Raw genomic sequence first — 64123 nt, forward strand, 5'->3', positions numbered from 1 at the left:
CAAAATACAGGTAGGCCCCAGTTAACAAGCCAAGTATAGGTGGTGCCCCAGTATAGGTAGCTAGATATAGGTGGTTCCAGCCCCAGTATAGGTGGTGCCCCAGTATAGGTAGCCAGGTATAGGTGGTGCCCCAGTATAGGTAGCCAGGTATAGGTGGTTGCAGCCCCAGTATAGGTAGCTAGGTATAGGTGGTTGCAGCCCCAGTATAGGTAGCCAGATATAGGTGGTGCCTCAGTATATAAAGTCCGCTTATAGAAAGGCTGTTGTAGCGGGCTCACTCATCTGCTCCCCACGTTCAAGCGCTGATGTCACTCTTCTCTCATTGCTGGAACGCAGTGTGCTGGTTAGCGAGCCACAGCCCCGCAGCCAGCACATGCGGCCCTTCCATCACTTTTGGGGGGGCCCAGGGCCCCTAGAAACCCTGGACCCCTCACTGCAGTGTCAGTTGCCCCCCCCCCTCCCCCCGATGGCTGCCCTGGCGAGCCTATAGGCGCCTGATGATGGAAAGGCAGCGTATTCCCCTTTCCGAGCGCCTCCCTCCATTCTTCCCTATGCAGAGTCCTGATGAGAATGTACACTCCCTGCTCTCTGCATTCCACTGACCAGACTTCAGTCAGGGGCACCTCTAGCTACTTAATACTGAGGGAACTTTTGGCTACCTAATACTAAGGGGCACCTGTAGCTACCTATGATGGGCAAGGGAAGTAAGGGAGAAGTGACAGCTGAGACAGCCAACATACAGTACTTGCGGGGCAGTTCGGTGGGGGTTTATAGATTCATGGAGGACGAAGCGCCTATAGACTCCTGTGAGGTAAATCCAGGCCTGATTATTAGGCAGTCTTCTGGACATGCACAACCTCATTAACCATGGCACATGCGCAGTCGAGTGACATTTACATAATTGAATGCATCTTCCGCAGCACTGTACAAAGTATCTTGTCTTGTCTCTTACCTGTCCCTCAGAGAGGCTCACAATCTAATTCCTGCCATAGTCATGTATCATGTATGTATGCCTAGGGCCAATTCAAGGGAAGCCAATTAACTTATCTGTATGTTTTGGGGATGTGGGAGGAAACCAGAGTACCCTGAGGAAACCCACACAGACACAGGGAGAACATCCATGCGGATAGTGCCCTGGCTGGGATTCCAACTGGGCACCCAGCGCTGCAAAGTGAGAGCACTAACCTCTATGCCACCGTGCTGCCCACATCTAGCGAATATTGCGGCCCAATCGACCATCTGATTCGATAATGTCAGATGAAAATCGGTGCTGCAACAAGCATTTTTGGGCCAAAATCAGTCAAATGTATCAATCGAGCAAGCTGGAAAATCTCGGTCCAACGTGGTCATTCAGGTGCACAGTGGTATTAGACTGACAAATGCGGCAATGGACTCCTGGCCACTGTCCCCCCAAATGTGAATGAGACACCCCTTCCCCCCCCCCATCCCAATACATTGTTAATCTCACCTGACCAGCTGCAGCGCCTCCTGGTCTTGTCTGCTGTCTTCCCTGAGCGCCCCCGCAGGCAAGACGTGGCATGTGTGGGACGTCACACACTCTTGCGACAAGAGTGTGTGACGTCACACACATGCCACGTGGTATATGCACCTCCAAGTAGTTGTGTTCAGCATCCAAGTGGCATTCAGAGGAGATGTTCTTGTACTGCACATGCGCAGGACATTCCTAGCGACAGGAGCGCAATCAAGGACATGTGCGGCCAGGGTCGCTCAGACAGAGTGGCCATCAACTCGCCCCAGACCAGAGGACTTACCAGGACAAATTGCGGAGAATGCAGGAGGTGGAGGAGGACAGTGAGGGAGCAGGCGGGTCAGGAGCCCGTCGCTAGCCGCATTCTATTCAGCGACAATCAATGCAGAATAGCGGCAGTACTGTCACTGGACTGCTGGCACTTGTCCTGCCAGGTCCAGTGCTTAGACATCTTCCTCTGTGTGTACTCTTTTCTTCCTGTCATGTGACAAGCCAAAGTTCAAACCCTAGAGGGCCTACATACTTGAACAAGCATGCAGATTCTGACTGAAGTCTGACTAGTATAGCTGCATGCTTGTTTCAGGTGTGATTCAGATACAACTGCAGCCAAAGAAATCAGCACAACAGCCAGGCAACTGGTATTGATCAAAAGGATATAAATATGGCAGCCTCCATAAGTCTCTCTCTTCAGGTTCTATTTAAGGGTTGCAAGGGGAGGACCTCCTCCTATTGTTTTATTTTGGTGTAATTTACCATATGAACATGTACCAATTTTAGCGATATCTCAATCCGCACATTAACCATGTATGTATTTGTACTTGTATTACTGGACGCCATGACTGTACTGTGTCTTGAACTTCTCATGTATATACAGTATGTTCCCCAGTATTTGTTTTGTACTATATACAGAGCTACGGAATATGTTGGCACTATATAAATAAATAATGATAATAAAAGCTGTACACACCAGAATTATACCACAGTGGTGCCAGTTTATGGCTGTTTATATACAACAGTAATTGTTGATGAACACTATGGGCTGGTTCACAAAGCCACGCTAATGCATAGCACGACCGTACTATACATTTAGCACACAATGTGACGCGTGCGAAGGCTTGCGCACGTAAAGAGTTACGTGTGCACGCTAATGAAGGTTGTCGCGCGGTAATGCGCGCACTTTGTAGCATCAGTGCACAAACGTAAATCTTTACGCACGCAAACCTTCGCGCGCATCACATTGAGTGCTAAATGCATAGCATGGTTGTGCTAAGCAATAGCACGGCTTTGTGAATCAAGCCCTATGTAATGAAGGAAAACACTATGCATGGAACTTCTTTATTTTCAAGGATTTTTATTGAAACGGATTAAATACAGACATTACGTTACACACATTGCTGAAATGTATTGTTTAGTGCAAATAAATTGTAGCACTGTCCAATGTGACCTTTAAATTATCATATATAGGGATATGCAGAAAAATTAAAATAAAGATGGTCCTCTTCAAATCCTGAGTTATTTCCAAGGAAGTCTAGTTTATTACACTAATATACAATGGAGCCACCTTCTTGCATTCTTCTCTTTTCTGGCCACTAGAGGGAGACAGAGACCTCAATTAGTTTACACTTTATAATCCCTCACAAGCCATCGGACTGTATATCATCATTAGAGATGTCGGCGAACGGTTCCCGAACTGTTCGCAGGCGAACCCCTCACCCTGTGCTACATCCGGGTCGCTATGACGCTAGTAGTACGGCTGCACTGGGCCGGCAGTGCACATCCTTGATCGCGCGCCTGTTGCCGGGCACTCTGCCACTCTGTGCATGTGCGTGATGTCATGAGCGATGTAACGCTCATGCGCAGAGAGTGCCCAGCAACAGCCGCGCGATCAAAGACGCGCACCGCCGGCCCAGCGCAGCCGTCATAGCGACCCGGAAGTAGTATCGGCCCATAGAGATTCGCTGCCGAAAGGTTCGCCAACATCTCTAATCATCATCACATACTGTACTGTATAGTATAAATGATTTAAAGGGAATCTGAAGTGAAAATAAACTTATGAGATAATGCATTGTATGTGTAGTACAGCTCAGAAATAGAGCATCAGTAGCAAACAAGTCATAGGGCTGGTGCACACCGGAGCCGTTCTGGAGCGTTTTTTTAAACCGCTTGCAGAGGGGGAAACCACTTGGCCAATGAAAGTAAATGGGCTGGTGCACACCAGAGCGGGTCGTTTTTCCCTTAAATGCAAATTCGGGGGCTGCAGCATTTTTTAAGATTTGAGGCGTTTCTGCCTGAATGTTAAAATATAGGAAAGTGGAAAACCGCTTTGAAAAACGCTAGATCAGAGCGGTTTTCCAGGCTTTTTTGTTACAGAAGCCGTTCAGTTGCAGCTTTACTGTAACAAAATATGAAATCTGCTATACAAAAAAAAAGCTCCAAAAACGCTACGCATGTTTAGAATACCTCTCTAAACATGCCTAGAATCGCTCTGAAATCTGCTTCAAAAACCTCTAACATTTTGCAGATCTGCTAGCGGTTTTTGGTGTGCACTGGGCCTCATATTGTTTCAAGTATGGGAAGAGTTAAGGCACTTTAGTTGTTATCTATGCAAAAGAGCTTCTCTGAGGTCTCCGACTCAACTTGGGTTGGAGACAGTCCTATTTGCTGAAGCATTTATACATCAAAGAAACAGTGAGAGACAGCTTCAGATAAGGTTTTACTGCAGGGGAGTTTAAAGGGTCATTAGCTGTGCTCTGTTTCATAGTTTAAAATACAGAGTGTGGTTTGTAATTGCAAATATGAGAGAATGATGCAATGTTATAACAACAACAAAAAAAAGCTATATAAGGGAAAATAATAATTTGAGAGACTCTTTTCTTTGCCATTAATGTTATATTAATTATCTGTACTACACATACAATTAATTATATTATAAGTTTTTTTTTTTTTACTTCAGTGTCACTTAAAAGTGAACCCGATGTGAGAATGATATGGAGGCTGCCATATTTATTCACTTTTAAACAATGCCAGTTGCCTGGCAGCCCTGCTGATCTATTTTGCTGCATTAGTGTCTGAATAACACCAGAAACAAGCATGCAGCTAATCTTGTCAGATCTGACAATAATATCAGAAACACCCGATCTGTTGCATACTTGTTCAGAGTCTATGGCTAAAAGTATTAGGATCAGCAGGACAACTAGGCAACTGGTATTGCATAAAACACCACAACTGGTATTGCACATGCACAACAATGCTCCACCTATAATTTCGTTCACAGCTCGCATGGGCGATACGGTATAATGGCGGGCGGCATAGTAAAGCACTGTGTGCGCAGTAACAGTGAAAGTGAAGCATACTTTTCATTGAATTGTATGCTTCACTGTACATAATGGAACGTGCAGGTAACGTGCCGCTGGATCTAACGCACATTGCATTCCGGCTGTCACAGGGAACGCAACTGATCACTGTGAACGGGGCCAAAGGCGGGATTCACAGTGGTGCGTTGCATAACGAGTGTAAACTGCAATGGAGACTGGACATAGACATTAAAAGTCTGCATGCAGTGAGTTAGGATAACGCAGCGAGTTAGGATAACGCAGTCTGTTACAACTTAGCACTGTGAACAGGCCCACAGAGTTGTATAGACAGTGAGTTGACTTGCAGAATTGTTCTGCAATGCAACCAGAGGTGGGTCAAGGTCCTCCAGCACCCAAGGCTGAGACACCAAAGTGCCCCCCTCTCCATCTCTTCCACCCCAGCTGTCACACACTGGTTGCTATTAGACCCCAGGGCCCCCAACCCCTTAATCTCTAGTTATCTGGCTTGTAGTCACTGCCATGTATCCCCTTCTCTTATTTTTCTCTTCTTCAAACACAATAGGGGAATGATAGCTGAGTGAGTTGTGCGCCCCCTCCTACACTGCGCCCTGAGGCTGGAGCCTCTCTCTCGTCTCTGCCTCGGCATGGCCCTGAATGCAACTGATGCACTGTGAACTAGTAGAGTGGCCAGATTTTTGTGGGTCCAACCTGGGACAGGGAGAGGGGGTGCAGGGAGGGGGGGGGGCGGCGCGTGCGAAAAGTGGGGAGGACTGAGAACGCACAGCGATGAAGACCGGGGGAAATGGGCATGGCCATGACATTGTAGGGGCGGAGCTAACGTAATGATGTAACAGTGAGGCATAAGAAAGCAGTGTTTACGCCATGATGTGGACAAACAAGACTTTGCATCATGGGTGTGCAGAAACTGTGTGATGCTAATAGTATACCGTAACCACAAAGCAGCAAACATAGCCATCTATGACCATTACATAATAAATGCAGTAACAGTTACCCCGGACACCAGAAAATAAACGCAATGGGCAACATGTCAACACAAAATAAACGCAATGCGGGCAACATGTCAGTATAAAATATATGCAATGCGGGCAACATGTCAGTACAAAATAAACGTAATGCGGGAAAACATGTCAGTACAAAACGCAATGCGGGCAAACATTTCCCCAGAAAATTAACGCAATGCGGGCAAACATTTCACCTGAAAAGAAAAGCAATGCGGGCAAACATTTCCCCAGAAAAGAAACGCAATGCGGGCAAACATTTCACCAGAAAAAAAACGTAATGGGAGCAAATTTCACCTGGAAAAGAAAGCATTTACTCACCTGGCAGAAGTCTCCGGCCTCTGGCGCGCTGCTCCCGGGACCACCTTCCAAACAAATAGTCTCCAGTACAGGGCTTCAGCAGCCATCTTGCCGTAGCCCTGCGCGCCTGCCGGTGTCGGAACAGACACCGGAAGAAGGAGGCTGGAGCGGGGCTGCGGGCAATGAACTGGCACGGCGTCTATAGACGCCGCTGCCAGTTCATGAAGATAGAGTGACCAGAGTCCCAAGGCCGGGACGTCCCGCTGCTGAAAGCGAGACGTTTCCCGGGACCTCATGCTGCCTGGGACAGCGGACCCCGAATCCGGGACGCGTCCCGGGCAATCCGGGACGTCTGGTCACTCTAGAACTAGCCTTTCTTCTACTGCAGGCATTAGGCCTGAATTTCTATGCCAAAGTAATGCTAATTGCAATCCCTGGGCAGGACCGGTGCGTCCATAGGGTCAAACTGGGCAATTTCCCAGGGCCCCAAGATCCATAGGGGCCCTCCAAATCAGGCACTGTAGAAGTTACAATTTTCACAGTATAAAACTGTAAGGGGCCCCACATCAGGGGCATAACTAGGAATTCTGATGGACCCCCCCCCAGGGCCCGCTCTGGGCTGTTTTGGGGGGGGCTGGAGGGGTCGCAGCGTGAGGAGAGAGCTTGGCCACACATCGCTCTCCCCTCTGCGCTCCCCTCCAGCATCAATTAGCGTCTGTGCAGACAGCTGGCTGCGGTAAATACACAAACCTTTCTTGCGTTTCAGCGCGGATGTTTCTCTCTGGCGTCTGACGCTACTTCCTGTATACAGGTATGAACCATAGACTTTCATTGGCTTAGCGTTACCTTGTGGCAAACGGTAACTCAACACGCTAGTATGAAAGGGGCCTGAGGTTACAAAGGCGATCGGCAACAACCTGCAGTGTTGCTACCATGATGTTGGGAGAACTGCAGACTGTAAAAGCAGGTGTGTGCATCTCCTTTACGACTGACTCCCCCAGGACCGTGTAATGCCAATTGGCATCAAGTCCTGGGGCGTGTTTTGCTGGAGATTGCGCTGATTGGCGCATCACCACTTGAATGATGGAGATCGCCGCTAGGAGACAGTTGTCTAAAAAGAGAGAGAAATAAAATGTATTTAAAAAAAAAAAAGCCTCCATCAGCGATCAGAGCCCACCAACAGGAAGCTCTGTTGGTGGGCAGAAAAGGGGGGGGGGGGAGAGGGACTGCACGTATGTGTTGCTCTGCAGCAAGCCATTAAAGCTGCAGAGCCCTAATTTGAAATAAAATAGCCTGGTACCTAAGGGGGGGGGGGGGGGGGGGGGGGGGGGAAGAGAGGTAAAGCCTGTGGTCCGTGAATTAGAGATGAAGCACCCTCATGTATTTTACCATATATATCAGTGGGAGCATTACCCTGCTCTGTTCATTCTGCACTGTTCAGCCTGCTTCTTATCAGACCTGATAAAATCCCAGACTGAGCATTCATTCTGGCTTTGCTCAGGAATCATAGCTGAGTCTGTCTTCTCTGATGTCTTTTCAAGCCCAAGCCTGCCCCCTTCTGGTTCTGCTACAATGACTCAGCTATAATGATTCCTGAGCAAAGCCAGACTGAATGCTCAGTCTGGATTTTATCAGGGCTGATAAGAAGCAGACTGAGCAGTGAAGGATGAAACAGAGAGAGCAGGGTAGGTGTTTTCTCTAATGTTCCCACTGATATATATGATAAAATACATGAGGGTGCTTCGTCTCTGGTTCACTTTAAGAGGTTAAAAGATTATTGGATGGTGCAAGTGATTTTTGTCTTTATTTTTTTTACATGTTAAAGGACCACGACAGCAAAAAAGTAAGCAGTTAAAATCTGACAGAACTAATGCCAGCTGTCACAAACAGGACAGGACTGGACACCTTTTTTGTGTAAACCAAACCTTAAAATTTAACAGATGTGACATGTTTTGAACTGGTCCATATCCTTATGGGGGATTCACAGGATTTTCTTTGTTTCCAAAAGCACTTCCTGAACTGCCAAAATAGTGTACAGGCAAGTAGGGAGGCTGGCTGGTATCTTACCATTTTGGCAGTAGAATTTTTTAAAAACAAACCAGCACCAAAATAAGAACTTAAAGGACTGTTGTAGTGAGAGGTATGTGGAGGCTGCCATATTTATTTCCTTTTAAAGCAGGAGGATTAGCCATACTATGCCAGGGAAAAAAAAACACACATATATAAGTAGATAAATACTTGATCTACCTACATAACACATGTATTGTACTGTCCACGTTTTGATTTCAGGGAATTTTATATAGTAAATGAAGAGAATTCTGTTTCAGGTGGGAACCATGTCTTTTGCCCACAGTTTGAGGCTAAATCCTGATATAATTTCTTCAATTAACTTTTTTTCTTTTCTCCTCCAATTGCTGAGTCACCTCAGTCTTGCTTGTAAACAACTGAGCAGAGGATCATTTTTCAGCTTGGCAGCTCCACACTGCAGTCTGCTCAGCCAGTCAGTGAGAAGCAGGAAGGTGGGAGGGTCATTGGCAATGGCACAGAAAAGAGTCTTGGGGACTGAAAAAATATAATAACAGCAAAGAGATTCCTGATCCTGAATAGATTGTAGAGCTTTTACTTGCAGGGAGAGATTTCTGGCAACATTTTCAACACATTGCAGTGTTTAAATAGAATTTGGTTTTGTGGCTGACAATCCCGCTTTAAGCATTATCAGTTGCCTAGCTATCCTGTTGATCGTCTGCCTCTAATATATTTAGCCACAGACCCTGAACAAGCATGCAGCAGATCAGGTGACATTATTGTCAGATCTGACAAGATTAGCTGCATGCTTGTTTCTGGTGTTATTCAGACACTGCTGCAGCCAAATAGATCAGCAGGGCTGCCAGGCAACTGGTATGGTTTTTAAAAGGAAAGAAAAACAGCCGCCCCCACATACCTCTCGCTACAGTTGTCCTTTGAACTACGCACAAATATGGTGCCTCTAAATTGGAAGTGCCTGGATGGTTCTGGAAATGAATAACAGGGAGCAGTAGTTGTTACCTGTAATGAATAGCTGGGTTTTGTGCTGCAGGAAAACAGGTTGCCCATCGCTGACCAGTCCTGAGACATCACTGACCAAGAAGGACAGAGGAGTGTATAGATGTGAATTGATTCGGAGGCCTTGCGGGTAGAAGACTGCTCTGTCTTCATAGGGTACTGAAAGAGAAAACAGGTGCACATGAGAATGACCCACAGACCACAATCCAGAGGATGCCAAATGACTGTATGTGACCAAGACTGCAAGCCACAAGAGGCACAGTAGATTGTAAGCTCCTGTCACCATGCCATTCCCTGCACCCTTTCTAGTGCTAACATAACAGTATTTGGTTTTGTGTGGCCTCCTAGGTAGGCATGTGATAGAATAGTGTTGTCAGGAGGCAAGGGCGTGAATACATTTGTAGCATACAGGGCCGCTTCTAACTCCATTGGGGCCCCCGGGCAAAAGTAACTTGGGGGCCCCTTTGACACCCTGAACGATTCCACCACTTGCGCTGGCATAGGTAGCCTCCTCCCAGTATAGATAGCCAGATGTGTCTCCCAGGATTAGATAGACCCCAAGGATTGTTTAGCCCCCTAGTAAATATAGCCAGATGTGCCCCCAAGGATTATGTTGCCCCGCCCCAGTATATAGAGTCAGATGTGCCCCCATGCATTAGGTAGCCTCCCCACAATAAAGATAGCCAGGTGTGCCCCCCAGGATTAGGTAGCCTCCACCCCCTTCTCAAGTATAAACCTACAGCTGTACCCCACAGTATTGGGTAGTCTACCCCTAGTATAGATAGCCAGATGCAGTGGCGTAGCTTAGGAGCTAGGGGCGCCAGTGCGAGTTATACATGGGCTTCCCCCAGCACTTTATACATAACAATTGATACGGAGCATCAAAACCTGCCAAGGACAACACAGTGTCAGAGGTGCAAGAAGGGCATGGGGAGCAGCTTGTAAATGATTATCATTCAATGCATCTATAGAAGTGATTATTACAAGCACAGGACCAATAGAGAGCTAATACTGCAGTTGAGAGAGGGCCTTACGGGGCCCCTCTGGCCCAAGGGCCCCGATGTGGTGGCTATCTCTGCAACCCCTATTGCTACACCACTGGCCAGATGCCCCCGTTTTAGGTGGCCTCCCCCTTACCCCGCCATATGCAGAGTGAAGCGAGTGGAAGCACGATATTGCAACTCAACTTTCAGCGTTGCCGAGAACTTCTCCAAGTCTTCTCCCCATCACTGAATTCCAGGGAAAGATCAGCTAGAGCGTCAGGACTGTCCGGTAATTGAAATCTACGCCCTAGTAGGAATAAGCAGCCACAAACAGGGCATAGATTTCAATTACCGTGGCCTGGCAGCAGTTAATGATGCAGGTGCAGGGCGCTTGAAGGTGAGGTAGGGCTTCACGGCGCGCCACATAGCGCCTGAGTTCAGCGTGGCTATAGCAGCAATGTACACCCCATGTACAGGTAATCAGGGGCCAGGGATCTGGAGATTTCCAGACCCAAAATTACCTCTCCCGCTGAGTTGCTATGACTGGGGTGGGGGGGGGGGGGGGAATAGTAATTAGTGCCGCCCAGAATTTGTGCGGCAGCAGGGTGAGCTATCATTTGTGTCACCCTGCGCCAAAATGATGGGAGGCGATAGCGACTTTACACACTTGAGGGGACTCTGTAGGGTGTGTTAGGGTGTGTCTTGTTTCACCCGCTGCTTCCTGTGAAACTGAGGTACCCAATACTTCTTATCTCTATAAAGACTACGATTGAAAACAGGGTAACGAAGGGTATGCAGTTTAAAATAGATAGACTGATTGCTAAAATGGTTGTATTTACATAACCTTAATAAATTTGTCTTATTAAATGCAATAAATATTTCCTACATGTACATTTATCCAACTCTATGATTTGTTACCCTGCATGGGTATTAAATTGTAAACAGTGGCTGGATAGCAATATCAAAACAGGCGCCACACACACTATACTCTCCTGTGAGCCATCTAATATACTGGATCCAAGCATAGGATATTTTCCTAAACGTTCAGGATAGTGTGCAGTTTTAAGCATTGGCGGACCACTACAGCTACAATAATATGCTATCACTCCTCCACCAGTGTGTGATATCCTTACTCATTCTCCAGTGCTGTGTTGAGCTTTCTTCCATTGGATATACTTTAGAGCCCCAGCTGGTAGGTCCCAATAGTCTCCACTCACCCTCGTCTGCTGTTCCTCCTTGTGGCTCTGCTGGGATTGTCAGATAGCGGCCGCCTCCAGGTAGTGGTGAGGCACTTCAGGTGACGTTCCCACACAGTTCCAACCTCCCAGATTGCAGCATTCCTGGTACGTAAAGTGCAGAGCACCTATGCCAGTACTCTGGGAAGTCGTAAAACTTTCTAAACACCAGGAACGCAGCACAGTTGGAACTGGGAGCTGATGTCACCAAAAGTGCCTTGTCACTACCCAGAAGCAGCTGCAAGGAGGACCAGCGGACGAGGGTGAGCGAAGAACATTGGGAGCTACTGGCTGGAGCTCCGAAGTATATACTGCAGAAGAAAGCCCATCTCAATGCACCACTGGAGGATGAGTAAGGATATCTTTATTACAATAGATTGATCCAATACAGACACTGCATCATGATCCAAAACATTAAAAGAGCAACCCATAGGAGAGACCCCTATACAAACAGTGAAGTGGCCCATAGAATAGCAAAGTGTACAGTTAATGAATAAATGTACGATACTCAGAGAGAAGTCAGGGGGCACAAGCAGCGGCAATATGTCAGGGGAGACAGAGGACCCCCTCAAACGGATTCCACTAGTTCCTCGGATGTTACCCCGCTTTGTCAAGGAGAGGGGCGGCCGGGTGTCCCTCCTGTACACTTCAGGACTGTGGAGTCGGAGCAGTTTTGGGTACCTGGAGTCAGAGTCGGTGGTTTAAATACTGGGGAGTCGGATGATTTTTGTACTGACTCCACACCACAGCCCTGGTACACTTTGCTATTCTATGGGCCGCTTCATTGTTTATATAGGCATCTCTCCTACCATGTATAGACATGTATGTGATTTTGCACCAAGCACTTGCAATTTATCATTAGGTTGTATATTCAAATTTTATATTTGATTTTTTTTTTTAACCATTAAGAGTATTTCTTTTGTGATGTGGAATGTTGCTGCTGCATATAAATCACTATCCCTGTGCATCCTGCACTACTGAACCAGAGTTCAAAACCACCTGTGTGATCTGATATACTGATCCCACTGGGTAGAAGTGACGAGAATATATTATAGTGGCACAGCATGGAGATTTTATGGGATGCTCTTTTAATGCGGTTTTAATGTTTGGATTATGATGCAGTGTCTATATTGGATCTATCTATAGTGATAGTAAAGATTGTTATGTACTTCTTTAAAGTGAACCTCCAGACTAAAAATCTACTCAGCAGCACTGAAAAGGCCTGGTGTTTCTTTAATAGTTGCACAGCATCAGAACTTTGTTTTTCTTATCCAAAACTCATTTTTAGCTGCACAGAAGAAAACTGCCCGGGCTTTTTTCCCCTGATGCTGTGCAAAGCATGATGGGATTTTTGATATTGTTCTTATTCTGCTGTTTTGGTGCAATTTTTTTGTCTTTTTTTGTTTTGAATTTGACATTTGAAGCCTAGCGTGTGCAGCTGGGAGGGATAATCAGGACACAGGACAGTTGGAACTGTGTCTCCTGCTCCCTGTCACCTACTTTCAACCAAAAAGATGGCTGCCCCATGAACAAGATGGTTGCCCCCATGAAATCACAAACATTTGCCTGTTCTTTTGAAACCGGGTGGGTAAGAGATTATATTACATATCTATTTTAATATAGCTAATGTAACTTAATGATGGTATGTTTGTGTAGGCCGAAGTTCCCCTTTAAATATACATCTTGAGTGGTGATGCCTTTTTAACCAGTTCGGGATTGTAGGAATACACACCCCCTTCCTACCCCCCCCCCCCCCCCCAGTGACCAGGTTTTGCTGACTAACAGTCGACCACCGCTGGGAGACTGATGACGGAGCTCTGTTCTGTCATTCAAGCGGAGATGCGTGCGCATCGGCACATGTGATCTCCTTCAAAACCCCGCCCCAGGACTTGATGCCAATTGGCATTAGGCGGTCCTGGGGCTGCCACCACATTCACGCCAATTGGTGTGAGGCGGTCGTTAAAAGGTTTCTTTTCTCCTAAAAAAATAGAATGTATTTTTATATACAGACTATGTTATACTCTGTTTACAACATTGTACTATATAATATGCAAATGCAAATTCCTTCAGTGCGCAATGTTTTCTCTTTTGAAAATTCAAATTAAAAAAATTATGAAAAAAAGAAGTGCTAGAAGCAGTGAGGAGAATTCACACAGAAATTCTGATGCCCACCCCCTAACATATCATGTATGGTGTAATATGTGTAACTGACAGCTGTGCTTTGGTTTTAGTCAGAGACTGGGAAGGTTTGCAGACCAGTTGGGGGGGAGGGGGGGGGGGGGGGGGAATGAAGTCTTTTCCTTCATGTCTTTTTCTTACTTTCCTCAGAAGTGAGGAGGTTTCTCTATTTGCAGCGCGGAGTCCCGGCATCAGGAACCTCTCAGAGACTCGTCTCTCTGTATCCACAGACTGCACAACGGAGAATGAGGTCATCATGCAAGATTATCCCACAGGGATCTCTACTACCACTAATATTCCACCCGACTCTCCCAGTCCCTCTAACCCCAGGGGGCCTCATGCGGGAAACAATCAGAAGAAGGGATTTTACTATGCTCAGTGTGGGAAATGGTTCAAAACAAACTCATACTTTATCATTTATGGTAGAACTCACACTGGTGAGAAGCCATATTCCTGTACTGAGTGTGGGAAATGTTTCCTACAGAAATCACAGCTTGTTGAACATGAGAGAACTCACACTGGTGAGAAGCCATTTTCCTGTGTCGAGTGTGGGAAATGTCTTGGACGGAAGTCAGACATTGTCAACCATCAAAGAACTCACACTGGCGACAGTGGCGAGAAGCCGTATTCATGTACTGAGTGTGGGAAATCTTTTGCACAGATATCACAGCTTGCTGCACATGAGAGCTCACACTGGTGAGAAGCTGTTTCCCTGTCCTGAGTGTGGGAAACCTTTTGCTCAAAAATATCAGCTTCTTGCACATGTAAGAATACACAGCGGTGAGAAGCCATATTTTTGTACTGAGTGTGGAAAAAGGTTTATGCATAGAGATCACTTTATTCTGCACAAGAGACAGCATGCAGGTGAAATGCCATATTCATGTTCCGAGTGTGAGAAATACTTCTTACACAAATCACAGCTTTACGATCACCAACGAACCCACACAGGTGAGAAGCCGTTTCCATGTTCTGAGTGTGGGAAATGTTTTAGAAGTAAATCAAACCGTACTGAACATGAAATCTCAAACTAGTGAAAAAACATTTTCTTGTTCTGAGTGTGGGAAATGTTTTGCACAGAAAGGAAACTTTTGAAGACACATGAGATATCATTCAGGGAATAAACCATATTCCTGTTCTGAGTGTGGGAGAGGTTTTGTAGATAAATCAAATCTTACTGAACATAAAAAGACCCACACTGGTGAGAAGCCATTTTCATGTTTCCAGTGTGGGAAATCATTTGGAAATAAGTCATATCTCATTGTACATGAGAGAACACACACTGGTGAGAAACCGTATGGTTGTACTGAGTGTGGGAAATGCTTTGCACAGAAATCAGATCTTGTCTTACATAAGAAAACTCACACCGGTGAGAAGCCGTATTCTTGTCCTGAGTGTGGGAAATGTTTTGTACAGAAATCACAGCTTGGTGTTCATATGAGATCTCACACCTGTAAGAGGCCATAATTCTGTACTGAGTGTGGGAAATGGTTTCTTCCCACCTATTTTCTCCATTGTACTTCCTTACAATAACATAATATTATGAACTTGGAGTCTTAGGACTTAGAAATGACTCCTCCACATAGATATTATAAGGTCTTCTGGACTCCCATAAGCTCTGACCTCAGTGAGGAGAATATCAGGTTTAGCATTTTATGTATTAAAGAAAAATAAATCATCTATTATATTGTAACAGAGCATAAAAGATAAATTCCCATATGTGACCGGCTGATGCACAATCCTGAGTCTCACTAGGAATGAGTTCTGTCCTGACAAATACTGGCCCAGTGTTAATGCAGGCTGAGGAGGCAGAGGAACCAGAGAATAGGAGGAGGAGGAGGAGAGGAGCAGGTGTTGGGAGACAAGGCCACAGTAGAGAGGAAACATGTGTGCAGTGGAGGTATGCTGCCCCTTGGAGGAATCCCCCTCAGATACCCGCTTGTGTGGTTCAGAAGTCTGTGCCGAGTTCTGCAGTAGAAGAACAGCCCCAGAGATATCTGTGCATTGGAGGTTTACATGTCACCAGCCTCCCAGTGAACTGTTAAAATAACTTCTTGAGCTATGGCTTCTAATACAGCAATGCACACATCCAGGGCAACAGTACACATCCTGATGCTGCAGCTCCAGACACCCAGACAGACCACAGCTTCTAACTCAGCAACATGTACATCCAGCACAACAACAGTACACATCCTCATGCTGCAGCTCCAGACACCCAGACAGACCACAACTTCTAATTCAGCAACATGTACATCCAGCACAACAGTGCACATCTTCATACTGCTGTTCCAGACACCCAGACAGACCACAGCTTCTAACTCAGCAACATGTACATCCAGCACAACAGTACACATCCTCATACTGCTGCTCCAGCCACCCAGACAGACCACAGCTTCTAACTCAGCAACAACAGTACACATCCTCATACTGCAGCTCCGGACACCCAGACAGACCACAGCTTCTAACTCAGCAACATGTACATCCAGCACAACAGTACACATCCTCATACTTCTGCTCCAGACACCCAGACAGACCACAGCTTCTAACTCAGCAACATGTACATCCAGCACAACAGTACACATCCTCATACTTCTGCTCCAGACACCCAGACAGACCACAGCTTCTAACTCAGCAACATGTACATCCAGCACAACAGTACACATCCTCATACTTCTGCTCCAGACACCCAGACAGACCACAGCTTCTAACTCAGCAACATGTACATCCAGCACAACAACAGTACACACCCTCATACTGCCGCTCCAGACACATACATTACACTGCAGCAGATTTACACCACTCCACACTGTTCAATAGCTGGATCTGATGAGGACTATGTTAAGAAGCTGCAGGTAAAATGTATATCTACTGGTTAAAGGCATGCCGTCCCTGCTGCAGTTATTTTGACTGCCTGTGTTGTAATAGGTTTATCACACTTCTTTACAATCAGTGAAAGAACAAGACACCGACTGACCCTGGAATATAGAAAGTAGAAAGGGTGCGGAGCGGCACACTTGTCCTAGTAGTTTTCGGGTGCTTGACCTGGGACGCTAAGCATCATCCCAAAAGACATCCAAGAAGTAGAAAGGTTGGTCAGCACACCAGCTTCTCAATAAGCAAAATTTAATGTATCATATGTCAACACTACGGTTAACAATTGTTTCGGGGCCACAGAGGGTCCCCTTCATCAGAACAGTGCAGACAAACACTGTTTGTCTGCACTGTTCTGATGAAGGGGACCCTCTGTGTCCCCGAAACAATTGTTAACCGTAGTGTTGACATATGATATATTAAATTTTGCTTATTGAGAAGCTGGTGTGCTGACCAACCTTTCTACTTCTTGACCCTGGAATATAACTTCAATTTTGATTGGCCAATGATTCGTCAGTTTTACCACCTCCATGTAGTATGATAGTAAACAGATTATGAATACTGTACTGTGAACAGATTGTGTAGGAAAACTCTCATACTAAATGGAAGGAGTAAAAATGGTCAGAAATGTGTCAAAGTTAGCTTTAGTCCTGCAGCTGAATTTATACCTTATGCAAAGTTCCTCTTCCTAATTAACCCCATGTTGCACAGTACAAACGTCTTTACAACCAAGAGGAAAAGGTCTTAGAAGCTGAAACCTGACTTAAAGGGTGGAGGGGGGTTGACCTCACCTGTTCCTGCTTCCTTTGTCACAGCTTCCGTTCAGCTGGCGATCTTCACAGCTGGCGATCTTCACTGGCGATCTTCTGAAGGCATTCAGCATTGTAGACAAAGTAACCTTTTGGACCGGTTAGTGAGCCCACACATGATACAATTTCAGTGGTATGTACAATCAATGCAATCTCGCTTAGAGAACAGCTCTGCTGCCACCACCATCCAAGAGCGTGAAAAGATGAGTTTCTGATTCTAGCTAGTCCTGTAAGAAAAAGGGTTATTTCAAACTAATTAAACTAGAAGTAAAAATTTAAGAATAAAAACAATTAAGGTAACACTGTCTCTGAAAAGGCAGGATTCTTTTCAAGATATTCAGAATAGAGGCAAGACTAAAACGATTTTAATTGTTTCTTTTAAAACAAAAAATCAGGTGTATGATTACAAAAAATTCAAAGATTATGTAACAAATGAACTGAGATTGTATAGTGAGCTAATCAGGAAATAAAGTGGAAAAACTGAGCAAAGTAAATTGCATATGGGCCTGTGTGTTTATCCTCTCCCGTGTGTGTAGTTTACAAATCTGTAGAGGAAGTCTAAACACCTTTAACAATTTGCTTTTACAGAAGCATTTCTGGTTTTCTTTCCAAAGAGACTCAAGCTTAAAGAGAACCTGTACTGAGTAAAAATATTTAAAATAAACACATGAGGTAACTTCAAATGAACATTACATAGTTTCCTTGCCATCAGTTCCTCTCAGAAGCTCACCATTTTCTTCTGACAATAATCCCTCCCAGTTTTGACAATATTTTGTCAGATCTGAAATATATCAGTTGCTGTCACTAAAATATCAGTTGCTGTCAGTTAAAGCTGAGAGGAAAACTGATGTACCAGGTAATGTCCATGTTTCCCTATGGCTCAAGTGGGCGATGTTACAGTTTAGCAGTGTGCTGACCAGGAAGCTGTTATGGGTAATGACAATTTTCAAAATGGAGGACGGAAAATTCCCTTGATCACAGTGAACAAACAGGAAGCGGGACAGGAGAAAGACACTGAGGAGTAGACTGCATGGAAGGTAAGTATGACTTGTGTATGATTATTTTGACTTTTAATTTTCAGTTCAGGTTTTCTTTAAGGGGAGCTCTAGAAAGTCTGCTCTTGCACTGACCTTGGGTGAATGGTGAGTTTTCATCATGGGGGGGGAGGGGAAACAAAGAGTTGAGGGAGAGATGGACAATTCTGAATGGATGTGATAATCAGGTAATGTGGAGACAAAGCACTGATGCCAGCAGCACTGACTGGTGGGGCTGGTAGACTGAAGGGAATAGTAAAGCTCTTGCATGTTATGCTAATTATACTGATGACATGTGGCACAATCTTTAGATGAGAAACGTGGAGGGGGGGGGGGGGGGGTGCAGGTGGTCAAGGGAGGGGCATAGGTGGCCAGGGAGGGGCTCAGGAGGGAGAGGGAAGGTTTTTTAGGGTTGTGAACTGATCAATAAGCTGCCAGTAATTAACCAGCAGTGACTCGGCTGGATTAGCTGTGTTTGAGCTCTGTGGAAATTTGCATGTTTAGTCGAATTTAAACCTCATTTCAGTTTAGGACTGCTGGAGTAGCTTCCTGTCATATTATTGTGGTCTCACGATTCCTCGGCACCTACTTCCTGTGACATACAGTAATAAACTCTTATTTTGCTGTAAATTCATCTTAAAACATCAATAAAGATCTTGTTTTATCAGAAAAAAAGGTATTTGCATATTTTGGATTGTGATTACAGCAGCATTATTATTATTTATATAGCACTTACATGTTCTGTAGCACTGTACAGAGTACATAGTCATGTCACTGACTATCCACAGAGGGGCTCACAATTTAATCCTGCCATAGTCATAGTGTAATGTCCTACCATATTATTATTATTATGTATTTATATAGCACTGACATCTGCTGCAGCACTTTACATAGCACATCGGCATGTCACTGACTGTCCTTAGAGGAGCTCACAATCTAATCCTACCGTAGTCTAATGTCCTACCATATCATTATTATGTATTTATATAGCACGGACATCTGCTGCAGCACTTTACATAGTACACAGTCATGTCACTGACTGTCCTCAGAGGAGCTAACAATCTAATCCCTATCATAGTCCAATGTCCTACCATATTATTATGTATTTATATAGCACTGACATCTTCTTCAGCATTTTATGGTGTACATAGTCATGTCACTGACTGTCCTCAGAGGAGCTCACAGTATAATCCCTATCAGTCATAGTCTAATGTCCTATCATATTATTATTATGACCAGAAGTCCAATCTGGTGTCAGCAGATGTTTGATAATATTGATCAGTCAAGCCTAGGGTGATGGCTCACCGTTCTGCCTGTAATACTTCTAGCCATAGCCCCTGAACAAGCATGCAGCAGATCAGGTGTTTGACATTACTGTCAGATCTGACGAGAAGAGCTGCATGCTTGTCTCTGGTGTTATTCAGACACTACTGCAGCCAAATAGAGCAGCAGGGCTGCCAGGTAACTGGTATATAGTTTAAAAGTAAATAAATATGGCAGGCTTTATATTCTGCTTACTTCAACTGTTCTTTAAAGAGAACCCAAGGTAGGTTTGTGACATCAATATTAGGACACAGAGGCACATTCTGCATACAATGCCCAGCCTGTGTCCTTACAGTGTGCCCCCAGGCTCCCACCATGTTCTGCTGTCCCCCATTATAAAAACCGCCAGGCTAGCAACAGGCAGATTGTCGCTAGTCTGCTGTTTACCTTCTGGCTGCCACTCACCTCTGTTCCCCCTCCTCCTGTAATACCGCAGCTCCCCGCCTGTGTCCCTTCCCTCCCCGCCTCTGTAAGCCGATTGGAGGAAGCGTACGGAGGTGTTCATTGGCGTGGACATGTGGTCTATACTGGACAGAAATACAATGGAAATATTGTGGTCTGGATAAATATGAAGAAATATTTAAGAAAGCTAAAATAATTGCTATTTGCATTACTTCTGACTATACGAAATGGAAAGACAGATGCCATTCAGCACAGACATATTTATGAGTTCCACCTCCAGTAACAGAGAACCACAACAAGTTCATAAACAAAAAAAAGAGATTTTCCAACCTCCGGATATGCTGGAATGGTCAAAGTAATACTAGGTAAACCAGCCGCGCTTCAAAACAAGCAATACAATAGTATGTTGGTTACACAGAAAGAAATACTTGCTGAAGGTAAATATTAAAAGTATTCATACAGATTTAAATACACAACAGACCTGACCGAGGGACAGCCAAAGGGCAAAGATATATGTGTCAGATAGGGGGCGCTGTGTGGTGATATTGTGCTGTAGAGTTGGAGGACAACTGCTTAGGATGTCACTGACACACACACACACACCCCTTCCCCATGGTTCACTCCTCTAGAAAGTTACAGCCACCCACAGACTTACAACGTCAGAAAAAAAAAAAGTTCTGACATACTGTATGTCACGGACGGTTGCGGGGCCGCAGGCGCGTCCTGGAACCGCCCGTGAAGAAAAAGCGATCGCACTCGATTCCCTGCATCGATTACGCTTCAAATCGATACAATCTGGGTTGAGTGTGTAGGGGCAGCTGAAGTCCTTTTCTTAGCAGAGAGAGCACCATCCTAAAGGCTGGATGGCTCTTTTGATATGCTAATGAGCCTGAGCCTAATCTGCCCTGGAGAGTCCCTGGCTTCAAGCTGTGCTGATGGCCCATCCATCAGGTATAAGGTGACAAGCACCATGGCAGAAGCAATCTAGTTGGGGGAAGCCAGACCCACTGGCTCCCTCCCAGCAGGGGAGGTGACACCTGGCTTGCTGCTGCCAACTTCAAAGAGCCTTTGCCTGGGAATGACCTGGTATAAATCCCAGGGGTTTCTCATATTCCATAAACTGCTATATGTATCATATTTTCTGTGTTGCCAGGCGGGCAGACCCTCCAAACTAACAGAGCAGGCTTGACCCTATCTGGCGCTGGTTCTGAAGAAATTTCAGACCATCCTGAGGGAAAGACTGCCAGTTAGGCAGTTCGGAAGTGCCCTGCTGATACCACAAGGGTCCCACCCCTCATGTTTGGTATCAGGCTGCTGGGTACATCGAGGCAGACCTGAAAATATTAATAAATCTGCCCTGACCTGTACGGTTCTGTGAGATAGAGCCCATATATGGTTAAGGCATGATTTCTGGCCCCCAGGACAAGGGGAGGACTCATCTCATGTTCTAAGGGGGGGTGTGGGCCCGCCCTCACTCCCTCCTACTGAATCAGGGGCATAAGAATGGCAGAGGAGCCAAACTCAGTGTCCACCACCCTGAAAACACCTTGAACTCATCAGGTGCCAGCTTGAGGATATGCTGGCATCCACCTGGTCTGAACTCTGATGGAAACCCAGAACTCTGTTTTTCCCACAAAAAGGACATCTTTCCAGGAACTAAGTATTTTTCTCCCTTCTTTTATTTTTTATACTGGCTATTACTGTCTTAATAATTGTGATTTTAATAATTGTCTGTATATATTAATTATTTATATTGCGTGAATAAACGACTTTCTCCAAGTCATTCACTGTCCGCTACCCTGCTTATCAGCACACACAGAACTGATTCCGGGTCTCTGAAGATACGCTACTGTTTGTTTGTTGTTGGCTAGACAGAATACCGTGTGTTTAACCGTTTTATTCGCAGGACTAGTCAGTCAGTTAGTGGGCTCCACGGTCCCATGGTAACCGCGGTGGTGGCAGTTTACTCTGAACCAGTGGGTGACGTTGTAATTACCCGTGTCTCACAGGCTCCCTTCTGAGTTGTCTGCGGCTAATTCTTAACGGTTCCTGCGCATTGACTGCGACCAGAGTTCGCACGATCCGTGCGCTGGCACCGTTTAGAAGGCTAAGTGCGGTCAGCCACTAGGGCTCCTGTGACACTGTAATTGAGACATAATTTTGTTGGCCAACCCCAGCTCACACCCAGATTCTAATTTATGCATAGTTGCCATATTAACCGAGCAGCATGCCTTTATTTTGGTTAAAGGGGACCTGAACTCAGAACTTCCTCTCTGCTCTAAAAGATACGCAACAGCATTATAACCTTTAAAGAAAACATGTTGCCGCTAGTCTACTTTAGGGGACCCAGCAGGAAACCTCATAGAAAAATTCTGCTAATGTGATTGGGTGGACTGCACCCTCTCGAGCTGCTAGGTTTCAGATTGGTTATAGTAAACGACGCCCACACTATTCGGCCAATCAAAAAAATGTGGGCTGCTGAGATTGGAGGACTATTCCCTATGAGGTTTCCTGCTGGGTCCCCTAAAGTAGACTAGTGCCAACATTTCTTTGTTATAGCCAATACAAATCCTGCAATATATCAGCAATATGTCTGCTTCAATGAAAGGCAGCAGGTACAAACACTGCAAATATCTGTGTTTACCAATTATCTCTCTGCCCAGGCAGAGAAGATTCCTGAGCAGACACAGCTGAGAGATCAAATTACAACTTGTGATTAATCACAGATGATGGGGGTTATTAGACAGGCTAAGCTCTCTAAATACATACAGGGCGTATTTCTATAGGTTTTCCTTCTGTCCTGTTCAAGAGTTCAGGTCCATTTTAAACCACATACACACAAAGTCTCACCCAATCACCACCTTCCTGCATTATTTCCTGGGGTGTACTCATTCTGCAGCCAATCACAACGCATCAATAGTCCTAGTTAGCATTTTGGTCTCAAAAAGTCTCTTAAGTCACTTAAGTCAAACAAGAAAAATGAGTTTTACTCACCTAGGGCTTCCAATAGCCCCCTGCAGCTGTCCGGTGCCCTCGCCGTCTCCCTCCGATCCTCCTGGCCCCGCCGGCAGCCACTTCCTGTTTCGGTGACAGGAGCTGACAGGCTAGGGACGCGAGTGATTCTTCGCGTTCCCAGACACATTAGCACCCTTTATGCTGCTATATGGTATATGATATATGCTATAGCAGCATAGATGGCGCTATTGTGTCCAGGAACACGAAGACTCACTCGCGTCCCCAGCCTGTCAGCTCCTGTCACCGAAACAGGAAGTGGCTGCCGGCGGGGCCAGGAGGATCGGAGGGAGACGGCGAGGGCACCGGACAGCTGCAGGGGGCTATTGGAAGCCCTAGGTGAGTAAAACTCTTTTTTTTTGGTTTGACTTAAGTGTCCCTTTAAGGGCAAGGCATGAGCTCCTGGGCTGTGGAAACCACCGTCCGGCTCCAACTCCAGGTACCCAAAATTGCTCTGACTCCCCAGCCCTGATCAGCTCCGCAGAGCTCATCTACTTGAAATAAGAATTTCGACAAAACGTAGCTCCCTGGGAGGGAGGTTAATTTACCACCGTAGCCACTATAGCTGATGCGCTCCACCTCGTTTTCCATCTCATTCCAATACTTCCTCCTCCAGCATTTGCAGGGGGAAGTATTGGAGTGACGTAAAGTAAGAGACCAGGGTTTAAATCCTAGGTGGAGCCAGAACCTATTCAGTAAGGAGTCATTGTGCAAAACTCCCTAATGCTCCAGGGTGGCCTACTAAGTGTGACCACAGTGGCTGCAGCTAATTTTCACACTTACGAGGGGATGCTGAGGAGTTCCTGGCTTTGCTCCCTTCCAGATAAAATAGAAACATGAGTTTGGGGACATGTGACAGCCTAACATCCTAGTATGTAACTGTGTAAATGTCAGGTGTTTGGGATTCTTGTTTTTCCATTTAGTGAGAAGCTGTGATGAGGCACAAGCAAGTTTCACACTGGTGGAGTTACAGGCAGCCATGACGTTGAGAAGTGTCCCTTCCCACAGCAGTCACAACCAGGCCAGCTTATTTCAAAACACAAACACTGGTGCACGTGGGACCCCAAAACCCACATGTGACACCAAGAGGGGGAAGCGCAGGTGAGCCCCGGTACTCCCACCACCAGTGGATTCACCCACACTGCCTCTATATGAATGCGAAACACTCGAGAAGCAAATGATCACTCCCAGCCAGCAAATGGACATTTTATATGGAAAGACAGCCTGCAGCCAGCCAATTAAGAGGGAGTGAGCATAGCTCATTTCAAGATCATTCAATGGGTAGAAATACATAGGTCCGGCACTGCATCACTGGTGTAAAAAGAGCTTTATTTCTAATGGCTCTTTCAATAGGTAAAAGTACATTTACATTCCATCAGATGTTTAGCACATACCCGTGGTGGAGGCCACACTGCCTCTGAAGACGCTGTAAAGCGAAACGGACGTTAGGCGGGCCGTTACCACCACCACCATGCCCCACAACCTCATCTGACCACCACGTGTTTGTGCTAAACATCTGATGGAATGTAAATGTACTTTTACCTATTGAAAGAGCCATTAGAAATAAAGCTCTTTTTACACCAGTGATGCAGTGCCGGACCTATGTATTTCTACCCATTGAATGATCTTGATGCTTGTTTTTCTATCTGGATCCTGAGCACGCTGTGTTGGTACGTGCGACATACCCAGGAATTGCATTATCCACTGATTCATGATATAATATTGATTGCACGCTGCCGTAGTGCCAGTCCTTGTACGCCTTTTTGCCACACATAGCTCATTTCAAGACTGGGAATTTCATCACTGATTATAAGCCCTGCAGCAGGTGCCCACCTATCTCAACTGACCTGGCAATCTGTGATGCTTACACTACTGGGGGTGTCTTGACATCCTGAAGAAAAAAAAGTCTGTGTCTCAATCGTGTCAATGAATGAAGTATAAATACTACTCACAGAAGTGGGTTGCAGAGGGGCAACTGACCACAGGAAGCAGGTGGAGACAATGAACCCGACTCCACTCGGGGTGGCCCAACCGGACCTGGATGTGGTTGGCTCTCCTTGGTAGGTGACAGGTCATCAGTATGGTAGACATGTGGTCTGTGTAGACCCTGCCAACGGGATACGTTGGGGGGTAATTGAGCACAAATTTGGGAAAAGAGGCGCCCCAGTAGGAATAAAATTGGATTAAAAAAAAAAAAATTATAAAAATGAAAAAGTGAGGTGGCTTACCTCAATGAAGAGATCTTTGTGTGAACAAAGAAATTATTAAAGTGTAACTGTCGGGCATAAAATAAAAAAAAATCAATTCTTTATTTTTATCTGGTAAACAAGTAGTAAGGATGCTAACCAGGCAATCCAAAAGTTAAAATCACTATTACTTGTCTTGTTGATAAATGATCATTCCCCAGTTTACCTGACTCTTATTTGATACACACAAGATTTGGTACACAAAAAGGAAGTTGCAGGGCATGCTGGGTTGTTCTTTCCTGCTTCTCTACTTCCCTTCAGACTTAACTAATGCAGCCTGATTGGCTGAAGCCTCTTTCCCCTCCCACACCTCTGTTCCTCTCTGATTGGCCAATATTTCTCATGCTGAGACAATGCACTTTCTATAGTGAAGGGTGGGCAAATCAGCCAGAGGAGAGCGCAAGGGAGGAAATGACATCAGGATTGGCTTCAACATAGCCAATAAAATGGGAAATGCCAAGAAGCATTTTCTCTTTTTTCAGTATAGAAAAATCACTAAAATCATAACGTGGACAGTGCAATACATAGGTTATGTAAGTAGAGCAAGTATTTATCTACTTATGTGTTTTTTCTGAGATAGTATGGCTGACAGCTCTTCTGTAAGCACAGGCAACGCGTGTCACGGGTCTAAGCCCGCTTCCTCAGGCCAATAACTGTGCTGGTTTGCAAATACTCGCACGCATAGACAGCCTCACTGCACTTTTTTCATTTTTCCAATTTTATTCCTACTGGGGCATTTTTTTCCCCAAATTTTGTAATCTGTAATCTTTGTCATCTGCGATGCTGTCCATGAGCTGATTGAGGACTGGTGAATATTTCTGTAAAAGCGATAGCTCAGATACTGGGCATCCCATGGGAGAGTGTTGTGTTTGTTATCACCACTATCCTTGACATCCACAAGCTTTCAGCAAAGTGGGTGCCAAAATGTTTGAAGATGATCAGAAGGAGGAACAACTTGAAGCATCCAAAGCAGTTCTGGCCCATTTTGAAGCTGCACGGGACTATTTGGCTAGGTTAGTGACAGAGGTGAATCCTGACTCCACACCTATGATCCTGAAACCAAGTGTAGCCCTTTAAAGCAGTAGGATCAGCCATACTATGCCAGGGGAAAAAAAACAAACACACATATGTAAGTAGATCAAGTATTCATCTACTTATAGAACACATGTATTATACTGTCCACGTTTTGATTTCAGTGAATGTTATATAGTAAATTACGAGAATTCTGTTACTGGTGGGGGCCATGTATTTTGCCCAAAGTTAAGGCTAACTTGTGATGTCATTTCTGCCCTTTACTGGTTTTCTTGTCTCCTCCAATCGCTGAGTCGCCTCAGCCTTGCTTGTAAACACAAAAGTGAGTAGGGGATTAGGTTTCAGATAAGAAGCTGGCAGGGAAATAAAGGGAAGAGGAGGAATAGATTATAGATAAAAAGAACCCCCAGCATGCAATTCTTTGGCACGACTACTAAAGGGCCAGTGTTCCTTAAGCATGTGATGACTCCAAATCATAACAGCAGAAAAAGTTTTGAATGCAGGATTAGCATATTTATCACTTAATACACTCAGACCAGTTGCTGTTGAAATTTGAATTTTATGGTGATGATACCGCTTTAAGAGAATGGAGTGTGATGAGGGAATGTATTTGACATGTGTAATATAATATTAGCATGATAGGCTAAGCCCCCCCCCCACCTTCTTCTCCAGCACAGGTAGCCGGTGGCTGTTACCCACTTACCCTCCAGTACAAGTAGCTAGACGCCCGTTACCACACTTCACCCACATGGCCCAGTTAACGGGCCTAAGATGCGACTCGAGGCCATGCCATTTACTCTCTTCACTCTAGACACTAAACATGTGTTATTTCTGTTCAAACAATACCAGTTGCCTGGCGGACCTGCTGGTCTATTTAGCTGCAGTAAAGTCTAAATCACAACAGAAACAACCATACAGCTAATCTTGTCAGATCTGACAATGTCAAAAAACACCAGATCTGCTGCAAGGCATGCATGCTCTGGGTCTATGGCTAAAAGCATTATAAGCAGAGACAGCCAGGCAACTGGTTTAGAAAAATAAATATGGCAACCATAATATACCACTTGCTTCAGGTTCCCTTTAACAAACATACCGGAGTTCACACACTTATCCAGGGGCGTTGCTAGGATCCCAAGAGATCAGGGGCACCGGCGAGGATGATAATGGGCGTGGCCATGCAGGGAGTGGGCGTGGCCGTGGGTGGGACCAAATTACATGAACTTAACAGCGGTGTAACCTAACAATAATGGGCCTGCCCACCAAAATGTTGGATGGAGCCCCCTATCCTTATCAGTATAGGTATAGAGTAAAGATGCATACACACATTCAATTTTGACTGGTCAATCACTGACCAGTTTGAACACCCCAGAAACAGACTATGAACAGAGTCGAGATCTCATAATACCTAGAAGTAGTAAAATTGGCTACTCAAAATTGTATGTGTGTACCAGGCTTTACAGCTTATACTGTACATACTGGAGGAGACATGGATGAGCACACAATACAGCTGGTTTACAATCAGTACAGGTACAGAGTAATGGCTTATACTGTACATACTGGAGGCAGCAGAGATCAGCACACACTGCCGCTAGTTTACTATCAGTACAGGCACATAGTAACAGCCTATACTGTAATGGGACATGGAGGATGGGGCTCAGGCTCAGACACACACAAGGAATAGAGGATGAAGCACGCACACACACATACATACACACATACATACATACACAATGGAGCACAGAGGCTGGGCACTGACTGACTGACAGACAGACACTATACACACACACACAGAGAACAAGCCTGGCAGAGTAAACCGTACACTACCTCCTCCCTGGTCTGGAGTCTGCCACGGCTGCATCCTGCCTGTGTCCGGAGTCCGACCTCCAGGCTGGCTGTGACAGTTCTCCCCCTCACTTGGCTCTGCAGCAAAGGCCTCTCAGTCCTGCTTGGTGGCATGCGGAGGATCAGCGAGGCTCAGCGGGCACCGGGCGGGCGATTCAAAACTGGCTCCGAGGTGTCTCCACTACTCGTGCAGGGGGCGGAGCTAATGACGTTCTCTCCAGCCCCCTGCCTATTCATTCAATCTTGCGCCCCCTGCCTGGTGCTCCTGATTGGGCAGGGGGCGGATGGACAAGGGGACCAGCAGTGCCGCTGATGATTCTGAGCGGCGAGCACTGCCCACAACATGGCGGCCGCCGTATTGTGTAAACGGCGGCTGCACAAAGCAAATACATTCGTGTCACTCCCGTTGGGCACCCCAAAGCCATATCCATGGCACGTGCCACCGATATGTGACGCGCCTGCACTTATCCAATCGCTCCAAAAGTTGAGGAAGCTCACTGGAACTCTTCACAACACATTTTTAGCCATTTTAAAAGCGGAGGCCTGGGGCCCCGACGCAGCGGAACCGCGGGTCGGGTCCTGCAAGGGGCCACCAGGCCGGAGGCCTGGGGCCCCGACGCAGCGGAACCGCGGGTCGGGTCCTGCAAGGGGCCACCAGGCCGGAGGCCTGGGGCCCCGACGCAGCGGAACCGCGGGTCGGGTCCTGCAAGGGGCCACCAGGCCGGAGGCCTGGGGCCCCGACGCAGCGGAACCGCGGGTCGGGTCCTGCAAGGGGCCACCAGGCCGGAGGCCTGGGGCCCCGACGCAGCGGAACCGCGGGTCGGGTCCTGCAAGGGGCCACCAGGCCGGAGGCCTGGGGCCCCGACGCAGCGGAACCGCGGGTCGGGTCCTGCAAGGGGCCACCAGGCCGGAGGCCTGGGGCCCCGACGCAGCGGAACCGCGGGTCGGGTCCTGCAAGGGGCCACCAGGCCGGAGGCCTGGGGCCCCGACGCAGCGGAACCGCGGGTCGGGTCCTGCAAGGGGCCACCAGGCCGGAGGCCTGGGGCCCCGACGCAGCGGAACCGCGGGTCGGGTCCTGCAAGGGGCCACCAGGCCGGAGGCCTGGGGCCCCGACGCAGCGGAACCGCGGGTCGGGTCCTGCAAGGGGCCACCAGGCCGGAGGCCTGGGGCCCCGACGCAGCGGAACCGCGGGTCGGGTCCTGCAAGGGGCCACCAGGCCGGAGGCCTGGGGCCCCGACGCAGCGGAACCGCGGGTCGGGTCCTGCAAGGGGCCACCAGGCCGGAGGCCTGGGGCCCCGACGCAGCGGAACCGCGGGTCGGGTCCTGCAAGGGGCCACCAGGCCGGAGGCCTGGGGCCCCGACGCAGCGGAACCGCGGGTCGGGTCCTGCAAGGGGCCACCAGGCCGGAGGCCTGGGGCCCCGACGCAGCGGAACCGCGGGTCGGGTCCTGCAAGGGGCCACCAGGCCGGAGGCCTGGGGCCCCGACGCAGCGGAACCGCGGGTCGGGTCCTGCAAGGGGCCACCAGGCCGGAGGCCTGGGGCCCCGACGCAGCGGAACCGCGGGTCGGGTCCTGCAAGGGGCCACCAGGCCGGAGGCCTGGGGCCCCGACGCAGCGGAACCGCGGGTCGGGTCCTGCAAGGGGCCACCAGGCCGGAGGCCTGGGGCCCCGACGCAGCGGAACCGCGGGTCGGGTCCTGCAAGGGGCCACCAGGCCGGAGGCCTGGGGCCCCGACGCAGCGGAACCGCGGGTCGGGTCCTGCAAGGGGCCACCAGGCCGGAGGCCTGGGGCCCCGACGCAGCGGAACCGCGGGTCGGGTCCTGCAAGGGGCCACCAGGCCGGAGGCCTGGGGCCCCGACGCAGCGGAACCGCGGGTCGGGTCCTGCAAGGGGCCACCAGGCCGGAGGCCTGGGGCCCCGACGCAGCGGAACCGCGGGTCGGGTCCTGCAAGGGGCCACCAGGCCGGAGGCCTGGGGCCCCGACGCAGCGGAACCGCGGGTCGGGTCCTGCAAGGGGCCACCAGGCCGGAGGCCTGGGGCCCCGACGCAGCGGAACCGCGGGTCGGGTCCTGCAAGGGGCCACCAGGCCGGAGGCCTGGGGCCCCGACGCAGCGGAACCGCGGGTCGGGTCCTGCAAGGGGCCACCAGGCCGGAGGCCTGGGGCCCCGACGCAGCGGAACCGCGGGTCGGGTCCTGCAAGGGGCCACCAGGCCGGAGGCCTGGGGCCCCGACGCAGCGGAACCGCGGGTCGGGTCCTGCAAGGGGCCACCAGGCCGGAGGCCTGGGGCCCCGACGCAGCGGAACCGCGGGTCGGGTCCTGCAAGGGGCCACCAGGCCGTCCTTGTAAACTGATTTAAAGACAGGTCGCAAAGGTTCTGTTCTGTTCTGTTCTGTTCTGTTCTGTTCTGTTCTGTTCTGTTCTGTTCTGTTCTGTTCTGTTCTGTTCTGTTCTGTTCTGTTCTGTTCTGTTCTGTTCTGTTCTGTTCTGTTCTGTTCTGTTCTGTTCTGTTCTGTTCTGTTCTGTTCTGTTCTGTTCTGTTCTGTTCTGTTCTGTTCTGTTCTGTTCTGTTCTGTTCTGTTCTGTTCTGTTCTGTTCTGTTCTGTTCTGTTCTGTTCTGTTCTGTTCTGTTCTGTTCTGTTCTGTTCTGTTCTGTTCTGTTCTGTTCTGTTCTGTTCTGTTCTGTTCTGTTCTGTTCTGTTCTGTTCTGTTCTGTTCTGTTCTGTTCTGTTCTGTTCTGTTCTGTTCTGTTCTGTTCTGTTCTGTTCTGTTCTGTTCTGTTCTGTTCTGTTCTGTTCTGTTCTGTTCTGTTCTGTTCTGTTCTGTTCTGTTCTGTTCTGTTCTGTTCTGTTCTGTTCTGTTCTGTTCTGTTCTGTTCTGTTCTGTTCTGTTCTGTTCTGTTCTGTTCTGTTCTGTTCTGTTCTGTTCTGTTCTGTTCTGTTCTGTTCTGTTCTGTTCTGTTCTGTTCTGTTCTGTTCTGTTCTGTTCTGTTCTGTTCTGTTCTGTTCTGTTCTGTTCTGTTCTGTTCTGTTCTGTTCTGTTCTGTTCTGTTCTGTTCTGTTCTGTTCTGTTCTGTTCTGTTCTGTTCTGTTCTGTTCTGTTCTGTTCTGTTCTGTTCTGTTCTGTTCTGTTCTGTTCTGTTCTGTTCTGTTCTGTTCTGTTCTGTTCTGTTCTGTTCTGTTCTGTTCTGTTCTGTTCTGTTCTGTTCTGTTCTGTTCTGTTCTGTTCTGTTCTGTTCTGTTCTGTTCTGTTCTGTTCTGTTCTGTTCTGTTCTGTTCTGTTCTGTTCTGTTCTGTTCTGTTCTGTTCTGTTCTGTTCTGTTCTGTTCTGTTCTGTTCTGTTCTGTTCTGTTCTGTTCTGTTCTGTTCTGTTCACAGCCAGTAACCATGCCAAATTTTTCCAGGTAGAGTGAAGTGGGCGTCATATTGAACAAACCCAACAGCCAATTAAAAGAGATCTCACCACAGGCAAATATACCCAGCAGTGGAGAGAGGGATTAGTCAGTCCATCTTGTGTTCTACAGTGGGGGCAGAAAGTTTGGGCAACCTTGTTAATAGTCATGATTTTCCTGTATAAATCATTGGTTGTAACGATAAGAAAAAAAAAAAAAAAAAATCAGTTAAATATAATCATATAGGAGAGACACAGTGATATTTGAGAAGTGAAATTAAGTTTATTGGATTTACAGAACGTGTGCAATAATGGTTTAAACAAAATTAGGCAGGTGCATAATTTTGGGCACCACAAAAAAAGAAATGAAATCAATATTCAGTAGATCCTCCTTTTGTAGACATTACAGCCTTTAAACGCTTCCTTTAACTTCCAATGAGAGTCTGGATTCTGGTTGAAGGTATTTTGAACCATTCCTCTTTACAAAACATCTCTAGTTCATTCAGGTTTCATGGCTTCTGAGCATGGACAGTTCTCTAACTCACACCACAGATTTTCAATTATATTCAGGTCTGGGGACTGAGGTGGCCAATCCAGAATGTTGTACTTGTTCCTCTGCATGAATGCCTTAGTGGATTTTGAGCAGTGTTTAGGGTCCTTGTCTTGTTGAAAGATCCAGCCTTGGCGCAGCTGCAGTTTTGTCACTGATTCCTCGACATTGGTCTCCAGAATCTGCTGAAACTGAGTGGAATCCTTGAGTCTCTCAACTTTGACAAGATTTTCAGTCCTTGCACTGGCCACACAGCATGATGGAACCACCAAAATATTTTACTGTAGATAGCTGATGTTTTTCTTGGAATGCGGTGTTCTTTTTCCTCCATGCATAATACCCCTTGTTATGCCCAAATAACTCATCAGTCCACAGCACCTTATTCCAAAATGAAGCTGGCTTGTCCAAATGTGCTTTATCATATCTCAAGCAGCCCTGTTTGTGCTGTGGGCTTTCTCTGCATCACTCTTGCATTACAGCATCTCCTTGTGTAAAGTGCGCCGAATGGTTGAACGATGCACATCATCTTAATCTGCAGCAAGGATTAGGTTGCAGGTCTTTGGTGCTGGTCTGTGGGTTGACTGGCTATTCTCACCATTCATTGCTTCTGTCTGATTTTTCTTGGTTTGCCACTTCGAGCCTTAACTTGAACTTAGCCTGTAGTCTTCCATTTCCTCAATACGTTCCTAACTGTGGAAACAGACAGCTGGAATCTCTGAGACAGCTTTCTGTATACTTCCCCTAAATTATGATGGGGAACAATCTTTGTCTTCAGGTCATTTGAAAGTTGTTTTGAGACCCCAATGTTTCTATTCTTCACAGAAAGTTTTTTTTTTTTTTTTTAAAGGAGGGAAACTTACCCCCTAAATTCTCTCTCTCTTAATTGGATTTACCTGTGTAGGTAGGTCAGGGGTCACTGAGCTTATCAAGCCAATTTGAGTTCCAATAATTAGATTTTTAACAGCCCTGTGGGTGCTGCAGCTGCTGTCAGCGGTGAGGCTGGGGCCCTGTGGCTGGCACTCAGTACGCTACGCTAAACTCCCTACCTACCCAAAGCTAAACCCCAAAGCAAATGGCACCGATCACGCGCGTTCGGGTATTTATGCACCCGAACACATGACCCGCTCGCCCAATCACAGTGCAAGACGCGCGTTCAACCGAACGTTCGGCCAAGGACAAGTTCGAGCATCCACCACAGACACTGAGGTGTTCGGATGGTGTTCGCCGTGAACTTGAACACCACAAAATTTGCCAAATCCCGAACAGTGGCGATCAATACTAGTAACAACCAACAATTTATACAGGAAAATCATGACAATTAACAAGATTACCCAAATTTTCACATCCCACTGTATGCGAGTGGAGGTAGACCGAGCCAGTCAGAGAACTGTATTGTGCAGTGTTCTCCCCCGGATTTTTTTTTCCCAGCCGGGTGGCATGAAAAAGTAGCCGGGTGGGGTGGCACGGGAAAATTTGGCGTTGTGGAAAATTAAATATGCACTAATTATATCCCACACATGCGCCCATGTGTATGCTGGCAACCACGTGGGGCATGTGTATGGATGGACGCAGTCCCGGAGCTAGCGGTGCACACGGACAAGTATAGGGGCAGGGGCACATTGGGGGGGGTAGGCGGCGGATACTTACAGGCTTGGCAGTAGTGTCTGTGCAGGATGACAGCCTCTATGCGTTCCTCTGCAGACTGTTGGCTTAGCCTCGGGCGCTGGTCCCAGCTCTTACTACCACTGAGCCAATGACTGCACGAGCTCACCGGGAAGCGCTGTGCAGATTCGGGAGCAGCACGCGCGACAGCTGGCCACACCGTGACGGCAGCTGGGAACGCAGCCAGCCGGGCGGTAATTGATTTTACCCGGGTGACCCGCCCACTTGATTGATGCTGGGGAGAACACTGTTGTGTCAGGGAGAGATTGCAACATAGTAAAGGTGCCCATACATTACACGACTTGGCAACTATCGACCATCCAGTTCCATAACTATCAAATCAGAAAAACAAAAAAAAAAGTGCTGCCAACTGCATGCCCAATTGAACGTGCTGCAAGATGCCAGGCTGAAATGGTCAGTCGGGTGCACGGCCGTAACAGCGAGTGATATTGGGACATGCAATGAACAACGAAACCAACAGCGCTATCCCCCAGTGTACATTTATACATGATCTGTGCTGTGTCACCCACCACATGGTGCCAGTCATCAGAATACACGGCTTTTCCATTCATGCCATCACACCACATGCCATGCACCGGTGGCATGTATGGAAGAGCAGCACATCCCGAAGATGGAAGGGCACCGCGTGGTGGGACAGCACATGTATAAATGCACACACAGGGGGTACATACACTGGGGAACGGCAGCGGACACGGACAATTCCAGAGATTTTATGCTGAAATGGATTGGGAATCCGCCTGCGATGTATGGGCAGACAACAGATCTCTCTCTAAGATTCAAATCACAGAGATTTGTTTCTTGGTGGAATCGGCTCATCATCACTAAATGTCTGGCTACAGTGTTCTCACCACAAATCTGTGTTTCATGAGATCTTGTTTGTCAATCTCACTTGCTCACCCCGACCTTCCAAGACTCACCAGCTGTGTTTTGGCCCCGCTGTGATTTAACCTGCTGGGCATTCTGATTTCTGCGGCCATTAGGGATGCTCGGAAAATTCCGCGGAATTATGAATTCCGTGATTCCGGCCGGAATTAGGTTAATTCCGATTCCGGTAGTCAAATCGGAATTCCTATACCTCTCAAACGGAATTCCGCGGAAATTTTATAATTCCGACGGAATTTTCCGGAATAGCACAAAAAAATCTCATCATCCTCATCTGCATGATGAGGATGATGAGATTTTTTTGTGCTATTCCGGAAAATTCCGTCGGAATTATAAAATTTCCGCGGAATTCCGTTTGAGAGGTATAGGAATTCCAGATTTTCAAAACAGCTTATATACCATAGCTGGGATTTGAACCCAGAACCTAGTGTGTAGTAGGTATCTGTCTTAACCTCTAGACCATGACCCACACTACATGCTAAAGCTGGCGGTAGTATAAACCATACTTCCATTATGATCAATTCGATAGAAAAAGTAGCATGATTAAAGGGGCACTATGGTTAAATTCTTTGTTTTTAAGTCACTGTAATATTTGTAGGTGTATGTAGAGCATAGTAGGTTAAATGTAATGAGGCCGGTGACATTTTTATTTACACTGACATACTGCTTATTTACTTTTAGAGTCACGTCAGCAGATTTAGTTTACCGACGCAACTCAGGGCAATCCATTTAGTTGTAGGAGCCATCTGTACCTGCTGAGTTATTTGTCGTTACTGGTTACCCCTGTGTGCTGCGCTGTATGGATTGTTCCTAATCTCAACCGCACAATCTGCACGTTCCACAAATCCCCCATCCGCCGTAAAGAGCAGAATTTCATCTGCTGCGCACACTGGACTACATCACCCCTCCTCGGTGGGACGCAACTGCCGTGTGAGGAGGAACGCTGCGCAGCAAGGACCCCTGTAGCGAAGCTGGCAATGAAACGGACACCTATTGTCCGTTTCTATGGTTACCAGCCTTCGCTGTTTGAAGTTCCTAGTGTAGCGGCGCCGGTGGCTGGATAAAGCGGACACAAGCGCTGTAGCTGTGTCCTGCTGTTTATTGCCTAATTGTGGGTTTTTTTTCAAAGTATTTTTAACCCACTGCCGGCCCTTGCTGCGCAGCGTCACCAGTGACGCTGCGTTCCTCCTCACACGGCAGTTGCGTCCCACCAAGGGGGGATGATGTAGTCCAGTGTGCACAGCAGATGAAATTCTGCTCTTTACGGCGGATGGGGGATTTGTGTAACGTGCAGATTGTGCGGTTGAGATTAGGAACAATCCATACAGCGCAGCACACAGGGGTAACCAGTAACGACAAATAACTCAGCAGGTACAGATGGCTCCTACAACTAAATGGATTGCCCTGAGTCGCGTCGGTAAGCTAAATCTGCCGATGTGACTCTAAAAGTAAATAAGCAGTATGTCAGTGTAAATAAAAATGTCACCGGCCTCATTACATTTAACCTACTATGCTCTACATACACCTACAAATATTACAGTGACTTAAAAACAAAGAATTTAACCATAGTGCCCCTTTAAGGATTTGTACTTTTTGAAAAGCATGCTTATATACCATAGCTGGGATTTGAACCCAGAACCTAGTGTGTAGTAGGTATCTGTCTTACCCTCTAGACCATGAACCACACTGCATGGTAGTAGGTATCTGTCTTACCCACTAGTAAGGCTGAGGCTGGAGAGGCTGCAGCCTCAGGGCGCAGTGTAGGAGGGGGTGCACAATTCATTCAGCTGTCATTCCCAATTGTGTTTGAAGCAGAAAGAAATAAGAAAAGGTGATACATGGCAGCGACTGCAAGCCAGATAAGTAGAGATTAAGGTGTTGGGGGTGGGGGGGGGGGGGCCCTGTGGCACCTCTTAGTGTAATAGCAATCAGTGTGTGACAGCTGGGGTGGGAGGGATGGGGGGGGCACACTTTGCTGTCTCAGCCTTGGGTGCTGAAGGACCTTGTCCCACCTCTGACCACACTACATGCTAAAGCCTGGCCCTGAGTGTGGTTGATGGTCTAGAGCAGTGGTCCTCAAACTAAGGCCCGCGGGCCGAATGTGGCCCCCTAAGGCTTTCTTACCGGCCCCCCACACAGAAAATGTATTGCTTATAAATGCAGTCAGCTACATCTTTAAATATTGGTGGTCCACATATGGAATAGCAGTGCAGCACCCCCCATCCACATGGAAGCCATAAAGCAGAAATTTTGCTGGTTTCCAATCAAATTCCACATCAGGCGACACTGCTGTCCAATTGGCTTGCAGATTGTCACCTGGGTATGCTTCACTGTCTAGTCCGCAAAGACTTCTACATCATTTTATGTTTACTCCGGCCCACCAGCGGTCTGAAGTATGTTGACCCAGCCCTCAACCCAAAACGTTTGGGGACCCCTGGTCTAGAGGTTAAGACAGATACCTACTACACACTAGGTCCTGGGTTCAAATCCCAGCTATGGTATATAAGCATGCTTTTCAAAAAGTACAAATCCTTAATCATGCTACTTTTTCTATCGAATTGATCATAATGGAAGTATGGTTTATGCTACCGCCAGCTTTAGCATGTAGTGTGGGTCATGGTCTAGAGGTTAAGACAGATACCTACTACACACTAGGTTCTGGGTTCAAATCCCAGCTATGGTATATAAGCTGTTATGAAAATCTGCAATTCCCTACTGCATGAGATGGATGGATGGATGGATGGATGGATGGAGGAGGGAGAGAGAGATTTTAAAATTTTTCCGACGTAATTCCGTATAAGTCGGAATTCCGCGGAACTGCCCCGGTATACCGTCGGAATGGGACGGTAAGGGAATTTCTATATGACGGAATGCGGAATTGTGACGGAAACGGAAATGGGCTATTCCGACCATGCCTGGCGGCCATGCGCGTGCGGGAGGTTTTTCTTCGCCCGATTTGTTTTTAATATCATGTAGCTAGCCTAGCGCTAGCTACATGATTCTCCCCATTCAGCTACTTCCCTCCCACCCTTCTGATCGCCGCCAGCGATCACCCCCATAAAGAAATCCCGTTCTGAACGGGGATTTCCCTGAGGGCTTCCCCCGTCGCCATGGCGATGACCGGAGTGACGTCAGCGACGTCTTGACGTCATAGGGACTCCCAATCCACCCCAAAGTGCAGCCTGGCGGCGATTGGCCAGGCTGCACACAGGGTCTGTGGGGTGGGGGGGGGGCTCTTTTGCGTCGGCTCAGCAGCGAGCAGCAGCGATCGGGTAGGACACACAGCAAGCTAAGTGCTTGCAGCGGGGTTTAAAAAAAAAAAAAAAAAATTCAAATCGGCCCAGCGGGGCCTGAGCGATGCCCTCTAGCATCTCTGGACGAGCACAGCTCATCCAGAACGCTAGGGAGGTTAATCTATGGTGTGTGAACTCTGGGGATGATTACCGTAATGTGATGCAAATCATTTCTTCAAACATTCAAATTTCATGAAAATTATACAACTTGAACCTGTACCACAAAAATCTTGACAGTTATACTCATTGGTCCAAATTCAAGCTGCATATAAAATTTACAGGACATTTGACAGTTAAGAGAAATTTGCATCTCATTGATCATCCCTAGTTAACTCCACCCTTACCTAAACATTAACCCTTTCCTCTCCATGCCAGGTCAAGCTTAAAGGGAACCTAAACTGGGAGGGATATGGATGTTTCCTTTTAAACAATACCAGTTGCTTGTTGGTCCTGCTGATCTCTTTGGCTGCAGCAATGGTTGTATCACACACCTGAAACAAGCATGCAGCTGATCCAGTCTGACTTTAGTCAGAGCACCTGATCTGCATGCTTGTTGAAGGGCTGTGGCTAAAAGTATTAGAGACACAGAAGCAGCAGGAGATTCAGGCAACTGGTATTATGTGAAAAGGAAAAAAAAAAAATCTATACCTCTTAGTTTCGGTTCCCTTCAAAGGATACCCAAAGTGACATGATGAGACAGACGTGTATGTACAGTGCCTAGCACACAAATAACTATGCTGTGTTCCTTTTCTTCTTTCTCTGCCTGAAAGAGTTAAATATCAGGTATGTAAGTGGCTGACTCAGTCCTGACTCAGACAGGAAGTGACTACAGTGTGACCCTCACTGATAAGAAATTCCCCTTTTTTATCTCTTTCTTGCTCTCAGAAGCCATTTTCTTCTAGGAAGGAGTTTTATAGTTGGAATTTCTTATCAGCGAGGGTTACACTGTAGTCACTTCCTGTCTGAGTCAGGACTGAGTCAGCCACTTACATACCTGATATTTAACTCTTAGGCAGAGAAAAAAAAAAAATAAAAAAAAAAACCATAATTGTGTGCAAGGCACTGTACATACCAATCGGGGATGCGACCCCTGCCGTTGCGGGGGGGGGGGGGGGGGGGGGGGTTTCAGGGGCCCCCCCGGGGACTTTTTGGGGGCAGGAGGGGTCGCAGCAAAAGAGGAGAGCTGTGGCCGCAGATCAGTGGGGAGGGGGAAATCCCCCCCCCCTCCCTCACCTCGGGCTCTCCTCTTAGCACTCCCCTCCTGCAATCAATCATTGGTGGTGCTCGTGGCAGCCGCAGCGGCAGGCAAGCTGAGCACATACCTCCTTCTGACCTCCGATTACTAAGAGCTTCATAGAACTTCCTGTTTACACAGGAAGTTCCATAAAGCACTGTGATCGGAGACCGGCCAGAAGGAGGTATGTGCTCAGCTTGCCTGCCGCCGCAGCTGCCACGAGCACCACCAATGATTGATTGCAGGAGGGGAGCGCTAAGAGGAGAGCCCGAGGTGAGGGGGGGGGGGATCCCCACCGATCTGCAGCCACAGCTCTCCTCTTATGCTTTGACCCCTCCCACCCTCAAAAAGTCCTTAGAGCGGGCCCTGGTTGGGGGGGGTTGCAGGGGGGCCCGGGGCTTTCTAGGTACGCCCCTGTACATACGTTTTTCTATCTCATCTCACTTTGGGTATCCTTTAAAGGGCAACTGAAGTATGAAGGATATGGGGGCTGCCATATGCATTTCCATTTATACAATACCAGTTGCCTGGCTGTCCTGCTGACCCTCTGCCTCTAATATGTTTAACCATAGACTCTAAACAAGCATGCAGCAGATTAGATGTATCTGACAAGATTAACCGCATGCTTGTTCCCTGTGTTATTCAGACACCACTGCAGCCATATAGATCAGCAAGGCTACCAAGCAACTGGTATTGGCCTCCATATCCTTACTTCAGTTGCCCTTTAAGATTCGCATTGTGTATCCGGTTAAAACCAGGGCTGTGGAGTTGGAGTATTTTTGGGTGTCTGGAGGCGGAGTCGGGAAGATGCACCAACTCCTAATGAATTTAAACTGTAATTAAAATAGAAAATATGATAAAATGTTCTAACAGATAATAGTCCCCTTAAAAGATATAAAGATATATAAATATCCATCCATCCATCTAGTAATAGCTGTGCTTAGTCCACAAAAATGAAATAAACCAATCAAAATTAGTTACTTGTGCTGCTTCAATAAAGCAGTACCCATATGTTTAAGTCAGACATACATGTCTGATTTTGACTGAGATAGATAGATAACAGTCAAAATCAGATACACAGTAATCTCACATATACTAAACAACATCTATGCTGTAAGTATAAAGCCTGATGTGTAGCCGTGTCACTAATAGAGATGGTCAAGGAGATGGAAATAATTCTGCGTCAATGCCGAGTTATGCAAATGTATGCACTCCTTTTGCTCACGAGATCAAATATTTTGATATGTAAAAATTTGGTATGGTGACTACGAATTAAATGGTACCTGAGACGGATGAATAGAAAAGTTTTATACATACCTGGGGCTTCCTCCAGCCCCATTCAGGCCAATCAGTTTCTTGCTGTCCTCCTCCACCACCTGGATCTTCTGCTATGAGTCCCGGTAATTCAGCCAGTCAGTGTAATCCGGCCACGTGCCGCTCCACAGCCAGGAGCATTCTGCACCTGCGCAATAGTGCTGCGCAGGTGTAGTACGCTCCCGGCAGAGTATGTGCATGCGCACTACGCCAGACTGGCTCAAGTACCTGGACCCATAGCAGAAGATCCAGGTGAATATAGAATATATCACTTCAGCGCAGGTTCACTTATGTCCACCACCGAGAACACCATAAAAACAGATGCGCTTACCAGATCAATTACAGACCTTAACTACAGGGTCTGTAATATGGCTTTATGAGGTCAGCAGCAGGTGTCTTCACAGCCGGCCTCCTCTCCAGACAAACCGAATGATCAAATCCTCATATGCAGTGTGTCACCAAATTGAAGCATGCAAAGAGACAATGCACATCTAAGCGTATCTATACCGATTTTAATATAGCTCAATAAAAACAGCATAAAAAGTTTTAAAATATCACTCACATCTGGGCCCCTATGACAGGGACCCACAGTGAAAACAGCACATAGATCATAGGACGCCGTCCAGCCACACGTCCGCCTCACCTTGCACTGAAGTGATATATTCTATATTGATTTAAAACGCTGTACTGAGGTGTTGGACATTGGCTGTGACACATACATTGTTCCACATATTAGGACTTTTTTGGGCTGCGCTGATATTTTGTTTTGATTTAGTGCGTTGCACTTCTTTAAAGCACGTTTTGCTTACTGTAGCAGCGGCAGTCGTCAAGAAAACTGTTTATGTATGTAAATGTATTTTTCTCCAATTAGGGGTAAAAACGCATGCGCTTCTATGCGCTAAAAAAGCGCACCCATTCACTTGCATTGATGTGCGCTTTACAGCTCAGCGCACAGAAATGCATGCAACACTACGTTTTTGTAACGCTGCTCAGCGCAGCGGATAGATGTGAACCAGCTACATTTAGTTACATGGAAAAATCAATACCTTGCTGAACGCACAGGGCAGTGCGCTGTGGAAAGTGCACAGAAACGTCCCGATGTGAACGAGGCCTTAGTGTGAGTAGCCTTGAGGCAGGGGACACAACTGTTTTCATGCATGTTTTCTGAATGAGTTCTGAGGAACTTGTTAATCAATGGCTAGTACACAATGCACAAAACAAAAAACAAAAAAATTCTGCAGGATGATTCTGCAGTTTTAACAGTTACATTAGCTGCTGTGGGGAGGAGAAAAAAAAAAAAACATCTTTTTTCCTGCATACAAACACACATGGCATGCAGAAAAACATGCTAAGAAAACTGAAAGACAAGTGTGTACCTTTCCTTAAAGTGTACCAGAGACTAAAATAGAATAAATCTATACTTACCCTGGGCTTCCCCAGCCCCATAAACACATCTGAGTCTCTCGCTGTCCTCCCGCAGTCTGCCATTGAGCCCCGGTAACTGGCTCAATCAGGTCCAGTCTGGGTCTTCCACACATGTGCAATAGATCCGGACTGACACGACTGAGCCTCTTACCGGGGCTGATTGCGGCTGAACAGCAGACTGCGGGGAGGACGGCAAGGGACTCACATGTGCTTGTGGGGCTGGAGGAAGCCCCGGGCAAGTATCAATTCCTTCTATTTGTTAGTCTTTGGTTTACTTTAACCTTCCTGGCGGTAAGCCCGAGCTGAGCTCGGGCTATGCCGCGCAGGAAGATATCTCAGCCCCTGGTTGAGCGATTTGCTCCATTTAAAATGCTGTACGCGCAGCTAACACTTTGCTAGCCGCGCGTACAGCTTGATCGCCGCCGCTCTGCGGCGATCGCCCGTACGCAGCTGCGCAAGAGGGCCCCCGCCAGAGCCCTGCGCTACCCGGACCAATGAGTTCCGGGCAGCGCTATGGGCTGGATCGGAGGTGTCTGACGTCAGGACGTCGGCTGACGTCCATGACGTCATTCCGATCGTCGCCATGGCGACAGGAGAAGCCAAACAGGGGAGCGCGTTATATACGCGTTCCCCTGTTTGCTATTGATGCCGGCGACGATCGCACTAGAGGGACACATGCGCCCTCTAGTGGTGTTTCATGTAGCTACCACTCTGGTAGCTTTACATGAAACACACAAAAAAAAAAAAATTAAAAAAAAAAGGATTTTTGCCATTTTGTCAAAAAAAATTAACCGCCAGGAGGGTTAAAGGAGAACTGTAGTGAGAGGGATATGGAGGCTGCCATATTTATTTCCTTTCAAGCAATACCAGTTGCCTGGCAGCCCTGATTGCCTAAAGAAGTGTCTGAATCACATCAGAAACAAGCATGCAGCTAATCTGGTCATATCTGTCTAAATTTGTCAGAAACACCTGATCTGCTGCATGCTTGTTCAGGGGCTATGGCCGAAAGTATTAGAGGCAGAGGATTAGCTGAATAGCCAGGCAACTGGTATTGCTTAAAAGGAAATAAATATGGCAGCCTCCATATACCTCTCACTACAGTTCTCCTTTAAGGACTAATGTTAATAACAAATATGTGACACACTCCCACTGTGTAGGAGGAGCATAGCCAGCCTCTCACCCAGCTGAGTCACTTAGGGCCCATTTCCACTTGTGTGCAGGCCAGCAGGACAGTATATGGAATAGGAGGATTACTGTGTTATTGTATTGTAGTCAGTACTGCAGTTAGTTGTTATGGCAGCGGCCTGGCGGGTACACACGGTGCGTTCCCACACTCGATTTCCTGCTCGATTCCCGTCGACTCGATTATTTCCGACATGTCCGATTTGCGTTTCGATGGATCGTTAGGACGATTCGCATGTAAAGTATGCCAAATCGACCTAACGATCAATCGAAACGCAAATCGGACATGTTGGAAATAATCGAGTCGACGGGAATCGAGCGGGAAATCGAGTGCAGGAACGCACCGCGTGTACCCGCCAGGCCGCCACCATAACACAGTGTGCACTGTCTGTCCTCTACTCTGTGGTCTGTCACTCTGTGCTGATTTGATGTAAAGTCCAACCCCGATTTTATTAAAGTAAGAGTACCCCACATCATCTGGCGACATCATCACGTATAAGTTGTACTATGTCTGCTGGGGGAGGGGCAGCAAGGGCAAGAGGACAGGGAGCAACATTACAGCCACCCTCAGAAGGTCTGCAGTGTCAGTGTCGACCCCAGCGGGCAGCCTACCCTCAGTCAACGAGCTTTTCGCTCCAGGCGCCACAATTGAACTCAGGGCTGTTAGCCGCAAGGAGTTTGAGGAGGATGTTCTGGGTTTTGAGGAGGGGGGGGTATGATGATGATGATGGGATGAAGGACCGTGACTACCATCCACAGGATGGGGATGTCTGCTCTGACTCTGAGGAGGAGGATGCGTCGGTGGGTTTGGCACGGAGGATCAGCATTGCAGACAGTGGCCGTGGAATGCGGGACCCACCACATCCTTCTGCTACTACCACCAGCCGCACCACTCAACCCCCAACCGCCACAGGGAGAAAAGCCGCAGCATCCCGTTCAGGCCGCAGGAGAATCTTCACCTCCCCAATCTGGCCGCCACGGTGTCACAGGCCACTGCTGCTGATACCGCCACCTATATTCAACCCAAAACACAATTGCGGTGTCATTTTTTTGGAGGTGTCTGGGCTGAAAACTGTCATGTCCCAGTTGTGCGATTCGACTTTGGACACAATGTGGGCTGCACGACCGCTGTCTGGAACCTAGTCCTGATGCTAATTGACAGTTTTTTTTTTTGTTTTTTTCCCCCCCCCCTTTTATTTTATGTCCAAATACTTAGTATTTCCCTAAAAAAAAAAAAAAAAAAAAAAAAAAAAAAAAAAAAAAAAAAAAACCACACACGATGCTACATGCATCATTTACCCTAAAAAACATTTTAAAGCTATTTAAAAAGGCACTTCCGGGTTTTCTATCCAGATACCCAAATAGGTCGGGTACCCGCGGGTAATTTGGTTGGATATCCGGATCGGTTCCGGATATCCGCAAGGTCGGATCCGGATACCCGGATCCGGATATCTGGGTACCCGGATGGGTAATAAAAAGCACTACCCGAGCATCCCTGCTCCTGACGTCAATCGCGGTGGATCGCCGCCATTGACGTAAGGAGGGGCAGAGCTACAGCTGGAAGCTCTGCCCCTCAGCGCAGCAACATTTTGTTGGTCGTGGATATTTGCGGAGGTATTTGGGGGCTCTGCAGCCCTCGTTTAGTGGCGGGGACAGCGGATTACTTGGCATTAGAGTACTGAAGCGAATTAGAAGGTAAAAAAATAGGCAAAATTAGTTCGCTTCAGTGTCTCTTTAAAAGGAAACATCCACATCCCTTCTCAGATAATGTTTCCTTTAACAACCTGCCTAGGTTGCCTAGTGGAAGACCCTTTTGTGTATAGAATACTGATATTTAATGGCCTATTACATTTCCCTTTTATAAGACATATGCATGCAAAAATCACACCAAAACATCACAAGCAAGTGCACGGACTGCCAGCGGCAGCATAAACATATCACGTCATCAAAAAAAATGATGCAGAAAGTCTTGCATGCAAGTACATGCAAGGTATATACAGTAGCTTAACCGGTTCAGCACCGCAGTCTGAAAATCTCATGCATCCGAGCAACGTTCACCTCCCATTCATTCGCCTATAACTTTATTGCTACTTATCACAATGAATTGATCTATATCTTGTTTTTTCCGCCACTAATTAGGCTTTCTTTAGGTGCTACATTTTGCTAAGAATTATTTTTTTCTAAATCTATTTTAACAGGAAGATTAAGAAAGAAATGAAAAAAATTCATTATTTCTCAGTTTTTGGTCATTATAGTTTGAAATTAATATACGCTAGCGTAATTAAAACTCATGTATTTTATTTGCCCATCTGTCCCGCTTATTACACCATTTAAACGATGTCCCTATCACAATTTATGGTGCCGATATTTCATTTAGAAATAAAGGTGCATTTTTTCAATTTGCGTCCATCACTATTTATAAGCTTATAATTTTAAATAATATAATAACATATTCTCTTGACATGCATATTTAAAAAGTTCAGACCCTTGGGTAACTAACTATGTTGTTTTTGTTTTTTTTTAATTGTATTTTTTATTTTTATTTTTAATAAAAAAAAGTGTATGTGGGTAATTTTTGGTGTGGGAGGGAAACTGTTAATTTTAAATGTAAAATATATATTTTTTTTAATTAAAAATGAATTGTGGTGCAGTTTACTATTCGGCCACAAGATGGCCACAGTGAAAAAAGTCCTAGATGCGAACGATTTCGCATCTAGGAACTTAAAAGCAGGGGAAATGTTTCCTGGGGGCAGAAATACCGCGCTCTCTGGAGAGAAAGCGTCGGTATTTCTGCGGGGAAGATAGATCGGTGAATGGGAATTATATTCCCATTCACTGATCGGGGGGCTAGCGGCGGGCAGCGGGAGCGCGCGCGGGGGCGCGCCCGATCGCGCGCACGAGGCGGCGGCAGCAGCGCCTATCTGGACGAGGAAGCTCGTCCAGATAGGCCGAACTGGTTAAACATTTCAAAAACAGGAGTTGGAGGAGCACTCATCCATAGGAAGGAACTATTGTGTGCCCAAGCCTTCGATTTCTGTATCCTCAGAATCCTCAGTAGTCAAATGTAGAAACGAGGCTGGCACCACCAGAAGTAGAAAAGTAAAAAATTAGCTCTTTATTGATCAGTCATTAAAATGACAGCATGGTCAAAAAATAAGGCTTTGACGGCGACAGCCCGCTGTTTCGAGCTGTTAGAGCTATAGCAGCACGAAACAGCGGGCTGTTGCCGCCAAAGCCTTATTTTTTGACCATGCTGTCATTTTAATGACTGATCAATAAAGAGCTAATTTTTAACTTTTCTACTTCTGGTGGTGCCAGCCTCGTTTCTATATTTGTAGCTTAAACATTTAGTTTATGGCAAGACATGACTGCAAACCAAAATACATGTCAAATTGTGCACTTGAAACATTTCTACCCCAATTGGATGGGGTGCAACTAGGAGACAAAATATAGCTCAAAATGGGAACATTGGCACACAAAAGGAATTAAAAATTGTTTTAGACACCTATCTGAGGCCCAGTGCACACCAAAACCGGTAGCAGATCCACAATACGCTAGCGGTTTTGGGAGCTGATTTCAGAGCGATTCTAGGTATGTTTAGAGAGGTTTTCTAAACATACCTAGCGGTTTTGGGTGCGTTTTTGTGTAGCAGATTACACATATTGTTACAGTAAAAGCTGTTACTGAACAGCTTAAAATGCCTGGCAAACCGCTCTGAAGTAGAGTTTTTCAGAGCGGTTTGCGTTTTTCCTATACTTTACATTGAGGACGAAACGCTTCCGAAAACCGCAAATGCGCAGCAGGAGGCGCGTTTGCGGCTTGGCAAAAACCTCAAACCGCCGGGGTGTGCACCATCCCATTGCAATACATTAGCCAAGCGTTTTTCCAGGCGGATGCGGCCGGCGGATCGCTCCAAAAACCGCTCGGTGTGCACTAGGCCTAACTTAAAGTAAATGGGAACCGCATTTAAAAAAAAAAAAAGATACTTACCCAAGGAGAGGGAAGGCTCTGGGTCCGATAGAGCCTTCCAGCTCCTCTCCTGGTCCCCTCGTTCCAGTGCTGGCTCGCCCGGTAGCAGTATTTGACTAATTTAGTCAAATACTGCTTTGCCCGGGCGAAGGAGGCTTCAGATATCTTCAGGGAGCCCGAGTGCTCCTGAAGAAGGGTGGCCCTGTACTGCACCTGTGCAAGCACGCTCTCTTTCATGCTCACGCCTGTGCAGTATGGAGGACACGGCTCCCGAAGACTTCCAAATACCCTTTCGGTGGGGGATTGAAATAGGGGGGGGGGGAGCCAGCACAGGATAGAGAGCACCGAGAGAGGAGACGGAAGGCTCTATACGACCCTAACCAATTCAGATTGATCGAATGGATCCAAAAATCAGATAGGCCTGGTGCACACCAAAAACCGCTAGCAGATTTTTAAACGCTTTTTCTTCTTTTTCTGTAGCGTTTCAGCTAGCGTTTTGCAGTTTTGTGTAGCGGTTATGGTGTAGTAGATTTAATATATTGTTACAGTAAAGCTGTTACTGAACAGCTTCTGTAACAAAAACGCCAGCAAAACCGCTCTGAACAGGCGTTTTTCAGAGCGGTTTGCGTTTTTCCTATACTTAACATTGAGGAAGAAACGCCTCCGCAATCCAAAATCTGCAGCAGCCCGGGAGTATGCGTTTCTGCAGAACGCCTCCCGCTCTGGTGTGCACCAGCCCATTGAAATACATCACACAAGCGTATACGCAGCCGCAAGCGGATCGCAAAACGCAGCCGAACCGCTCTGGTGTGCACTAGGCCTCAGAGATTTAATTAACCTGATCAGATTGGTTAGGATATTTTTGTCCATCAGTGGTCCCAAACAATTTCCAGATAGAGATAATATTTGTTAACCTCCCTAGCGGTATTGACGGTTAAGGTGCATACACACATCAGACTATAGTCTTTGGAAAATGAAAGATCACAAACCAATCTTACCACCCTTCATGTAGTATGAAAGCATTTCTACACAGTCTCTTCTATGGAGCTGAACTCCCCATCAGACAGAAATCTTTGCAAGATGCTGCACACACAGATGCTGCACACACTCAAAAGATCTGTAGCTGCAAAAGATCTGTTCCTGCCAAAAATCCATTCCTGCAAATTGCAATGATAGTCTATGAGATCTGCAGATCAGCATACACACATGATTTAACTGACATTCATCTGCAGATCAGATCCATCAGGATGGATTTTCAGATCTGCGGATGATTGCTTGATCTGCAGATGAATGTCAGTTAAATCATGTGTGTATGATGATCTGCAGATCTCATAGACTATCATTGCAATTTGCAGGAATGGATTTTTGGCAGGAACAGATCTTTTGTGTCTGTACAGCATCTTTGTGTGCAGCATCTTGCAAAGATTTTTTTCTGATGTGGAGTTCAGCTCCATAGAAAAGACTGTGTAGAGTATGGCTCTCATACTACATGAAGGGTGGTAAGATTGGTCTGTGATCTTTCATTTTCCAAAGACTATAGTCTGATGTGTGTATGAGCCTTTACAAACGTCAACACAAAACATGCTGTGAAGAGTATTGATGGGGGGGGGGGGGGGGGATGCAGAAAACACTTTTTCAGTTTCCACATGACAAGTGCCACAGCTTGGCCCTTCCTGATTACAGTGATACCTTATTTCACTACTAGCTGGGCATGCAGCAGACCATTATCCCAAGCATACATGTCAGTAGTGATTGGATGTGATTGCTAGGGCAACAGGTCAGGGGCCCCTGTGCTGTACATATGCATCTGTAGAGCACTGGGTCCCAAAACTATTGCCTTAGCAATAACTACTGATCACTACAGGCAGCAGTCATTAAAGGTTTATTAACAGATATAGATATTACAGGGGTAAAACAAAAAACAAACACTGCACCAACTCAAACTGATGTGCATCTGATTGACTACTCCTAATTAGCAGCTCTGCTAAGCAACTGGTATTAGAGAAAGGGGGGAAAAAAATACAAATATGCAAGCCTGGAATATCTAAAACCAATAGAAAGTTGATTACACACACACACACACACACACACACAGACACACACACAGACAGACAGACAGACAGAGACACACACACACACAGACAGACAGACAGACAGACAGACAGACACACAGAGAGACAGAGACACACACACACACACACACACACACACACACACAGAGAGAGACAGAGACACACACACACACACACACAGAGACAGAGACACACACACACACACACACACACACAGAGAGACAGAGACACACACACACACACACAGAGACAGAGACACACACACACACACACAGAGACAGAGACACACACACACACACACAGAGACAGAGACACACACACACAGAGAGACAGAGACACACACACACAGAGAGACAGAGACACACACACACACAGAGAGACAGAGACACACACACACAGAGAGAGACAGAGACACACACACACAGAGAGAGACAGAGACACACACACACACAGAGAGACAGAGACACACACACACACACACACACACACACATATATACACTAGTAAAAAAAGCCGCCCAAAAATGGGCGCTAAGCTACAGGCGCTCCCCCCCCCCATCCCCGGCAACACGAGCACAAACGTGTTCCACTCGACCGTCCTCCACCGCTGTCTGCAGTATATGCACACAGGGAGAAGTTGCATGCTTGGCAGTTGGAAAAGGCTGTTATTTCCCACGATGCAATGAGGTTCTCCAACAGCAAACTGTGACCTGTGGTTATCCACCATGTATTCTTCTTGATAACCTACCCCTTCCAAAAAAAATCCCAAGAACTTACAAACTGACAGACTGATGGTCTGTGGTCAGAAAACAGCTTACAGGCTGAGCTAAGGAGCCCACCCACCAGTGTGCAGGAACTCCCACAATGGGCTCTACTCATAAAACTTTACTGCAAGTTTTCCACGCAAAACAGCTGACTTTCCCGACCATTTAGCAAAGTGTGCATTCATAAAGGCTGTTTCCGCATGAAAATCTGACATTCCTGTGCAGTGCGGGAACTTACCACCTTGTGCGAAATTATCACAACACGTCACTGAAGGTTAATTCATAAAGATTAGAGCAGGCAGAATGTGTGCAGAGAAACCCAGCTGTTTAGATATTGCGATAAGCCTGCTGACCACAGCAAAGCTAATGGAGAGCTAGACCTCCCAGGCAGCTGCAGTGAGAGAAGAACAAAAACTGCATCCCAGAATACCAAGGCTGTGTTTTTTTTAACCCCTTGGGTACCTGTTTTCAAATAAATTTCACATTAGAAAACCTGCGTGTGTAACATTTCTTGAAGTTCTTCTAAACTGTGGCAATTAAATAGACTGTTTAGAAAGACTAATAGACAGATTCAGAGAAGATTCAGGGCAAACAGAGGCCGTTTTAAAGCATGCACATGTAAGGGGATGCTGGGGCTGCCTCCTTTATACTGTCTCTGCATGGAGAAAATGTATCAATTCAGCCAGCAAATGTAACAACTCAGCCAGCACTGCCAGTTTAGTGCGGAATTCCCAGACCTATTATCGCAAGTGTAAACATTTATATGAATTAGCACACAAAAGTCAAAAATACCAATGCAGTGTTTTCCCTCCAAGATTTTTTTTTTTACTGCAAATGTTTTATGAATAGAGCCCAATGCAGTAGTAGGGAGGGGCAATGAGATGCAAATTAGTAGGGAGGGGCAATGAGATGCAAATACTACCAAGTTAAAGCAGAATTATGCAATTTTATATGCAAATATAAGCAGCTTGGAAATGGGACAAAATTCTGCCAAGGTCATGGTCCATTTTCAAGCTTCATACATTTGTATGTAAAACTTGCATAATCCTGCACCAGCTTGGAATTATTTGCTTATTGATGATCCCTAAACAGGGGCTCTTGAACAAAACCTGGCTATATTTTATTGTTTCAATTCTAAGCAGCAAACATTGCATAAAATTAGCATAAAATTGACATCAGAGAATGGCTACCATTTCATTGACCAGGGGAGTTGTTAGGGTCCTGGAAAATCAGGAGCCCCTCTGCAGTGGTTTACCACTAAATAGCGGCAGTTGTGTTCCCCCACAGAAATACCATAAACGGCCACTTTCAGACAGGCGTTTCATTCACTGCCTGTCAGCTGCTCTCCAGCACCAGCTGGGCACCTGTTAGCGCCTCGGTATCAGCACTGGAGTCAGATCTAAGCGTGGCCACAGCCATGCTCAGACTCGACATGTCACGGTGCTCTGCAGCGTAACACCACTGCATGTTAGCGCTTGACAAACGTCATCTAAGAACCGCAGCAATTCTGTGTTTATATTGCACCTGAAATGCACTGACAGGCAGCAGATGGGAGACTGAACTACCCAACAAGCACACAGTTCAGCCTCCTGTCTGAAAGAGGCCTAAAGGAAATCAAAGAACTACAAGCATTTATACTTACCTGAGTACTACTGGGCCCCCTGTAGTCTGTGGGATTCCTCATCATCCTCCCAGTCCCGCCCATTTTTCCACTGTTTAGCTCGGTAGTCTGGGAGTGCTGGAAATCTGCAGCCATGCACATTCTTGATCATACTCCTGTGGCTAGGAGCATTCTGTGCAGGTACAGTGTGCTACTGGCCACAGAAGCACCATGGGGGAGGGGCGCACGCAGCCAGGTGTACACATGGGATCATGACTGCGCCCAGTCATGGCTTTACCCATTCCAGCCAGCGGAGGAACAAAGCAGCCCAGGAGGTCAGCGAGGGAGCCCACAAGCTTCAAGGAGCTAGAGGAAGCCCCAAGTATAAATGCTTGTACACTTGCAAGTACACCGAGCATCAGTACAGAAGGAAAAAAAAAAAAAAAAAAAAAGGGGGGTTTTAATGAACCCCACCATAAGTGAGGTTTGCAACTCAGTATGCTGTTGGGAGGCCAGGGGTTACACCATTGCTTACCTACTGGGGGCTGCTCGTAAAGCCTCCATTCCTTGTGATGTTCACTATCCCAACCAACCAGAATCCTACTGTAAAACCACAGCCCCGGCTATAATGCATGCCAGGAGATGCAAGCGGCAATATATACTGGGAGCTGTAGTATGCATTGCGGCTAGGAGCACACTGTACAGCAGAATTCTTTTAGGTGCGGCAAGCTACAGCTGGCAACCATCACAGGGACAAGGGGCTACATGAACAGTACTACAGGTGAGAAGTTGTGCTCCCCTAACCCCATCAGCATAGTGAGTTCCAAACCTCCCTTATGGGGAGGTTCATTTTGGCAAAGAATAAAAAAAATTCTACAGGTGCACGTGAAGGAAACATGAGGCAAATGAAATCAGTGTAGCTTTATTTACCTGGGACTTCCTGCAGCCCCGAGAAGTCTGTGTCCCTCGCCGCAGTTCTGCTGTCACCCATTCTTCCACTCCGTATGGGTCAGCGGCTTCTGTGCATGTATGGGTTCATGGTCCCGCTTGTGGCCAGGAGTGTTATGCGCAATAGTACTGCATAGAATGCTCCAAGGCAAGGCAACACACACACACACGCACGCACGCACACACCAGAAGAATGGGCGACAGCAGAACTGCAGGGAGGACTACACAGACTTTCAGCACTGAAGGAGGCTCACGGTAAGTAAAGCTAGACTGATTTAAATGAACTGTAAAAGACAAATGAATTAAATTGCTTATTGTTTACAAGATTCATTTATTATAGAATATTTAGTCAGCGTCTGCCCATGATAAAATCTTTCCTCTCTCTGATTTTTATTCGGAAATTTATCACTGGAGGCTTTAGTTCTGCCAGGTGATCTGTATGGAATGTTACAGAGTTCTATGCACCGAGGGAGATAGTGCTTGCTTGGCAATAGGAAGCCATAATTTCCCTCAATGCAATGAGGATCACAGACAGCAAACTGTCAGGACCATATCATGATGGCATCACACTGTGGGAGGGGTGAAACCACAATATCAGTCATAAAGACAGCAGGACAGCCAGGAAATGTGCATTATTTAAACAGGTCAGCCTCCATATCCTGCTCACCTTGGCTTTGCCTCATCTATAATTTAAAAGGACAACTGCAACAAGAGATATGGAGGCTGCAAAAAGTATTTTCCCTTTAAACAATACCATTTGCTTTGCTATACAGCTGATCCATTTGGTTGCAGTAGTGACTGAATCACACCAGAAACAAGCATCAGATAATCTGTTCAGAAGTGACAATGTCAGAAACACCTGATATGCTGCATGCTTGTTCAGGGTCAATAGCTAAAAAGATTACAGGCAGAGGATAAGCAGGATAGCCAAGAAACCGGTATTGTTTAAAGGGAACCTAAACTGATAAGGATTTTTTCTTTTAAAATAATACCAGTTGCCTACCTCTCCTGATGATCCTGTATCTCTAATACTGTTAGCCACAGCCCCTCAACAAGCATGCAGATCAGGTGCTCTGACTGAAGTCAGACTGGATTAGCTGCATACTTGTTTCAGGTGTGAGATTCAGACACTACTGTAGCCAAAGATCGGCAGGACTGCCAGGCAACTGGTATTGTTTAAAAGGAAACATCCATATCCCTCTCAGTTAAAGGATACCCGAACTGAAATGTGACATAATGAGACAGACATGTGTATGTACAGTGCCTAGCACACAAATAACTATGCTGTGTTCCTTTTTTTCCCTTTCTCTGCCTGAAAAGGAGTTACATATCAGGTATGTAAGTGGCTGACTCAGTCCTGAGTCAGATAGGAAGTGACTACAGTGTGACCCTCACTGATAAGAAATTCCCCTTTTTTACCTCTTTCTTGCTCTCACAAGCCATGTTCTGCTAGGAAAGTGTTTTATAGTTGGGATTGCTTATCAGTGAGGGTCACACTGTAGTCACTTCCTGTCTGAGTCAGGACTGAGTCAGCCACTTGCATACCTTATATTTAACTCTTTCAGGCAGAGAAAGAAAAAAGGAACACAGCATAGTGTACATAGTGTACATAGACAGGTCTATCTCATTATGTCACATTTCAGTTTGGGTATCCTTTAAGTTTCCCTTTAAAATCAAGTGAGTGAGCTCAGCTACTTACTGTGAGGACAGCTGGGACAGGAGGCTGGCTTCTGCTGCTGGCCCTGGTGGAGGAGGAGGAGGCATGGGGCTGGCTTCTGCTGCTGGCCCTGGTGGAGAAGGAGGCAGGAGGCTGGCTTCTGCTGCTGGCCCTGGTGGAGGAGGCAGGAGGCTGGCTTCTGCTGCTGGCCCTGGTGGAGGAGGAGGAGGCATGAGGCTGGCTTCTGCTGCTGGCCCTGGTGGAGGAGGCAAAGGATGGCAGGCAGAATGGAGGGAGGGAGGCAAGCTGTGAGTGCTCCAGCCAGACTAGATCAGCTGATACCCATGCACAGTATGGAAGTACTACTCAAAGCTCCCACCTTTTCACATAAATTCCACGCCCCCTGCCAGTGATTGGTCAGGGCGGGGTTTCATGTGACAGGCTCAGCCTCAGCCAATAAGGATAGCTGCAGGCTGAGCTAGATGATGATGATGATGATGTAAGCGCCAAACCCCACCCATAACACATTGCCAACCACCTGTTAATTAAAAAACTTTCTATAAATAGTGTTATTTTTTCTGTGTCTGGGATTTCAGTATGAATAGCTGCAATGCCCATAAATATGCCTGCAGACAAGACAGTCCCGCCCCTCAGCCCTGCTAAGCCAATCAGTGCAGCCTAGCCTCAGCCTTTGTCCCTCCCATTGGCCAATGATGTCGCCAGTTTCTTTTTCCCTCCGTATTGGCCCCGCCCCCACATGTGGTAATCTCCTGCAAGCAGCTAGAGAGAATGGAAGGACGAGTGTGTGAAACAGGAGGATGTTATGTGAGTGACTGGCGTGTGCATATCAGTGTTGTGTCTGATCACGCTGCTCTAGGGCTGCATTTCCACTTGTGCGGTGGGAATTGTTGCGGGAAAAATTTGCATGCGGATGCGAATTTCGCATGCGGATCTATGCGAATTTTCATATGTATGCGAATTTAACCATGGCAGTGCTGGTGTGATTTTCCATTGTTTCTATGCGAATTCGCATGGAAATTCGCATACCCAAACCGCATGTGAATTTCCTATGAAATACATTGTATGCGATTCGCATAGCGGTATGCGAATTCTGATGGCTCTGCCATGCAAATTTATTCTGCACAGAAAAACGCAAAGGAATCCTGACAAGTGGAAACAGTCCCATTCACTTGTATTGCTATGCAAATTCGCATGCGAAAAACGCATGCGAATTCGTTATAGTGGAAATGGGCCCTAAGGATTACGCTGCCGCGCATGCTCAGTATCAAAATCGTGTAGAATTACATTGCATCACGTGACATGTCCCCTGGAGGCTTAGCACATGCGCAGATGCAGTATTTTTAAGCTGCCCCTTAGCTCCACACAGGGCCATCCCGCTCATGAGGCGGGGTGAAACATTTGCCTCAGGTGGCAAATCTGCGGGGACGCCACCCACCCCCGCCATCAGGGGGGACAGCCGATACAAGAGTGATGGGCCCAGCCGCCTGAGGCTCCCAAGGGGGGGCCCGGGCCCCCTGCTCACTTACTGCGGCTCCGCTACAGGCCCCCTGCTCCCAGCATGTCATGTCTGGTAACTGCGAGCGGCTGCTGCAGCAAGTGATGATGCCAGCCAATCACAGAGGAGGGTGAAGCCAGTGTCAGACTGAGTCAATGGGAGGGCGGGATTTCCCCCGGTAGGCCCCACCCCAAAGTCCCAACATGCCTGCTGTGGGTGGTCTGTGGTGCATACAAAGACACGGCCAGGCTGGCTGCCGTCCAGCTAAGGAGGATCTGGGAGGAGGAGCTGCAGGTAGCATTCTGGGAATGGAGGAGGCCTGGTGCTGCTGAAGATGGAGGAGGCAAGATGACTGAGGTGATGGGCTGGCTCACCCAGCCAGACCTCAAGAAGAGAAGTTTTCAATAAAGATCGCCTGGCCACGGAAAGAAGCCCCGCCCACCACGTCCGATAAGCCCCGCCCACCACGTCCGGTAAGCCCCGCCCCCACACAGCACTTTGGCCTAAATCCTAGTGTCTCTCCGTCCCCCAGCACCCACACTGACCTCTCAGCACCCACACTGACCTCTCAGCACCCACACTGACCTCCCAGAACCTACACTGACCTGACCTCCAAGCACCCACACGGACCTCCTAGAACCTACACTGACCTGACCTCCAAGCACCCACACTGACCTCCCAGAACCTACACTGACCTCCCAGAACCTACACTGACCTGATCTCCAAGCACCCACACTGACCTCCCAGAACCTACACTGACCTCCCAGAACCTACACTGACCTGACCTCCAAGCACCCACACTGACCTCTCAGCACCCACACTGACCTCCCAGAACCTACACTGACCTGACCTCCAAGCACCCACACTGACCTTCCAGAACCTACACTGACCTCCCAGAACCTACACTGACCTGACCTCCAAGCACCCACACTGACCTGACCTCCAAGCACCCACACTAACCTCCCAGAACCTACACTGACCTGTCCTCCAAGCACCCACACTGACCTGACCTCCAAGCACCCACACTGACCTCCCAGAACCTACACTGACCTCCCAGAACCTACACTGACCTGACCTCTCAGCACCCACACTGACCTCTCAGCACCCACACTGACCTCCCAGAACCTACACTGACCTCCAAGCATCCACACTGACCTCCCAGAACCTACACTGACCTGACCTCCAAGCACCCACACTGACCTGACCTCCCAGAACCTACACTGACCTCCCAGAACCTACACTGACCTGACCTCCAAGCACCCACACTGACCTCTCAGCTCCCACACTGACCTCCCAGAACCTACACTGACCTCCCAGAACCTACACTGACCTGACCTCCAAGCACCCACACTGACCTGACCTCCAAGCACCCACACTGACCTCCCAGAACCTACACTGACCTGACCTCCAAGCACCCACACTGACCTCTCAGCACCCACACTGACCTCCCAGAACCCACACTGACCTGACCTCCAAGCACCCACACTGACCTCCCAGAACCTACACTGACCTCCCAGAACCTACACTGACCTGACCTCCAAGTACCCACACTGACCTCCCAGAACCTACACTGACCTGACCTCCAAGTACCCACACTGACCTCTCAGCACCCACACTGACCTCCCAGAACCTACACTGACCTGACCTCCAAGCACCCACACTGATCTCCCAGAACCTACACTGACCTGACCTCCAAGCACCCACACTGACCTCCCAGAACCTACACTGACCTGACCTCCAAGCACCCACACTGACCTCCCAGAACCTACACTGACCTGACCTCCAAGCACCCACTGACCCACACTGATCTGACCTCCAAGCACCCACACTGACCTCCCAGAACCTACACTGACCTGACCTCCAAGCACCCACACTGACCTCTCAGAACCCACACTGACCTCTCCCTGCACCCACACTGACCTCCCTGAACCTACACTGACCACTTAACACAAGCCTTCCCATCACTACACCTAACACTAACCTCACTGTTGCACAAACTGAGGTGACACAGAGGGAGACACTTTTTTACTGCGTCGTGCTGTGCGTGCCACTTTCTTTGGAGCCATGCACAGTTTTTGACGCTACGGGCACGGGGGTGGGGTGGCTATTGAGCGGGCTCAGCAGCCAGTGGGTGGGCTTGGGAGGGGGGGGGGGGGCAGGCCTGATGATGTGCGAGGGGCCCCAAAATTTCTGATGGCGGCCCTGGCGGCACCCGCCTCTCCATGGACGCTGGGGCCGCCCGCCGAGCTGGAGGGGTAGCGGGCAGAAAGGGGGTATTGGGCCTAGCGGCGGGGAGGGGGGTCGGAACCCCCCTCCCTCGCCTGGGTCCCCCGATCTGCGCTCCTCCTCCAGCGTAAAGTACCAGCCAGCGTGCATATGACGAAGAGGCAACAGGCACCTCTTCCGCGTTCCATCGCGTGCTCCACTGACGTCACTTCCGGCAACGCCGCCCACTGTATTGTAAGTGGACGGCCTTGCAGGAAGTGACGTCAGTGGAGCGCACGATGGAACGCGGAAAAGGTGAGTGATTCCTCCGCCCGTTGCCTCTTCAACATATGCGCGCTGGCTGGTACTTTACGCTGGAGGAGGAGCGCAGATCGGGGGACCCAGGCGAGGGAGGGGGGGTCCGACCCCCCTCCCCGCCGCTAGGCCCAATTCTCCCTTTCTGCTAGCTACCCCTCCAGCTCGGCACCCCCCCCCCCCCCCACGGCTGGGGGGGGGCGATTTTTTCTAATTTTGCCTCAGGCGGCAAAAAGTCTAGGGCCGGCCCTGGCTCCACATGCTGGCTGCATGCATAGTGCTTCCTGTATTGTGCTTCCTGTCCTGTTGTATTGGCTGGCTGCAGAGTACTTTCTGTGTGGTGGAGGAGGTCACTCATACCTCCCAACATTTCAACTTCACAAAACGGGACACAGGCCACACCCCCTAACCACACCTCAAAAATCCCTAGTCACAGCCACCATTTTTTAAAAAATAAATATTTGTATTTTATTATTAATAAATTTTACTTCTGAAAAGGGGGGGGGGGGGGGGAGCGTGAGGGTGCTCGTGGGTGGGGAGGAGGGGAGAGAAAAACCTGATCGAGGGACCAGCCGCGGGGGATGCCGTATGCTATTTGGGATGGGTGGCCGCTATTTCTCCCTCCCTCCTAATGTGCCCTCCAGTGTCCCCCCTACAGAGATAAATGCGCAGCAGCGGAGCGGCCTGTCATAAATCTTACCATTGCCTCTCCGACTACCGGGACCTCATCTTGTCTTCTCGGCTTCCTGTGACGTCACAGAAAGCCGGAAGTCTAGAAGAGCCAGATGCCAGTAGTTGGAGAGGCAATAATGACAGGCCGCTCCGCTGCTGCGCATTTATCTCTGCTGGGGGGCACATTAGGAGGGAGGGAGAAATAGAGGCCACCCATCCCAAATAGCATACGGGATCCCCCGCGGCTGCTGCCCCGATCAGGTTTTTTTCCCCCTTGCCCAGCGGCCGGGACACAAGGGGGGGGGGGGTAGCGCGGGATGGCGGGAGGGGCCCCCCAAATCGGGACCGTCCCGATGAAAACGGGACGGTTGGGGCCACTGGTGACTGGAATGATGGCTGCAGCGCTGTTTCCTGGGATAAATCCTGCAGACTGGACTGTAGCTTTTTTGAAATGTTGCTGGCTGCTTACAAGTTGAGGACATGTGATGCAATGATTCCCTCAGGGGAGGAGCCGTCCAGTCTGGCTGTGCTGGGGGTGCCCTCTGCTGCCTGTGCATCACTTCAGCAATATAGACCACATAACGTGAGTACTATGTGTACTGTGCCGGTCAGTCATTGTGGTGGTCTTACTGACATTCTCCATTATAATCCCCCTCCTCCCCCCTGCCCCATCCCTCCCAGCCTGTCATCAAACACAATTACTGACACATGGATACTATATCCTGCCTAATGTGAGCACTATGTGTACTATGCATGTCTGTCACTGTGGTGGTCTTACTGACATTCACCATCATACCCCCCCATCTCTCCCAGCCTGTCATCAAACACAGATTCTGACATATGGAGACACCTCTGTACCCGTCTGATGTAAATCATTATTGACAGTCCTTGTGTACCTCTGTCATCTTATACTCTTGCTGGTACATGTAGACCCCTCTATCTTTTTATCATACAGCCTTACTAACACATCAGTCACATCACTTTGCCCCTAATTTGCCAGATGTAGCCACCACTGTGCCCCTTATGTGCCAGCAGCAGTCTCTAATGTGCTATCAGCAGCCACCCCAGTGCCCCTTATGTGTCAGCATCAGCCACCCCAGTGCCCCTTATGTGCCAGCATCAGTCACCCTGGTGCCCCTTATGTGCCAGCAGCAGCCACCCCAGTGCCCCTAATGTGCCAGCAGCAGTCTCTAATGTGCCAGCATCAGTCACCCTGGTGCCCCTTATGTGCTATCAGCAGCCACCCCAGTGCCCCTAATGTGCCAGCAGCAGTCTCTAATGTGCCAGCATCAGTCACCCTGGTGCCCCTTATGTGCCAGCAGCAGCCACCCCAGTGCCCCTAATGTGCCAGCAGCAGTCTCTAATGTACCAGCAGCAGTCACCCTGGCGCCCCTTATGTGCCAGCAGCAGCCTCCCCATTGCCCCTAATGTGCCAGTAGCAGCCACCCTAGTGCCCCTTATGTGCTATCAGCAGCCACTGCTGTGCCCCTAATGTGCCAGCATCAGTCACCCCAGTGCCCCTAATGTGCCAGCAGCAGCCACCCCAGTGCCCCTAATGTGCCAGCAGCAGCCACCCCAGTGCCCCTAATGTGCCAGCAGCAGCCACCCCAGTGCCCCTAATGTGCCAGCAGCAGCCACCCCAGTGCCCCTAATGTGCCAGCAGCAGCCACCCCAGTGCCCCTAATGTGTCAGCAGCAGCCACCCCAGTGCCCCTAATGTGCCAGTAGCAGCCACCACTGTGTCACTACTATGCCAGCAGCAGCCACCCCAGTGCCCCTAATGTGCCAGCAGCAGCCACCCCAGTGCCCCTAATGTGTCAGCAGCAGCCACCCCAGTGCCCCTAATGTGTCAGCAGCAGCCACCCCAGTGCCCCTAATGTGCCAGTAGCAGCCACCACTGTGTCACTACTATGCCAGCAGCAGCCACCCCAGTGCCCCTAATGTGCCAGCAGCAGCCACCCCAGTGCCCCTTATGTGCCAGCAGCAGCCACCCCATTGCCCCTAATGTGCCAGTAGCAGCCACCCTAGTGCCCCTTATGTGCTATCAGCAGCCACTGCTGTGCCCCTTATGTGCCAGCAGCAGCCACTGCTGTGCCCCTAATGTGCCAGCAGCAGCCACCCCAGTGCCCCTAATGTGCCAGCAGCAGCCACCACTGTGTCACTATGCCAGCAGCACTTACTTAGTGAATTGAGGCCTTTGTCTTGTGATGTCACCAGCCTCACCTTTTCCTGCTGTCTGTTTGGGCTGCCCCCAGAGATTGCTCAGCATGAAAGATAAACATATAAAATCATGCTGTCTTGTGAAAGTGAAGCTTTTGCCACAGCTGTTACATAAAAAACAAGTAGCCGGATCTGGCGGTGTACTTGCTATCCACATGGTATTTATTCTGTTGTCTGGATAGTGTAATGGTTAAAAGCTCTCTGCCTCTGACATAGAGGACTTGGTATCAAATCTTTGCTCTTCCTGCTCAGTAAGCCAGCACCCATTCAGTGAGGAGACCTTGGGCAAGACTCCCCAACACTGCTACTGCAGCGCGCCCTAGTGGCTGTAGCTCTGGTGCTTTGAATCCACCAGGAGAAAAGTGCAATATACATGTTGTGTAGTGCATTTTCCCTCCTCCATTTCTGAATCAACCAGAAATTGATTAAAACAATCAGTATGTGTATGGCTAACTTTACATAGTCTTCAGTGAATCGTCTGGTCCGTATTTACCAAGTGGGCAGCTAGCACAGTTGATCCTTTGTAGCTTAAAGAGAAACTCCGACCAAGAATTAAACTTTATTCCAATCAGTAGCTGATACCCCCTTTTATATGAGAAATCTATTCCTTTTCACAAACAGACCATAAGGGGGCGCTGTATGGCTGATATTGTGGTGAAACCCCCCCCCCACAAAGAAATTCTGAGTACCTACTGTTGGCAGTTTCCTGTCTGTGAACCCTGTTGCATTGTGGGAAATAGCTATTTACAGCCGTTTCCAACTGCCAAACAGCAGCTACATCACTTGCCCGCAGTAAAAATGTCACCATGTGATAAATGTCAGAATATAAATAAGGGATTTAAAATGGGCAAACACTGACTAAATCATTTATACATAATTATTGTAAAAATGAAGCACTTTTTTTTTATTACATTATTTTCACTGGAGTTCTTCTTTAAATATTAAAATCACTTACCATGCAGGTCCTAGTTGTGCTGCCATAACTGCTCGGACCTACCAAGGTGCCTGTGGTCACTGGTACAAGGACATTACATGCATACATACTGTATAAATAAGCTGTCAGATTTGGGCGCAGGGTACAGCCGACAAACTGCTCACCCAGCGTTAAATACTATTCCCAGTCCAGGTCACCGTGAATAGTGGGGGAAATATGTAATTGGGCTTCCGGCTACTTCTGACAGCGCCCAAGCTGTCATTCCTATTACGGATTAACCCACTATGCACACTAAAGGTGGCCATACAGTAATAGATGGCCACCAGATCGACCAACAGATAGATCCCTCTCTAAACTAATCTGATCAAAGAGGGATATCATTTTGCCCATACACTGCACACAGGTTTGAATCGATTTCAGCATGAAGTCGATTCAAAACCTGTGGAGCCGCCGCCTGCCTCGCTGCCCCTGGGCCTCCCCACATTCGGGCTCCCCTGGACAGCATCAATAACATCACCTGTCCGGCTGGCGCAAGTCCCCAGGATCCGTGCTCTCACTTCTTCCCCTCTTCCCTTCCTGTGACTAGCGGGAGTTCATAGAGTTGTGGGCGCTCTACTGTTTGTACTTTGGCTAGTCACAGGACGTGACAAGAAGGGAAGAGGAAACAGAAAAAAGTGAGACAGCATGGACCCCAGGGAGTCGCACCGAACAGACAGGTGATGTTATTGCTGCCGCTATGCTGCGTCAGTCGTCGCCAATTGAACACCGATAGCGACGCGCACCTGACCAGCCAACGATCGAGCTAAATTTTCCGCCGGGACCGATCGACTGAAGTCAAATGTCAATCGGTCGTTTGCGTTAACGATTTCACAGCAGATTCGATCACAGTGATGGAATCTGCTGTGTATCGGTGGGAATTCGACCCAGTGTATGGGCTACTTAAGACCATTTCCCACACTGCAAAAACCCACAGTATCTGGATCTGAAAGGCCACTGCATTGATATTGCATACTGTTTTGATGTGATCATGCACTGAACTTTCACTTTATGCATTAGCACTTTAGCAACCCCTTGTACTGCACCCCCGACAAAGCCTCCATTTAAGGAGGTGAAACACATAGGGGTTTTTGTAGTGTGAGAAACAGACTTTTATAAGAGTGCATAGTTAAGCCTGGTGGTACACACATCCCATTTTGATTGGCCAATTTATCACCTCTATGTAACATGAGGACCAACAGATTTTGAATACTATGAACAGATGATGTAGGTAAGCTTTATTACTACATGGAAATTGTAAAATTGCCCAATGATTGGCCATTTAAAATTGGTTCACATTGGGGAGCTTTCCAGGAGACTTCCGCAGCGCTTTGAATCAATGACGATTTTTAGGGCTTTGAAAAGCAGTAGCGTAATGTATAGCATATGACAGTGATCTCACTGCAGCGATCACCAACGATTCGCAATTTCTAGAAATCAGAAACACTGCGCATTCATCGCTTTTTGTTGCGGTCATTGAGGGTTGGTCACGTCTGCTCTGATGAGTTGAAATATTGTTAAATCGTTTTTTTTCTAGGGTTCTGAGTGATTTTAGGGGAACTGAAGAGAGAGTTATATCGAGGCTGCCATGCTTATTTCCTTTTAAACAATACCAGTTGCCTGGCAGCCCTGCTGATCCTCTGCCTCTAATACTATTAGCCATAGCCCCTGAACAAGCATGCAGCAGATCAGGTGTTTCAGACTTTAAAGTCAGATCTGACAAGACTAGCTGCATGCTTGTTTCTGGTATTATTTAGATACTACTGCAGAGAAATAGACCAGCAGGGCTGCCAGGCAACTGGTATTGATTAAAAGGAAATAAATATGTCAGCCTCCGTATACATCTTACTTCAGTTCCCCTTATAGGCCTGGTGCACACCAAGCACCGCTAGCAGATCCGCAAAATGCTAGCAGATTTTGAAACGCTTTTTCTTATTTTTCTGTAGCGTTTCACCTAGCATTTTGCGGTTCTGGGAGGCGTTTTTGGTGTAGTAGATTTCAGATGTTACAGTAAAGCTGTTACTGAACAGCTTCTGTAACAAAAACGCCTGCAAAACCGCTCTGAACTGCCGTTTTTCAGAGCGGTTTGCAGTTTTCCTATACCTTACATTGGAGGCAGAAACGCCTCCACAATCCAAAA

General features: G+C 47.7%; 1 long non-coding RNA gene across 1 annotated transcript; it reads right to left on the bottom strand.

Moving 5' to 3' along the window:
* Positions 1-2855: 2855 nt before the first annotated feature.
* On the bottom strand, positions 2856-54490 carry LOC137531597 (uncharacterized). Its single transcript, XR_011023680.1, has 4 exons — positions 54129-54490; positions 17220-17464; positions 9168-9323; positions 2856-3078 (listed from the first exon to the last, which is right to left on the bottom strand). It is a non-coding gene; the product is annotated as an uncharacterized lncRNA (long non-coding RNA).
* Positions 54491-64123: the final 9633 nt, after the last annotated feature.

This window comes from Hyperolius riggenbachi, chromosome 9 (genome assembly GCF_040937935.1).
Source record: "Hyperolius riggenbachi isolate aHypRig1 chromosome 9, aHypRig1.pri, whole genome shotgun sequence".
NCBI lineage: Eukaryota > Metazoa > Chordata > Amphibia > Anura > Hyperoliidae > Hyperolius > Hyperolius riggenbachi.